The 52,018-nt window shown below is 40.2% G+C and overlaps 5 protein-coding genes and 2 non-coding genes across 8 annotated transcripts; 3 read left to right on the top strand and 4 right to left on the bottom strand.

The window, feature by feature from the left end:
- Positions 1-6,627: 6,627 nt before the first annotated feature.
- LOC115738697 (floral homeotic protein DEFICIENS) lies at positions 6,628-9,475 on the bottom strand. Its single transcript, XM_030671409.2, has 7 exons — positions 9,217-9,475; positions 8,971-9,037; positions 8,772-8,833; positions 8,528-8,627; positions 7,423-7,464; positions 7,160-7,204; positions 6,628-7,028 (listed from the first exon to the last, which is right to left on the bottom strand). Exons 1-7 carry the CDS (start codon positions 9,402-9,404, stop codon positions 6,828-6,830), a joined length of 705 nt encoding a protein of 234 aa, XP_030527269.1. The 5' UTR covers positions 9,405-9,475; the 3' UTR covers positions 6,628-6,827.
- Positions 7,314-7,415, top strand: LOC115738790. The gene has a single exon (XR_004015151.1). It is a non-coding gene; the product is annotated as a U6 spliceosomal RNA (small nuclear RNA).
- A 5,344-nt stretch (positions 9,476-14,819) lies between the features above and the next one.
- LOC115738740 (probable inactive leucine-rich repeat receptor kinase XIAO) lies at positions 14,820-16,324 on the top strand. Its single transcript, XM_030671452.1, has 2 exons — positions 14,820-15,816; positions 15,946-16,324. Exons 1-2 carry the CDS (start codon positions 14,894-14,896, stop codon positions 16,322-16,324), a joined length of 1,302 nt encoding a protein of 433 aa, XP_030527312.1. The 5' UTR covers positions 14,820-14,893.
- A 12,669-nt stretch (positions 16,325-28,993) lies between these two features.
- LOC115738761 (B-box zinc finger protein 20-like) lies at positions 28,994-31,263 on the top strand. Its single transcript, XM_030671485.2, has 3 exons — positions 28,994-29,434; positions 29,570-30,055; positions 30,171-31,263. Exons 1-3 carry the CDS (start codon positions 29,249-29,251, stop codon positions 30,441-30,443), a joined length of 945 nt encoding a protein of 314 aa, XP_030527345.1. The 5' UTR covers positions 28,994-29,248; the 3' UTR covers positions 30,444-31,263.
- A 1,954-nt stretch (positions 31,264-33,217) lies between these two features.
- On the bottom strand, positions 33,218-39,623 carry LOC115738655 (SH3 domain-containing protein 2-like). Its single transcript, XM_030671342.2, has 10 exons — positions 39,469-39,623; positions 38,318-38,437; positions 38,168-38,237; positions 37,929-38,080; positions 36,705-36,806; positions 35,265-35,465; positions 35,095-35,157; positions 34,809-34,961; positions 34,625-34,699; positions 33,218-33,492 (listed from the first exon to the last, which is right to left on the bottom strand). Exons 1-10 carry the CDS (start codon positions 39,526-39,528, stop codon positions 33,376-33,378), a joined length of 1,113 nt encoding a protein of 370 aa, XP_030527202.1. The 5' UTR covers positions 39,529-39,623; the 3' UTR covers positions 33,218-33,375.
- A 2,248-nt stretch (positions 39,624-41,871) lies between these two features.
- On the bottom strand, positions 41,872-48,563 carry LOC115738657 (transmembrane and coiled-coil domain-containing protein 4-like). Of its 2 annotated transcripts, XM_030671346.2 has the most exons (15): positions 48,202-48,563; positions 48,006-48,090; positions 47,268-47,753; positions 46,972-47,140; positions 46,713-46,865; positions 46,201-46,298; positions 45,969-46,060; positions 44,948-45,018; positions 44,718-44,853; positions 43,981-44,040; positions 43,751-43,836; positions 43,584-43,660; positions 43,424-43,494; positions 42,580-42,637; positions 41,872-42,473 (listed from the first exon to the last, which is right to left on the bottom strand). In XM_030671346.2, exons 1-15 carry the CDS (start codon positions 48,426-48,428, stop codon positions 42,321-42,323), a joined length of 2,022 nt encoding a protein of 673 aa, XP_030527206.2. In that variant the 5' UTR covers positions 48,429-48,563; the 3' UTR covers positions 41,872-42,320. The 2 variants fall into 2 exon arrangements, with proteins under 2 accessions (XP_030527206.2, XP_048130799.1); XM_048274842.1 differs by lacking the exon at positions 48,202-48,563 and having other exon boundaries at positions 47,268-47,734; positions 48,006-48,087.
- A 2,791-nt stretch (positions 48,564-51,354) lies between these two features.
- On the bottom strand, positions 51,355-51,427 carry TRNAE-CUC. The gene has a single exon. It is a non-coding gene; the product is annotated as a tRNA-Glu (tRNA).
- Between the last annotated feature and the right edge of the window lie 591 nt (positions 51,428-52,018).

The following is a 52,018-nucleotide window of genomic DNA, read 5'->3' on the forward strand; positions in this document are numbered from 1 at the left end:
TAATAAACGGAGATCCGGTTTAACATTCATATATTCTGACATCTTAAATGATTTGACCAGTGGGAGGTCATGCGGATTGATATAGTCTCAATGAGATTTTACCAATAGTATAATTCTTGACTAGTTTGGGTGCGTATGACAACATTTTTCGAGCAAAAAATTCATTTGGTAACGTAATTTTTGGAGTAGAAATCTATTTGGTTATGCAATTTTATTTTTTTACTCCTGGAGCATTTTTTGTTGTTCCATAAGTAGTCTTTGAATCACTTTTTTTTTTGTCTAATTTTTGGAGCCACTTGAAAATGTAAAAAAAAAAATTACTTCTCTCCAAAAGTAAAAAACAAATCAACTTATGCTCAAAAGCATAAGTAAAAGAATTAACTTCTGTCCAAAAATTAATTTCTAAGCAGCTCACGGAAGGAAAAAAAAAAAAGGCATTACACAAAAGCATCATGGAATGATTTTTTTTTCTTTTTTGGCCCAATCATGGATTGACTGATGTATACACAAATACATGTATATACATATATGTATATACATACACATACGTAAAGATATTGCCTAATTGACTGAGCGTTGACCGCAAATCATAACCTAATTTTTTTTTTAAAATTTCTAGGGAACAAATCAAACTCTCCTGGTTCGTGTCATCCACTAGTTCGACCCAAACTATTTTTCAGTGAATATGTAATTGACGAAACTATCCAATCATTTTCGTGAGTTCTTGAGTTTGACTTGATATGGCTGTTGACCCGGCCCAACAAGGCCTGTTTACTTTGGCCATCGACATCGTACAAAAGAAAGCGGTTGGCTATCAACGCACTTTCTTACCGTCGGGTCATGCAGTATAGAAAAATGATTCCAAATACATCGCAAATCGACTTAGAAAGATAATTAGTGAATTGATGCGACGGATTGTTGTTATTCGGTTGTGTTCAATTTGTAAATCGATTGCAGAAATCGATTATAAGAAAAATCGTTTAAAAAGTTCTAAACCTTTTTATCAATTCAGTCCTAAGTTTTTTAGTTTGCAATTGAATCTTAAATATTTTTACGTTTTGTTAATGAAGTCCATCTGGCCAATTTTAGCCGAAAATCGCTGACGTGAATGCCGGCCATCTTACGTGACACGGTCGATGTCGACGTAGATAATTTTTAATAATATTTCATATTTCTTCTTTAAATTTTATTTTTTTGTCTTTTCTTTGTTTTTTTTTAACAACTATGGCTGGCGAGGGCCGACACCCTTGTATGTTAGCCGGCGAGGGCTGTGATGCCCTCACTGGGTATGGACGAGGGCGTTACAGCCCACGACGGCCATAGTTGTAAAGAAAAGAAAAGAAAAGAAAAATAGAAAAGTTAATAAAAAAAAATAATAAAATATTATTAAGAATTATGCACATCAGTGCCGATCATACCACGTAAACAATCAGTGTCCATCTCATCAATTTCTAGCCAAAATGACCGAATAGAGTCAATTGGCAAAACGTGAAAAAAAATTGATGACTCAAATAGCAAAATTAGATTCGACAAAAAAAAATAGCAAAATTCGATAAAAAAAATTACAATGTCTAAGACTAAATTAACAAAAGTGTAATAGATTTATAACTTTTTGGACAATTTTCTCCTTTCATATAGTTAGCTAGCAACCTATGAAATAAACATGTTACAAGTTCTTACCCGCACATGCTTGCCTTATCATGTCAATGTATTTTTGGCATTTCTTTTGCGCAACACGAGACTTAATTTTTAGTGCCCTCACAGTTTCGATGGATCTTCTACGCAAAGATGCCAGTTTGACGATCATTTCAGTAAGATTTTTACCCTGACGATCTTAGCTATGGTCGAACGATCAGCTGAAATTGATCTCTACATCGACTTATGGTCTGATTCCATCAAGGAGGCTACGTCCGACGTTTCAACAACACGCATAACGACAACGGTAAAGGGATGTCGATGTGTTCTTTCATGGATTTGAATTTAACTGAACATGATTCGGACTCCACCCCGACTACAAAATAAGAATCAAATAATGCACGACAAAAGCAAAACGTCAAGGTGCATCTGCCGTGCGTTCTTAAGGTTATGCTATAAGCAAGGTAAAAACAAAGTAAAGAACAAATTAGGGGAAAAAACAAAGGACGGATCTCTCAAATTGGGTGAAAGTTAGTTTTACGATTAATACCATGAAAACTCCTAAACCGGTACATCTGTGACAAATTTATCTCAAACTATTTTTTTTACCACAAAAAATCTCAAATTGATACAGATGTGATAATTTTAACCCAAACTATTTTTTTGACCTCGAAAAACCCTAAACTGGTATACTTGTGATAGATTTATCCTAAACTAATTTTTTGACCACGAAAAATCTCAAACTGGTATACATGTAACAAATTTACCCTTCATTAAATTGGGATAATACCACAAAAAATTTCAAACCGATACGTATGTGACAAAGAGAAGGTAAAAATCTCAAGATGGTACACCCTTCAATTGCCACGTGTCATACAACTTAGCACTTTAACGGTTAAATTTAACGAAAACTAACATATGATAAATTTTTCATAGATGTACCAATTTGGCATAAAAATTTCACAAGTGTACCAATTTGAGATTTTTTGTGGTTAAAAAAATAATTTGTGGATAAATTTATCACAAGTGTATCGGTTTGGTGTTTTCTATGGTATTAACCCTTAATCTTAATATGATTGGATTTACTTTCCCAATAATAAAGGGCTAACGTGTTGATTAAGCATGTGCGGAAAGTTTTGAGCGGACAGAAACTAAAGAGGATGAAAGTGGAAAAAAGCAATTCATAGTAAAATTTTTTTTTTAAAGGAAAAGGCCCAAAAAAATGTTGTGGGGCTCTTTAACTCTCGAGCCCTGAGCTTGCTTTCTGTCCGCCGAGAATCGAAGGGCCCAAAATTTATTGTCGGAACTCTCTCATTAGTGTTGTCACAGCTGGTAACTGATAAGTGTTTAGGCGTGTTCGTTCGCACTTCTAAATATAAGAAGTCTAGGAAAAATTAAGAGTTCGAAGTGCCATTTTTTTTTTTCAAATGAGAGTCTAAAGTGATTATTATTTCAAATAAGAGCTTAAGTGCCATCATTATCTCAAATAAATGCCTGAAATGACCGTGGCTGTTTCAAATAAGGACATGACCTCATTGGTCGGCCGACCGACCAAATATTCCAGCATATCAAGGGTATTTCCGAAAATGATCGTCATGGTTGCCGATCTGATGATTCTTTTTTTACACTTTTATTTTTAAAAATTTTTGAAATAGAAAAAGGAAAAAGCAAAGAAAAAATAATAAAATATAAATGTAAATGGAAAAAATACCCCTAACCAACCGGTGAGTCAAGCCCCTTTTTTTTTACTGATATAGCCACTTCAAACCCTTATTTGAAATAAAGTCCACTTCAGACCCTTATTCGAGACAATGAGAACATTTCAGGCTTTTATTTGAAACAATGTCAACTTTCCGACCCTTATTTGAAAAAATGAGGACACTTTGGGCCATTATTTGAAAATTTTCCATAAATTTATTACTCTTTCTTTTTTTTTCTACCTTCTCGTCATAATTGGAATATTATTTGAATTACAGAAAAATCAACATTTAGGTTTTTTGACAAAAAAAAAACATTTAGATTAAACCAAAATTAAAAGGTAAAAACCAATTGAGACATGTGTTTACAGGTAAAGAATTTTAATCTCGTTTCAAATGTGTGTTACAAAAACTATCCACGAAATCGCTATTAATTACACTTCATAGTCAAAACCTACATCTTACGTTGTTTTCTTTTTCAAGCCTTGCGCTTTAAATAATGGAAAAGTTAAGCAACTTATACTTTGCATCTTGTAGATGCTATAGATCTAAAGATGCAAAGTTTAATATTTTTTTTTTTTACTTTAACGGTCAAAACATAGCTTTCAAAAAAAAAAAAATTGCTATGGAAGAAAGCACGTATGGTGATAAAGTTGAGGATGCCTGTTGTATTCACCCTCTTAAATTAACTCTAAGGTCTAAGGCTAATCTATAATTACATGTATGCCTAGCTATCAAGATATCTAGTTAGCAAAACCCTTTTTATAGATTTAAATACTCCCATTCAATAGATGCACTTTAAAATTTGATCAGTAGACAGGATAGTTTATTCTTTAAAAAGAAGCGCGGAAACTTTTCAATTTTTGAAAATGAATATTGGGAAGTAATTTGTCCTTGATTGAGGATGCGACTTAATCGATATATATATATATATATATATATATATATATATATATATATATAAATAAGAGAAATCTAACTAATTCAAGATATTATTTGACAGCAAAATAAAAAATGAAAACATAATATTTGTCCTTTTAAAGTTCAAAAAGAAAGGCAATTTATTAGTTTTTTGTTCCCATATCATTAGCCCAAAATAATTAAGAATGAAAAAGCCAACGCGACCGAGATATGCCTTCGTAACCAACCAAAACACATGTTTAATTTAGCCACTAGGCCAAGTCTAGTGATAAACTCGTTCACACTTCAACAGTGGCGGACTTAAGGGGGTCAGTAGTGGCCTAGATCCCATGGACCAATCCGTTTGTATATCATCAGCCAAATGAATATTTCAAAGCAGTCATGTCGAAAATTTAAATTTAACAAATTTTTCGCTTGCTTTCAAATCTCGAATTCTCAATCCTTCGGTGGGGCGACCGGCTGAGGGTCGGGATAGGGATGAGACAAAATCGCCATAAAGAACTCAAAATAAAACAAAATCACACACCAAAAAACTTGACTTTGAGCTCATCCCCCTTGGAAAAGCAGGTAGAGTCCGGTTTGGCTGTACTAGCGAGAGCTTGGGAAACAATCCTGAAAGAAGGCAACAGAAAAACGACGGAAGTATCCTGTTGTCCATTCCCGACAGCATATCTCATGTCAATTCTGTCCCTCTCAAAAGACAAATCCAATCCTAAAATTCTCGTGTTGGGCTCTTTTGCCTTTGATTTAGAGCCCACAATGGTGTTTGACAAAATCATTGAGCTAGGGCTACAAATTTTGTAGCTCCAAGGAAGGCCTCATGATCAGTTTTTGGTGCCATTGGCTTCATCTAATCAACTTAGACCGTGTGTGTATATGTGGCCCGCAATCGGCATTGGCACCGAACCATGGCTCCTCTCTTCTCGAAAATCCATATATCCCTTATCGGTGTATGGACATTTATTTTCTATTGGCATTTTGAATCTCTAAACCGACAATCTCAATTATCACGTTGCTTTTTTTTTTTGGCATAGAATTATCGTCTCCTAATCCAAACACATAACTTCGAGATGCAGCGAACACTTGTCTGATTGGGGGCACACATGAGCCACGTACATATTATATGTCTAATCCAACTTGTATCCGAAATTAACTTTGATGTTGTCTTATGGTGGTTTTTTGTTTTTTGAATCATAAGATAATTCATTCAAAAGGCATCAAGGTGATGCCAAACCACCCGGGGTACTCATGATCATAAGATTTGTGAGCTCTAATTTAACATCAATAGAAGAAATTCATCTTAAGGGAATTGCTAATTGGATCGTAACAATACGTGGTACGTTGATGTTATGTAAAATCCATGCATTTCTTCGTAATTAAGTTTGCTTTTTTGGCCAATTCCTCGTTTGAATGTTGGTGTAATAATTTTTGCTGTTTGAGTTTTCGATTTTTTATTTTTGTAACTGATTTAAAATTCTTGGAAAAAGATGTTTGCTTGGGTTCTATAAGACTTTCGATTTCCCAATGGAACGTTACAATAGAGAGAGAGAGGGGATTCGTACATAAATGCCCTCCACCTGTCATGACCATGAGTAGGAAATCGAGGTGAATGCCAAATTACGAATATAACCCTCACAAAAGGCAGATAAATAACACCACCGCATGAGGACCCACAAGCGCATCTCTCGCTCATCAACAGGTGAAGTGACGCAAATATCCCTGCGCGTAAGAAACCAAAGGAAATAAACAATTTTTTCCGCTTGTTTCGCTGAAAATTATTGTCGTTTATATTGTTTAAAAATATGAATGAACGAAAAATATTTTCATCGCTATCGAAAATATGTGGACATGAATTTTTATTTATAATTGAATTTTTTTTACCGACTAATTATTGCAAGCGATAAAAGCGAGAAAATATTTTTCGAGTAATTTATTTTTCGCGAAACAAATGAGCCTAGTTAAGGAATAGAAATGTTTAGATCAATTAGGCACACATCACATATTCGATTATCCGCATCACCAAGTACAAGTACATCCGCATTTGGTTCATCTACATCTTGTACGGTTCATAAGGTTCGTAGGACGTTTCATGTATTCAAATCAAATTCACCTTTTCCAAACAACGCCAACGTTATACAATCCAAAATTGCGACGCCACTCGTCGAGTCTATGCCGGAGAAAATAGAAGCCCAATGCTACAAGTGAAAAAAAATAAAAAAATCATATGAATCTTACGTGAATCTAATAAAGTCTAATGGCCGTTATTTTATCGGATCAAAAGGACCATAGTCCAGCCAAATTTTTTTCAGCCCACAGTTATTAGCGAGCAACACAATCATACACCAACTCATTCGATGGAATTAAACAGTCCTATGTTAGAGACTGTCTTAAACACGTGATGTCCTTGAGGAAATTGGCCCGGTCCATAACGGGAACTGCTTCTGATAAGAACAAACTTAGTCACCGAACATGATAACATAACAAAGTCCTAAACGTCGATATACCGATAAAGTCCGGATTCTAGATCGAATCGGCCCTTAGACAAAGTGAGGACATATCCGAAGGGGTGTCGTCTCACTCGAGCAAAGGGTAGGTCGTGATCTCCGATCCTCCTCCGCTGGTAAGATTGGGCTGGTCCGGCTGCAGGCGCAGAGCGTACAAGCGCAAGCGAGCGGCGGCGGCCTCCGAATACCCGATCACGGCCTCGTAGTCCCTGGTGTTGTCGACCATTCCGAAATGCGGGTCGTCCTCCCTCAGATGCTTGATCAGATTAGTCTGCACAAAAGAGAGAGAAACAAATGAAGACATCTGATTTATGTAATTGGCAGTTTTCCAACGTAACTAGTAAACGTTCCAAAAGACAACGAAGAAATGAAATTAGCCACGAACGAAGCTTCATGAATTACCCAGTCTTGCAGGAGACGTTTGTTTATTTCCTCGGCATTCTTTTTCTGCACCGAGCACCAACCAAGAAAAGATCAGGCGAAATAATCACTCACACCTAAGAAATGAGTGGCTATCAATTCTAGGAAGTCGGAAACTGTACATTCATAGGTACATGTTTCTTTGCAAACATTCGATAAAATTGGAATGATAACGAGAAGATCAGCACGGCCCTTGCGTAAGGATGGCGTGCGGAATCGACAGATCGAGAAAATATAGGGCTTACCTTCTTTCGGGCGGTGTCGATTTGATTGCTGAGCGTCTTGTACTGTTTTCCACGAGCAAAAAACATTTTAGACGTTTAGGCAATATGGATTCAAGACGAGAGAAAGGCTAATAGATGCATCAAATAATACCTCAAATTGCCACTCCAATCCATGACAAACCTCTTTTAAAATTTTAACTAACCCAAGTATTACTCAGCCCATTAAGTATAAGTTAAAAAGTGGGTCAATAGATTGTACAGTAGTCAATAGATCATGTAAACCGAGTCCATCACCACCATTGATCGTGTGTACCCCATAATGAATGCCACGTAATGAATGATTGAAATTATATTGATTTACATAATTTATACGTCGTACAATAAATTGTCCGTTATACTCATCTAATACTGCTCATCATTAATTATGATGACAAATAATTTATGCATGCTTAGTTTACTATGGCAGCGAGTCATAAGGACAAATAGCATAACGCATCCTTTGTGAGTTTAACTCTGGATTTTACCATCGTTTGACGCAATCTTCTCTTGCATCTGACAAAAGTAATCGCGGTTTCTCTCGTTAGCTACCAAAGGGTATGGCAACAAGGAATCCAAATCTCATTCTAAACGTCGCAAATCCAAAACCTATTACAAGACGTTTGCATTATAGTCCCTCAGCAACATGGTTTTTTCCACCTGGGTCCTTGTGTATATCGTCTAGACTCCAATACAGTCCTTTCCATAAAGAGAAAAATCGAGTAACTGACCATTAAGTTTTACCAAAAAGTTACAAGTTCACCCACAAATTTTGCCAGGTTCCATTCTCTCTCTCTCTCTGTCTCTCTCTCAACGCTAGTTAATGAATGGGGAATCACTGAATTAACATCCAAACCAGAAGCATTTAAGAGTAAAATCCAAAGGATTTAACTTGACTAAGCATGCAATGCAATCCTTTGCTTACTATGCTGTGTCTGATGAGAAAAATTATGCAAGCACAATGGAATAATGGCAAAGCAAGCCGGTCGACGAGCATGTCAGTGAAGCTGCCTGCTTGGAGCTCTTTGAGCACCCGACATGATTTAAAAATTCGTATGTGAAACCAGCGATTTTAGGGTCGATCACAAACCTTCCGTTCGCGGATCAGGCTAACGGCGTTGTCCATATCTTCCTCAAGACCGCACAGTTCCTCAAAGCTCATGCCATTCAATCCTTCCCCAAACCTCCTCCTGCGCAATCAATTTTGTCACCCAAACAAAACGCAAAACCCAGCCCAGAAACACAGTCAAACATGTCCATGACAAGCTCAAACCCGCCAAAAGTACCGGGAAATTTTTTTGACCAAGTTTAAATGGGACAGGATCTTCTTTTACCTGACCTCCAGCTGAAGCTTCTTGTTCACCTCCTTCAGCTTCCTCAGGTTCTCTTGCATCTTCTGTTAAAAGTGCAGAGAACGTCATTTCAAGAGCAGACTTTCACAAGCTAAAGAATCGAACTCACGCTCGCCCAAGCACACATGCAAGTGAAGATTTGTTTGGTATGTCAAGATAGGGTAAATCAACAAGATCTGACCTCATAGTGAGAGCTCCATAGATCAACCTCGAGCGCCTGCTGATACTGGTCGTACATCTTCTTGGTTCTAAAACCCCAACAGCAGGAAAAAGAAGGAAGAAGGATAACCAAAACCAAGAAAACAACGGGACAATGTATGAGTCAAACAAATCTAGGGTTTCTTTCTTTCTCAGAAAGAGATGAGAAGTAGAGGGTCAGAACAAAGAATCAAGAAAAAAAAAAAAGCTATTAAGGGTTTTCAAGTACGTGGTGGAGGGGCTGATGTACTCGTGGAGCTTGCCGGTGCTGGAGATCATGACGATGGAGACCTTGGCGTCGCAGAGGACGGTGAGCTCGTTCGCCTTCTTGAAGAGCCCGTTCCGTCGCTTCGAGTAGGTCACCTGCCGGTTCGTCGTGTTCTCTATCAGTTTGATCTGGATCTTCCCTCTCGCCATCCGTCCCTCTCTCTCTCTTCTCTCTCTTCTGTGATCCGAAATGAAGAAGAACAAAAAAACCACCGAGCTTAAAGAGAGAGAGAGAGTGCAGACGAAGGGGGAGAGGAGGGGTGCTTTCTTTTTTGCCGTAAATGGAAAGGGCATGCCAAATTGGTGAAAGGTAATGTACGAAGTGATGAAACATAGTAAGTGCCATGTTTGCAGTTTCGGGGCTTCGCTGATTTGAAACGCATTTCCACGGCGGTACTCGTGGGCCGCTACTTTCCGCCCGACCCGAGACCCAGCTGGCGCATCGCACGGTTTCCCGGACCGGGTGGGTCCGTACCATTTTCCACCGTCGATCTTGCGGTTCTCGCCGTAGGGATCAGGTGATCAACGGTCCAGATGTCCTAGAAACTCGGTGCGATGATTTATCTCGACAACGTGTCCAGAAATGATAAGATCAGCACATGAGCACATCGCTGGATAGGACTAAGGGCACAAATGAACTTTAAACTTTTCACTCAATATGTAACGTGATCCTGAACTTTTAATTTATTCAACGTAGACTTTTATTACGTGTTCAATATAGTCCCTTACTATACAAAATGTTCAATATTACCATTTTATTAATTCAAGTTCATGGATAATATTGAACATTTTCATCTAGTTGAGGGACAAACATGTACAAAAGATCTAGGGGCCAAATTGAATAAAATAAAAATCCGACATTGCATATTGGGCTAAAGTTCAGAACCGCATTGAATGAATTAAAAGTTCAAAGATCACATTGAACATTAATCAAAGTACAAAAACCATTTGTGTTACTTTCTCATTAAATAATATACGTGTTCTCATATGCCTCTTGTATGTTTTTTTCATAATGCATGTGGCCGGGACTAGAAATTGAAAAATGTCTTTACTTAGCAAATGCTAGTTTATTCAATGCACACCATAATTTATTTTTTTTTGGGTCCTATTTCTGCCTTTTGCTCTGCCTCTTTGCAGAGAGCGGGAGTCAAAACCCGCACCTATCATACTAGCATCCCACTCCCACAATCCTGCAACACATTTTTATATGATTGCTTATCAAGAAATTTGTCAATATCCTCCTAGACAATATCGGGTATATGGAAGAGTACCAACTGTTATAAAAACTTAAGCTTTTAAAAGTTTGAACTCGGGACTTCTTTTTCCGATATCATGTTAGATTTTGTGAGACCATTACCAACTGTTTTAAAAACTTAAGCTATTAGATGAATGCATAGTTTAATATTTAATTACTCTGACAACAAATAATCATTTTTAAAAAAATGCTTTTCAAATAATTCATTTTCTACCGGAGAAACGAATCCTAAGAGTCACGACAATTTTCGCGCAAATGACACCACAATATATTCGGGTTAACGGGTCCTGGGGGGATCATAAGAAAACCCCACGAAATCCTTGTTGGGGTAACTCGATGCAATTCAACTTTTTGCCTCATCCTCCTCCTTGTTCCTCAGACAAAAACCCGGATGTGATCGAGGTCGTAGGCTTACTCCATTTGTCCGTGGGGTTTCGTGATTTGATATTGCCTGGTTTTGGGAGCTGACAGAAACAGGCGGACAAGAAAAGGAGAATCGTGAACCCCAGTCACTAACCGAGGAACATCTCCCGGTCGTTTTTGTGATTGGGAGGACCGCATCCTTAGCCTTCATCCAAACTTTGAATTTGAGAGTTCTGGACTTCTGGGAGCGAACAAACCCTACTGGCGACTTATAGTAGGCCCAGCTGTTCTTTTGTTGTGTTTCAATACCACTTTTCTATGAATCTTTTGAAGCTTCTTTAACTTGAACTTGAAGTTCCTTGAACCTTAGTCGAATTGAGTGCAGATACATCTAGTCTTGACCAAGGACTGATATGGGGATAATTGACGCGGGCGCAAAGCTCGTTCCGAGCACTACGCTGTCGTCGAGTCAGGCCCTCTATTTATGGTAGTTTCGAGCATGAAAATCCATCGTTTCGGAGTGTTTCGAGAAACTTTTCTATCTTTAGGTTCATTTTCCGCTTTGTTTTAGATTTTTGTTTATTTTTCCTCACTCTTTTACTGCTTCGGGTTATTTTTGGATTTTCTCGTGTCACCTTTAATTGCAAGAGCATTTATTTATCCTTTTCGATTTTTTAGACGACTTTTGACATATAATTGCAAAATGTAGATTGAGAGACGTCTCTCAAATTTGCACCTGAGCATTTATGAATCGTTTCCGGTGCGCCACCTATATAACTTTAATCTATCTGTCTATTTAACCTTGATCAACAAACAAATTACTTCGGATCCGGTCCACCCCAAGAACCAAACCATTCTCGGATGGATCTGTTAGTTCTAACTATTAGAATGATTGCCCACATCGCCCATTGATTCTTGGGTTGAATCAGCCTATTTTTTTTTTATAAAGAAAGATGCCATTCATATATCTCAATAAAACTCGAGGGTTACATCTGCCAAGTCTAGCAAATTCCAAATGATTGTTGAACAAAGCAAAAGCCATAAATCAATTAACGAAGCACAGTCTGCAGTTAGAAGCGCACTCTAATCCCTCCAAAACAAATCTATCACTGTAGAACTTCGGTAATCGATCACCAGATTCAGTAATGAGCACACGTCCGTTTGAGCACTCGTATCATGTGCTATTTGGAAGTTTTGTACTCTACTCATTTTGCTAAATTAAATAAATTTACAATGTCCAAAATATTTACTCGGCTCATATTATGGACACTATAAAAAAAAAACATTTAGAATTTAATAAATTCTATAACAACAGAGGTTTTAGTTGTATTTTTTAATGAACAATCCCGGTTCTCATTCAACGTGGGACGAAAGATACTCCCGACCGTGGTAGCTCGATCATAAACAAGTCATACTATTTTCTCCGAGGTCACAAACTCAAGCCATGCGGTGAGCAAATCTTTCGACTAGTTCGTGTGCTCGAGGCATTTGCTATCTCATGCATCATAGAAATGAGACTCTCATTGTACGTCTAAATGAGGTAAGCTCCATCGATCGTCCGTCCTTGCCCTTTGGCTTCAAAAAGCACGCGAGACAAAGATAGACATACTTCCTTAGAGTTAGGGCTCCAAAGAAGTCGGATTTTCGACGAAATTGAAGCCTAGTCAAAACATATCGGGTCAATTTTTCAAAGGCAACAAATCTTGATCGATGATTAGAAAAATAAAACTCCAAAGTAAACAGAACAGCGTCTAAGGAAATTGGTAAAACATCTTATACAATTTCATCACCATTTCTAACATGCTTAGTTACCGAGAGAAAGTGAAGGGCTTTGCCTACCCTTCCAGCACCATCAAAGCCTAAGGTCGGGAGCATTGGGAACACAGTCGTACTGTAAATGCTTCGGCATCGACAGTCGGCGACTATCTCCACACGAGGTGACAATGCTAAAGAGCACCAATGGATTAAAGGTTTGCTCATGCCCTGTCTCGAACTCATGATCGTGTGACTGGCAAGTAGACCTGTCAAAATAGGTCATGAACTTGTTTCTTAATATGAATTGAGTTGATTTTGACAAAAAAAAAATGGCTATTTTTATATAGCTTGATTAAATTCAATAAACTAGTCATATCGGTGTTAAATGAGTCATAAATAAATTTACAACTTGCTTAAATCCAACCTACCTCTATGACTCTCTCTTCGTATTCCCTCACACTCGCTCATTCCGCACTCCGAGGTACCAGTCTTTCTAGATTGTATGAAATGTAAAAGCATTTTAAGAATATGAATCAAATCGGGCATGAGTTGGGCAAGGATTGATCCGAGTATGTGTTATTAGATTCGCATTGGCAAAAATAATCATAAATGAATTAAATTGATCTGTCGTGATCGGATTATTTATGATCCGACTCAATTCCAATCCAGTTGACCGCTTGATGAGGTGATGAATCTACCGACAAGTTGAGCACACGACCACACGGAGCAATAACGTTCGGAGGACAATCAACGGTGTTCGGCCATCTCTGTACACGCATCTTTCAACAAGCGTCTCTTAGTTAATAAGCGACATGACAGAGCAACATAAGCAGCCATCTAATAGGCCTTATTCACTTCAGCTTGTCTTCTTCCAGTGTACAAGGGACCTGCATGCCTGAGGCGCAAAGGTCCCTCGGGACTTGAAGGCTAAAGTAACAAGCTAAAGCCTAGAATTGTCATATGCGCATAGGCTGAAGGAGTAGCTGGAGCAACAACTGCCTTGGTTTTGGCGCAATCGTACTAACTCGTTTTTGAAGATGTTAACGTTGTTTTAGTCTCGAAGTGCTGTCATTTCCCCTTCCTGTGTCAAGTCTAATCGCATACATCTGAGCTCTAATTACAGAGTTGGAAGAAAACAAAAGGGTCTCGTCACCAACTTCCAAGTCAACTGAACATGAACTTTCTCTTGAAGCCCAAGTGAATTCATGCGTGAAAAGGTCAAAGCCCACTACATCGTCCGAATTCTGGTCAAATTGGCCGCGACCTGATGAGGCCCTGCGTTCCAAAACGAAGAGTTGCGACCCAAGAGCTTAGCTGTTCATCAGGCCCATTTACCGATATTGGACTCTGTTAGAGTTAGAGCCATAGAGGTGTGCATGATCCGGGCCGGTCTGGTACCGACATGGAACCGGGGATCGAACCGTAGTCCCGGTCCCCATATTTTTGGGACCAAGGACCGGACGGGGACCGGCGGTTCCAGTCCGGGCCGGTCCCGGTCCGGTCTCGATCCCAGCCCAGTAGGACTACTAACTATTGAAAATCTAGTCAACTTAATAAACTATGCCATGGTAAAAACATAGCGACTCATAATGACTTTTATGATCGACGAACTTGATCAAAATGTTCGAATTCAATACCAAATCCAGCCATTATATGATAAAAACATCACCAACCGCACTCAAAAAAGCCTGCAGAGAGAAAAGATGACCAAAAACAAGATGGAAAATAAGACTAAAAATAGAGTCTTGAGGAGGAGAGTGCGACCGTGCAAGGTTGGAAAATAAATGGGCAGTAGACTTTTATTATTTTGTTTTGTTTTCAATTTTTTTTTTTTGCAATTGTATATATTTATATATAAATAATTATATATTATTGGCGGTCCGGCCCGGGCCCGGCCGATCCATCCCTAATACAAGAAACCCGAAGACCGGACAGCCCAGTCACCGGTCCCATTTATTGGGACCGGACCATCCACCTCAAGGACCGGACCAACCCGGCCGGTCCGGGCCGGTCCGGTCCGGTTTGCACACCTCTAGAGCCATTAACGTTAAACCCAGTTGGACGAGAAAGAGACCACGTTCGCTTTACGGTCAAACCCCAAAATGAAACTGCTCCCAAATCTGAAAATCGAAGCTTTTATCAGATCGTACGAAGCAGTCAACCAAGAATCAAGAATCTAGACTGACCAATCTCACCGCCGTACTCTTAATACTCTCCTCTCTTGATCTGTTCTAACTCTCTTCTCAGATTATTACATGCACGAGAGATGCCACCGCTTTCGAGCTCGCTCTCTCTCACCCTCTTCGTTCTCGCGATAGCGCCGTTCTCGCGACTCTTCCTTCCGGCCGATTCAAGAACGCACCCCGGAGACATTCGGGTCCTCAAAGCTCTCAAAGCCTCGATCGACCCGAAGTCGGTATCTCCCGGATCTTGCGTGGGCTCCTGGGACTTCTCCGTCGACCCTTGCGACCGCGCCTTCAGCGACCGCTTCACCTGCGGCCTCCGCTGCGACGTCGCCGTCTCCAACGCCTCCCGCGTCACCGAGATCGCCCTCGACTCCGCCGGCTACTCCGGCTCCCTCTCCTCCGTCCCCTGGGACGACGGTGTGCTCTATCTCCAAACCCTCGACGTCTCCTACAACTCGTTCGCCGGCTCCGTCCCCGGCTCGCTCTCACGGCTGACTAGCCTCCGCCGGCTCCGGCTCTCCCGGAACTCGCTCTCAGGCCAACTCCCTGCCTCGCTCGGCTCGCTTGCCGCCCTCGAGGAGCTCAGCCTCGACGGCAATAACTTCCACGGAGGCATTCCGTCGAGCTTCAACCGTCTCGCAGGCTTGAAAAGGCTCGAGCTCCAAGGGAACAACCTCTCGGGCGAGCTGTTGTCCAATCTGGGCTCGCTCCAGAGTCTGAATTTCCTCGACGCGAGCGACAATAACTTCTCCGGCGTAGTCCCGGCGTCTCTCCCGCCGTCGCTGGTGGAGCTCTCGCTCCGGAACAACCGCCTGCGAGGGGACCTCCCGGAAATCATCAGCGTAAGGGCGAAGCTCCTGCAGGTCCTGGATCTTAGCCGGAACGAGCTGAGCGGCGCTGTGCCGTCGGCGCTCTTCGAGCACCCATCCCTCGAGCAGCTCACGCTCTCGCATAACAACTTCACGTCCTTGCACGCGCCGCCCGCAGGGGGTGCGAACAGCAGGTCTGCCGATTCTTGTCAAATTTGAAATTTTAACATGTGTTTCAATGCAATAATCAAAAAAGATATTTAGATTCTTCCTTTTAGTCATCAATATTTGTGTCGAAAACTGACGTCCCTAGTGAATAGCAGGCTGGTGGCCGTCGACCTGAGCTACAATAATCTCCGAGGGCTATTGCCGGGGTTCATGGCGGTGCGGCCGAGGCTGTCGGCGCTGTCTCTGGAGCACAACATGTTCACGGGGATGATACCGGTGCCGTACGCGCTGAGAGTGAGGGACGCGGCCGCCGTCGAAGGGAGAGGCGGGACGGCAATCAGGAGGCTGCTGCTGGGCGGGAACTACTTGTTCGGGCCGATACCGGGCCCGCTGATGGGCCTGAGGCCCGGGTCGGCGAACGTGAGCCTGGTGGACAACTGCCTGTACCGGTGCCCTGACGAGTTCTTCTTCTGTCGGGGCGGCGATCAGAAGTCCCCGGTGGATTGTAAGAGCTTTAGCCCCGCCATTCCTTAAGCTAAAAATTGCAAGGATGAAGACAAAAAAGGGAATCAATCGGTTCTTTTTTTTTTTTTGGGTCCGACAATCGGTTCGATTAGGAAGCGGGTGTCGAATTGGGTCGGGTCCATAAATCCATATTGTTTGTTTTGCAATATCCAGGTCCATGGTCACCGACATGTCAGACGCGGCACGTGAGCCCGATCCGAAGCGACATGCACGTGCGTTCTTGCTCATAGATAATTAATTATCTTCTCCAAAGTGCACTTGTTTAGGTCCTCTGTACTGTATCTTTTTTAATTCTTCTTCTTCTTCTGAAATTGGGGTAAAAGACAGCGAGGCGTCTCCTCCAATGAGGATTAATTACGTATTTCAAGACGACGTCGTATCTGCTCATGGGAAACTCGAGAGCGCATTATTGTGGTTAGCTCCATGTGCAGCGCACTTGCCATTGCCTGCGGACGACATGAGCCCATTGAAGAGACATCACATGGCCATTAATGTTCTCCGATCCGACGGTCGAGTACGTCTTCCGGATGAAAGGCCATCGATCGCGGCGGTTTTGCCGTCGGCCCCGCACAACTGAAAGATCATGATCATGATCATGCATAGGTTCCGTCTAGTTAAGAATTTTCCCAGGAGGAGATCGTCTAATAATGGTTATAACGTAAAAACCGATCATCATTCAAGAATTCCTTTTAGATCGTTGTATAAGATATCGAGAGTACCAAAAAGGTAAGCAATTTGGATTGCTTAGGGTGCGTTCGGTGACATTTCTATTTTTCTGTTTTTCTATTTTTCTATTCCGCGGAATAAAAAAAAAACAGAAATCTGTTTATGTACCTCAATTAATTTTTCTATTCCCCAAAATAGATCAATAGCAAGGGATAGATTTGGAGCAGAAACAAAAGGTACAAAAAAAATCCATTCTTTTCGTTTCCGGGAACAAAAAGATAAATAAAGTCATTTTAGAAAAACAAGCTTATCGTAACCTGACTCAACCCGTATATACCTAAGTCATCGGGTCACGTCGAGCCGATTTCGGATCATTTTTTTTTTCTTTCAAAAAACCATTTATCCTTTTGGCTTCCTTAGTATATTTGTCATCAAAATAATGTCGAAATAAAATCAAAATAACCGAATTAATTTCTTTTTAGTTTTTGCGTAAAGATTTTTTTTAGCACCCTCGTATGCATTTTATAGAAGATGCACAGAAAATTAGTATGCCGTAGGAAAGAATCGACAAAAAGGAAAAAACATTTAAAATCATACAACTTTGTATCTACATATATGCATTATGTTAATAACGCACACAGTGTTTAACTCCCAATTTTTAGTAAAATAATCTCTCAATCTCACAAAAAAAATTCACAAACCTAACATTAAGATTTAATCGGCTTCGACACTTAAATTCTTGATGTAATTTCGTGAACAAAGCCAACGAAGATAAGTCCTTGCCAAGCACTTGACGAACGGCGCTTCTTCAAGACCTCGTTCAAGACATGACTTCCAACTTCAACAGGAAACATGTATATATGTGACCTCCAAGTCCGATCGAATCAAATTTAATGTCCATGTTGACTTTTCCTCTGAACGTGACTTTCACAATAAGAGATAATATTTGTATTATCCAATTACGTTTAAAAGATTTCTTTCTCTAACTGGCTTTCCTCTTCTTGTTCTTTTTCATGGTCAAAGTCCAACAAATCTCTGGACCCCACCTTGTGAATATCGCAGCAGACTTCAACACGGAATAACTTCCGTTCTTGATCGAGACTTGGATAATACCAAAAAGAAATATGATTTCTACGACAAGCTTCCATAAGTTTTCAACTTTATCTTTAGTCGGGTTTAGTTTGCAAGTTCAAATTCGAGACATATTTTAACACCCATCAAGAACAATTTAGCCAAAATAGGAAGATTCAAACACTCTTATAATACCACTGTGGTTATAATTGTGACATGTTATCATGTCATACAGATAAAAATGCATTGAACATATAAATTCTAGCCTAACTTTGCAGGTTTGGATGTTTTTCCCCCACTAACTACATAGATCTTTGTACCGGTTTGAAACCTTTTTCACAACGAAATTAAGACTTATTTGCAGGAGACTAAATTGAATGAATTTCCCCACACCACCCATGAAGTTTTCAATTTGAATCCCTGAAGGTCACACTGACATTAGTAATTTTACCACCTTTGCTCGCTCCCCCTTTCTAATTCGAGCCTCTCAACCCTCGCTCGTTCTTGACTCGCCTTGGCTTGCTCGCCCTCATCATCTTTTACTTATTATTTTGCTGTAAAAAAATAAAACCAAAAGAAAGAACAAAAGAAAAGTAGGTTCTCGGGAATACCTTGGAACTGGACCTGAAAACATGGTAGATTTCAATGTTGGTTTATGGCAAATAGGAAATCGGTTCTAATAGGGTATGTTCCAGGTTTCAAGGTCCAAATTTAGAATATATCTACCTTGAAACCCATGACTCCTACTCCCCACCCTCGATGATCTTGGTCGTTATCCTCAACATCTACTTGCCTGGGTCACCAGCGACATCGTCACTGCCATTGTCGTCTTCAGCGGCAACTCCCACCAAACGGCAGCTTCTCTACGTTTGTTTGTGCGTGTGTGGACTACGACGGGTCGACCTGCCTCTCGCCAACTTCAAAGCAATAATGACCCATCTCCTCGCAAAATTCATCTCGCTCTTTCGAATTCGTGTCCTCGTCAAAGGCATACAACTTCGAGGAGCACAAAGCTAACCACGCTTGGTGGTAGCTGAGATGAGATGCTGCTGGGATTCTCAGTTTGCCTCGAGTTAGAGGTGGCGAAATTCATGCAGTGCGAAGCGTTCTTCGAAGCCTGAGAGCAGTGCAAAAACCTTTTTTGACAACTTGGCCCAAAAAGGCGAGAGGCCTTTAAACTCAGAGCCCAGAAAGAAATCAAAAGCGTCTAGGATCACCTAGCCCCCCATTTGGTGCATCCGATAGAGATGATCGAATTATAGAGGGATAAGTGCATTCAAAGTATTTCCATTGACTTTATTTTTTTGAAAGTTTTAAAACTTCGAATGCACTTTCGAGATAAGCTTTAGAACTCGATCGCACCATTTAAAAATTTTGGGATTCGATTGCACTTTCTGACAAATTTTAGGACTTAATTCGCATTTTTTTGAAAAAAATTTGTAACCTCGATTGCAATTTCGTGATGAGTTTTACAATTTCCGACGCACTTATCCCATTTATAACAGAAATTGGAATGAGAATTAATGTAAACAGTATTGGATTTGGCCACACATCGCGGGTCTCTCATGTGGCTTTGAGCATTGATCTTTCGGACTGTTTGTATGCCGATAGCAAATTAGGTCTATTCCAACAAAATCTAGATATCTGGGGTCGGAAATGAGGGGGACCCACAAGCCACATGGGAGTAGCATTTATAAAATTACACGTGGAATATAATAATGTGTTAGTCTCCAGGAATGGTCGCCCATGTTGGGGTCCCCACGGAGAGATGGGAAGGCCATGTCCCGAATCAAAGGCATCAATTTTCCTTTGAAGCCCATGCGCATCCCCCCAATCTCCCGATGAGAGAGGTCGGTCATCTTGCCCGGAGTTTCCTTTGGCATTTTTCTCATGAAATCAAAAGCGGGTAGGTGAAGATATTCGAAGCCTCTCAGGATCGCTTTCTGAGTTCAAAATTCGTCATATCTTTCGAGAAGGCAATCGATTCACGGATATGCTTGCAAATATTGGTGTAGCGAAGCGATTAGGTACCACGTTCTACTTGCAGCTTTTCAAGAAAATTATCCCATGTTTTGTTCAATGATATAGTTGGGATTGCTGATTTTAGACTATGGTTTCTTTTAGTTTGTACCTTCTATTTACCCAAAAAAAAAAAAGTGTGTAGGTAAGTGGTCCCCCGAAATGGGTCGGGTTGATTCGAAACCCGAGCCTTAGTGGCCTTGCCCTTGCCCACTCGAAGCTAGTGGAAAAAGGAAACTTTTTAGGCGATTTCGAAGCACGGTGTACCATTAATATAGGCCGATCCCTATGCGCCGATATCACGAGTTTATCTAATTTTTCATGAAACGAGAGCACTTCGCATATGATAAATCGATTCGACGGGCGAGAATGCCACCCGCACCGCACTTCGCATACGATAACGAGAAAGTGTTTTGTGCATCGGTCGCACTTAGGTATTCTTTTTCTATTTTATATGGTCGAATATCTCATTCGTACTAAGCGACGTCAAGGCATGATAATGTAATCGATCTTGATAAGTTAACCCACTTACCATCTCCTTCATCTATCTTTTCATCAATTCGATGCATTCAACGCTCCATCCTCGATACGTAAAAGGGTCATGTTGCATACCAAAAAAAAAAAAAAATTTCAATTTGGAAAATCGATATAGAGGAAATCGAGATTATATATGGCTTAGCAAAAGTAACTAAAAGAAAGGGGGAAAGGAAGGCAAATGCAACCACTCGCCTCTTTGCATTTAAAGAAAGGTAGAAGCCACTAAAAATGCTAAAGTATGCGCATTGCGATATATTTATCTCAATTTTTTTATGACACTAAAAACTTCAAATTTGTACCCGTTTGATAAATTTATCCCAAATTTATTCTGACACGAAAAACCCTAGACTGGTGTCCATGTGACGCGTTTATCCCGAACTTTTTTATGACACCAAACATCCTAAACTTATACTCGCACCACACGTTTATCTTCCGTCAAGTTTTCTTTTTCCTTTTTTTTTTTCTTCCCTCCGTCTTTACTGTCACCGCCACTGTCCTTATCGTAGCCATTGCCACTGTTGTTACCATCGTCAAACCAAGAAAGAAAACGAACGTGGAAGTCAAAGCAAAGGCAAAAGAAAACAAGGGAAAAAAAATATGCAATGAGATGACATATTTTTGCCATGTGAGCATCACATCGGCATCGTTTGCTTTCTGTCGTCTATGCAGGCAGTCACACAAGATTTTTGGCAGCGTTCTTTACCAGAATTTTAACAGTGGATCATTGCAGAAATTGAATTTAAAAATTAATTGAACCGTATCACGTGAGTATAAATTTATAAATAATGTGTCATAAGGTGCAAGTTTGGGGTTATTGATATCACTGGAAAGTGTTTTGGGTAAATACGTCACACGATTGCAAGTTTGGAATTTTTAATGTTACAAAAAAAAATTTAAATAATTATGTCGCGATGGACATAATTTAAGATTTTGTTTTTTTTGTGACCGTTTCCCTCCTCACATAAAGCAAAAGTAACAACTTCCTCTCCGTCGAAGTGTTGTGGGGGAGACCTTGTCGTCGCTAAAAGTGGTCTCATCTCTCAATCCGACGCATCCTTAACCCACCAATTTTTTTTTTAATTGATGAAGATAACGAGGTATCTAAACACTGCTGCCTAAAATTATTTTATTCCCGCTTCGACCATCAATAATACTACAAATAAATCCCCGGACTCTGTCCCTCCACAATGCATTATTGGTCCGAAGTAGGGAATAGCCCAGCATCATAATTAAATAAATATTTAATTGAATGTGTAGGGTATTCTAATTCATGATAAATTACTTTATTGAATACCTAGAATAGTCTAATTTCCGAACTTCTTGATAAATACATAGTTAGTACTTAGCAGCTTATACAGAGAAGCTTGGTTCCGCATTTGGGAAGGGACTTTGGGGCTCTAAAGTCCTTTGGCCAAACGCATATAGGGATTGTTTCAATTTTTTGATCAACTTTGGGAAAATGCAATTGTATTTTCGAAGACCTCTAAAAGCCTTTAGCCCAAAGTAGCTCCAGTGGTACTTTGGAAAGTTGCATTTTCGGAATGCAACTATAATTTTTTTCTTCCATTTTTGTCCTCGCTCAACTTTCGTGATTTCGAAAGTATCATCGAAAACCCCGATTTTGTCGGCAAAAGGACTCGATCGCCGACGAAGGCCCCGCGAGCGGGCACCATCCTCGCTTGAGGTCGCACGACTCCAAGCAAGGTTGGCCGGTCGACGCCTAGGTCCGGCCACCGCCAATTGGCTGGAGGCTAGATTTGGCTCACGGCGGTTGAAGCTAGCAATTAGCTGGCACAAGTTATTTTTCTCTAAAAAAATTTAGTAAAAATCCTTTTCAAAGTGTAATTTTTACCAAATGGCATTTACGTCAAAGTTGTTTTCCACGTATTTTCAAAATACACTTTGCCAAATACTATTAGCTTTTCGAAAATTCCCTTTACCCAAAGGTATTTGCATTTTTCCAAATATATTTTCCCAAAACTGAACCAAACAGTCTATTGGTTTCTAGGAAATTTTTCATCAATTGAGAAATAACATACATAGACATACATGTGTGGAGAGATGAGGAAGACAATAGAAAAATGGTCTTTGGATGTGGTGACAGCTGAATTTGATACATTGGCAATAATTAACATCCTATATAAGTTCAACACTAAATTCTTTTCCTCAACAGAATCTGGGGGTTGTTGTGTAGAAATCGAGCGGAGCATTGAGATCGTCGAATGTACCGATGAATCGAAGCGAACAAACTAGCTTAAGCACTTTGATCTGTATTTGCTTTGCGCGCATCTTGTCGGTATCTTCTTTATTCATTGGGCTGGTCCTAAAAATATGTTCTCGGTCGAGGTGCATTTTTAAGGCCGTTGATAGCCATATTGCTGAATAAATTGAGTCAATTTGGATCGTAAGCTAAGATCTATTTTCAAGAATTGGGTAAGGTCAGTCATATCAAGAAGCGAACGAGGCAAGACGTAAGGTAACGTAATAAGTACTCAACTGTACAGAAACATTGAGTTACTTGTGACTATAGGCCGCATATATTATTATACGAAGCAAATATACAAAAAAAAAATTAAAAAAAATGTAGAAAAAGAAGAGAATACAAAGCAGTGCCCAAATAATAATAATAATAATAAATGCACGAAGACGAACTTTAACTTTTGCTTTTTTTCCCATGAAAATGTGGTCGCAGCGTGGAATAAGCTGGGCTAAGCCAAATAAAAAACCAAATAAAATAATAATAATAATAATAATTAATACCACGAAAAATCTCAAATTAGTATATTTGTGATAAATTTATTCAAAGCTATTTTTTTGGGCACGAAAAATTTCAAATTGATATATCTATGATAAATTTACCACAAACTAATTTTTTTTACCACGAAAAATCTCAAATTGGCACACTTGTGACAAATTTATCCTTTGTTAAATTGGGTTAATATCACAAAAAATTCTAAATTGATACACCTATGACAAACAGAGGTTAAAAACCCTAATCCGATACACCCATGAACAGCGACGTGCCATCTAACTCAGCAATTTGATGATTAAATTTAACGAAAACTAATTGAGAGTAGATTTGTCACAAGTGTAAGAGTTTGAAATTTTTTTATGGTAAAAAATAATATTTTAGGGTAAATTTATCGCATGTGTATCGGTTTAGGGTTTTTCTGTTATATTAACCCTAACAATAATGATGAGTAACAGCAATATGAATCTAATAATAATTTATAACACATGACAACTCGAAAAAATTTCAAATAAAGGCTTGAAATACCATTTTTGTTTCGAAGAAGAGCTCAATCAAGTACAAGAAATGGGAAAAAGGCAAAGAAAAAAGATAAAAGAAAAAAAAGAAATTAGAAAAGGAAACGAGGAAAATATCCTTTGGTCAAGCTCTTCTTTGGCATTTCAAGTGCTTATTTACAATAAAATTCATTTCAAGTCGTTATTTAAATTATTATTATTATTTGACAATTATTAAGAATCATAGCAATTTAATAATAAGATATTCCTCCATTATGGGTCGACAGTGCGATGCCGACTTCTCGTTTGACCCCACTCTTTATTTCTTTATTTTTTATTTTTTCAGATCGGGGAGTCCAGCACTTCCACATCCCACTGTCACGTTCAGATGGATGGAAAAAAAGTGATTTTCGTCTTCTTGCGGGGTGGGTGGGGGGCCCCACCACTTTGATTAATTAAAGTGGGATTAGTGGGATTAGTGGATTGATCAGATATCTGCCGCCGACAAATATCTGATTAATTTAATCCCCGTCCCGCGGTACCGATCATCTCGATTTTTCTTCTCCGAGCAATTTTCTGTTCCGCAAGGGGCGGGACAATCGTTTCTTTTCTTGTACGAAAAACTAATCCGTCCTCTAAATGTGCTGTCGTGGAAGCTTGATCGTGCGATTAATTACGTAAATGGGACGCTTAAGAACAGCTTAATTAGCAAAACGATGTCCTTGCATCGCTGCAAACTAAAAACCTTAAATTCTCCAATGGAGTCCGAACGTTTTGTTTATTGCGCACTAGCATGTGAGAGAGCTCGCTGGATAGTTGATTCACCATCAGGCGAATTGGGCTCGGAATAAGGCGCGGCAACCATCTAGTCGAATGTGAATATCGTATTTCACACATGTCTAGCAATCTCTATTTAAAACTGAGTAACAAGAAGAAACGAACTTTGTTGGGTCTAACCTAAATTTGACGCAACGAGATGGTGCTATGAAAATACGAAAAATTGAAAAATGAATTGCCAGGATCGACTAGTTCTGGGATGTTTCCGGTGACATCAGTCCGGCTCTTGGTTCCAAGAAATTGGAACCGGTGGTTTTCAATGCAGTTTCCATTTTCCGTGGGTGGAGCCATCCGCCCGAACCACGCGGACCGCACGGTCTTTTCTTCTTCTTACAAAAATGTAAAAATTAAAAAGCCCTAATCCTTCACAAACCCTCCAACCATAAACCTGAATTGTTCGCCCTAATTCACGATCGCTCGACTCTCGGACGGCCGATGCCACCCTCTCGGCGGAGTCGCTCGCGTCCCTTTTGCACAACGCCTCCATCTTGCCGACTCATCTTGAGTCTCGCCTCCTTCTATTGCTCTGTTTTTTTGGCCAATCGTGACCGCAATCGCATGTCATGGAGGTTTTGCGGTTCTTCGTACACCATTTCCGATCCTTCGTCTAGATCTCGTCTTCGAACCGATCAATGTGTGTTAGTTGAAATGCTTGAATGAAATGCGTGTACAAATCTGAGAAGTAAGAAGGTCCGTTGTTTTGGTACCGAACGATGGCCGTTTGTGAGATCTGCTTCTTGTTTCGCCTTTTTTTTTTTTTTTGTGGCTTTCTTGCGAGAGGGTTTCGTGGGTATGACCGATTGGGTTTGAGCTCGTTCATTGTGTCGAGTTTGGTGGAGCTTGAGTGAGACTGAATTGATTGCCTTCAAGCTTGATTGCGTCTCTTGTGACCAATTTTAAGATCAAATGGGCTGGTTCTCGGGTGAGAACCGAACCATTCGGGAAATCGATCACCCCTAGATTTGCCAGCAAGTACTATCAAATTCTCATCTAAGCGACGCTCAATAATAGCATTAACCTAGTTAGGGAAATATTGCAACCATAGCCACTAACTCACAATCACTAAGGGAGTGGAGGACCCGCCTTGGCCAATTTGGCTTTTGTTTCTATTCGATTATGGCTTGGAATGCAAAAGTAAATGCACGCTTTCAAAAGCAGAGAGGGTTGCTCCCCCTCATTCACTAGCTTGTCTCCAGCATTTAAGAGATAGAAGCACCGATGATCTTGATTAATGCCTTCTTTTGCCCTAATGTGTTCAATTTATCCCTTCAATGATGCCATTTGACTTTAGCTCCTGTCTTTAGAACTTAAAACTAGTTCAATCGTACCATTTGACCTTTATATACTTATTGCTCTACCTGCCCAGCAAAGAGGAAAGATAAAAAGAGGTGAAAGAAAGAATTTAAACCATTCGATTTTCGATTAAGATAACGCACTAGATAAAAATTCTTAATTATTCCCACGGTGTAATAATCAACTTAAGTTATGAAGTTTTAACATGAATTTACAATGGGATGTGGAATAGGCATTATTCACAAAAGCGCGTGCATGAAACCTAGTGTTGATCGTTGTAGGAATTAAGGACAGGACGTAGCCCTTCATAAACAGAATGCTTGTTTCATTTCGGGCGGGGAAATCACCGACAAAGTCCTAAATCTTTTGACAACTTGCCAATTCAGTAAACCTTTCAATCGTGCCAATTTAATCCTGAATCTTTTGAAGTTTCATCATTTTAGTCATAAACTTATTATTTGAGTAATTGACTGGAATAATAAATTGGCATTTCGTCAAAAGATTTAGGACTAGTTTGGCAATCATCACAAGATTTAAGACTAAATTGGCATAATTTAAAGGTTTAGGATTAAATTGGCAAGTTGTGAAAAAGTTTATGATTGAATCAGCACAAGTGCAATAGGTTTAAGACTTTTTGGACAATTTTCCCCATTTCAGTCTAAAGAGAGAAACACGCGAGTGTAAGACAGGTATGCTATCCCACAAATTTTACGGCTACTTTAGCATCTTGGAAGGGACTGCCTTTTAGCCTCCGGACACCACGAACATGCTCCACAAAACCTTCGAGTTTCCATGAGTTTTCTAGTCCACGAGATCCACGCAGTGGCATGTATGGAGACGGCAGCGACAAAGACAAACCGGCAATTGGGTGCTTCGCGAAAGAAGAGATTTGACTCGGAACTCATTCTTTGCCAATGAATGGTGAAGGTGCATTGAATATCTAATCGATGAGGAGAGGCAGGAATGGTCTTTCTGGGATCAAAATCCAGTCTTTTATGTGGAGGAGTTGAGCTCTTTATCAAGGCAGGAGAGATGGAATAGATTTATCAGCAATCTGACGCATCGCTCCCTCCTGCTTCTATGGATTTTAGCAGCAATCATGGGTTTCAAATGCGGAGGGACAGGGAGATCGATCTTGGATTCTTGCAAAAACCGAGGAGTAGAAGATGTGAATTGGCCAATAATGGAGGCAGCACCAGATGGGCACCCAGACAAAAGAGCCTTGAAAGTAAGACCCTTCACCTTAAGACGTGCTACGAGATTATTAAAAAGGCAACAAGCAAATGTCCTTTTTTTTTTTTTAAAGCACAGTTATATCAATCTTTCTATGTACGATACATATAAAAATATTTAGGATTGAAATTGTTCGTACGATAAATTTATGACTTTTTTGACAATTATCGCTATTAATAGAGACTAAGGAAGTCTCTCACACGATAATTTAAGCCGTAATTTATTGTGAGGAACATTCCGATAAATGACCTTGTGTGACATTGACGTTGAGAAATAATCTTATCAAGGTCCCGTTTTCTTTTTTCTTTTTTTTTTTTATAGATTAGGCCCTTAAAAAGAGAAGTAGTGGCATTATAACGGTGTACATAGTAGCAATTTTTTTTAAAAAAAGGTTATTATAACGAAAAACTTCAAACTGGTATATCCGTGATAAATTTATCTCAAACTAGTACATTTATGAAAAATTATCCCAAATTAATTTTCTGACCATCAAAAACTCCAAACTGATACACATGTGATAAATTTACCCTTCGCTAATTTTCATTTAGTTGGGTTAATACTACAAAAAACCCCAAAACGAATATATCTATGATAAACAAAGGGTAAAAACCTCAAACCTGTCAACTTCTACATGTCATTTAACTTAACAATTTAACGGTAAAATTTAAGAAAACTAACAAAGGGAAAATTTATCGTAGGTGTACCGGTTTAGGATTTTTATCTGGCAATTTTATTCCACACTTACTCAGTTATGAAAATATTTTATCTCGAGTGTATTGGATAATACCGGAATGGACACCAAACTCAAAATTTGTTTTAGTTATAATACAGATAAACAATGTGTTGCATTGAAATTGGATCGAAGGATAGCATTTTGTTTCAAGCATTAAAAATAATTTAACTATAAACTTACTTTGCTTCATTTCTTCGATCGATCAAGAACACAACATGTGGAGAATCATTTATCTACCAGAATATATACGATTATTTTGTTTCATACTACAAACACAATATTTATTTGACTGCTCATTAGCTAACACCAATTATTGATAGAAATTTAGCTATTAGATATGGCACTTCTGTAAACCGTCAGTACTTGAATCGCTAAATTTTCTTGACGCATTTTTAATGAAAACAATACTATATACCCATATGTATCCCGAACTTACAATTCTCGTGTCGTATATTACCGACAGAGCTCTAGACTATGGATGCGAGTAGGTGCAAAAGGGAAATGGGGGGCCCGAGTGAGGTCCACACGAAGTTCCGATCAAATTCTTATTTGGGACATGACAAAATGTAAGGCCATTTGTATCTCGGTAATTTCTTTTAACCTCTTCTTAAATTAAACGAGAGAATATAAACAACTTTCATGTCGTCGTGTTCGTTGAATAAAAGAGTCGCATGAAGATATTAATTTTACGCAAACCGTACGAGATTAACATAGACTCATAAAATGTCCATGTACAAAATAATTAACATCAAATAAAGATTGGTCATAGTACACATAAAGACTCTACACATAAAAAGAGCCAGCGGATAATGAACAAGATCAACCACGTGATTGTCTCTTCTCACAACCACGATCTTGTCCCGCATGCGATGGTCGAAAATAGCCTTCTCGGTTTTTTTGATTTACCAAACACGACCAGTTTTCAAAATTTTGTCTTTTTTTTAAAAAATGTCAAATTGGAAAAGAGGAAGAAGAAAAAGAGAGAATCTTTTCCCACTTGTGCGTAATATTAACCAACTTGCCCTCCATCGCCTGAATCTTGATCCGTCTCTTTCTCTTGCATCATTCCAGTTTCCTTCTTTTCTTCCCCCATACTGTTGAGCTTGAAAGGCCACTCTTTTATTGTTCAACCTCGAGCCCACAAAGATATTGCCCTTCTCTCTCTCTAGAACCCATTTTCATCTTCTTCTTCCTCCTCCTCCATCCCACTTTCAACGCCTCTCTCTCTCTCTCTCTCTCTTCTGGGAAGCTTGGAGGAAAAGGGTGTAGAAGAAGATTAGGAGGAGGAGGAGGAGCAAATGAAGATCCAGTGCGACGTGTGCAATAAGGACGAGGCGTCCGTGTTTTGCACCGCCGACGAGGCGGCGCTCTGTGGATGCTGCGACCACCGCGTCCACCACGCCAACAAGCTCGCCTCCAAGCACCCGCGGTTTTCCCTTCTCTGTCCTTCCCCTAAGGAATTCCCTCTCTGTGACGTCTGCCAGGTACTTGCTTTTTGGCCTCGCGTACTTCCTTTTCCGTGAGAGGCCCTCTGGAACAAGTTTGTACTTTTTCGGTTTGTTTCGTGGTTTTGTTGCTAATTGCGGCAAAAAAAAAAAAAACAACTGGGCTTGGTGTAGGAGAGGCGAGCGTTCTTGTTCTGTCAACAGGACCGAGCCATTCTCTGCAGGGAGTGCGATCTTCCTATACACACGGCCAACGAGCATACCCAGAAGCACAACAGGTTCTTGCTCACTGGAGTGAAGCTCTCTGCTACATCGGAAGTCTACACATCTGCTCCCAGTGATGCCTCTCCGTCCAACGGATGCGATTTAGTCCCCGACTTCAAGTCCGAGGCATCATCGTCGGTCAAGAAGCCGGTCTCTGCTTCTGGGGCGATTTCGGGCCCTCGAAAGGCAGCGCCCAGCGCGGCATCGGCAGCAGTGGCTGCATCCACGGCGATGGTGAATAACACGGATGGGATCAATAACAGTATGTTGGCCAGCCAGGAAAGCGGTTCAAACGGGTCAACGAGTAGCATATCAGAGTACTTGATAGAGATGCTGCCGGGCTGGCACTTTGAGGACGTCCTTGATTCCTGCTCTGCTTCCTTGGGTTTCTGTAAGGTTTGGCTTGACCCATCTCCTCCTTGTAATCTTTCTTGCTCTCTTATGAAATCTAGGATCAGAAATATTAGTACTTCGGAGTTGACAACTGGTTTTTATGATTCTTTGGTTGCAGAAAGATGATAGTTTATTGCCATTCGCGGACAATGATCTTGAGAGGGATATGAGTTCCTTCTCATCTAAAAGTTCGGGAATTTGGGTCCCTCAAGCTCCAACCCCGGTGTGGTCTAATCAGTTCTCTTTCCAAAATGGTGGGATCGTAGGAGGATCCAAGCAGACGAAAGAGCCTGCAACCACGAGACCTGGCAAGAGGTGGAATGATGATGTCTTTGCAGTTCCAGAAATCAGCCCTTCATCCGCTGGATTCAAGAGATCTAGACCCTTTTGATTCAATTCGAAAAGTTGGTGCTATCCATTTTGTGAAGAAGATGAAGAAAGCCTCAAGCTAATATTTTTCTAACATGGCTTTGAGTTTCCCTCTACTTTTTTTTAATCTTCACCGTTTTGTTTGATCTGTTCTAAGTTTGATCTTTCCTTTGGTGTCTCCTTGTGATCGACCCTTCCTGGGTTAAGGTCTGATAATTTTGTCCCTCTTCTGCTCTGTACTGGCGAAAATGCTTGTAAATAGAGTCACCGAACTTCACCTGTGCTTTTTCTCTCAACTAGTGGAAACCTCTTGTTCAGTTTCGGTACAGCGCGAAAATTTCTGGTAGTCCTTTCTCCTCCTCCTTTTTGGGGGCCAAATGTCTACTGTTGTCTGGTTCAAGTACATTCAAGAGCATTCAGGACAAGGAAAGATCATCTGCAATCATGGCTGCAAAAAGAAGTAATGAGAGACAACCCGATATCTCTTTTTGGTCGTCCCCTTTCTGTATTATCTGGACCGTGACTGTTGGCAGTGGGAGGAGGAGGAAGAAGAAGAAGATGATGGGAAAGGAATGAAAGTGGTGATTATGGTGGTGATGGTTATGATGGGGATCAGACAGAAAAGATTGGAAGGGCGAGGCTGAAAAGTGGGGTGAAGAGCGGCTTTTGTCTCCATTTAGAGAATAAAAAAACATTCATCACGAGTCCTAATTATCTTTAAAGTACACTCTATTGGAGGGATAAAGCTCCATTGCTTTACTCCCATCTCTTCTCTTTTTTCCCCCTTTCATTGCCATGTACTGCGATGATAATCACAGCTTAACAGCTGGGCTTAAACATAATGATGGGTTATCATTAGTTGTAAACCTTTGGAATGCAAGGAATGTCATCTCAATAGTGTTTTCCCACTGCACTTTGGGAAATCTTGAGTGGGCTAAGAGTGTCAACTATTTATGGCAGGTTGACCTTTACATCGTCATTCACATGCTGCATACTGTCAATGGGAAAAAGGTGAATTTGACAAATAAGTAAATAGTACGTCATATTCCAATCGTACCCAGAAAATTGACTTTGACGACCACTAATGTTTATCTCCGCCTGCAACCCCAAATTAGTAAGAACTGAACCCAAATCGCAGGTGAGAAGTCAGTTTCCTCCTACCCCCACAACCCCTCTCTCTCTCTCTCTCTAATTTGTGATACAAGGATTTGTTTTAACTAAGAAAACCTCTTGTTATGTCCTAATCGTGATCCGTCTGCTCATTGTTTAAGGCAGAGCATCGTATCCCCAGCACTAGGGTGGCTGTCAACTTCAATTGGTTCTCATGAGCCTAAAGGGTTCAGCCTGTGCCTGCCCTTGCCGTGCGATTCCTCCTAATTCTTTCCATCATGAGGTCGACCGTATGCTCAAATTGTCAACGTAGTCTAGCTACGCATTATCTACCAGTGATTTGCTATTCCCCGTCGATTTTCAAATGCTGGCCGGGAAAAGCTAGGGCTAAAAAGAAGAATGCTATTGTCGTAAGTTAACCGCAACTTAGGAAAAACCACATCCGATTCGCCTTCATCTTGTGGTCGGCACAGATGAATGCGGATGCCAAATTGCTATTCTGTATTTGTTAAGAGTGGACATGACGGTCGCATATTCTTGGCCCACCCCTCGTACTTGGCTCAGCGGAACTTATTCCCCATTTATGCACATCTTGTGAAAAGGGATGGTGAACACTCATGGGGTATCATCCCTCTCAGCATGACTCCAGTCTCCTCATAATGTTTCAGACAATTCTTGGGTTATGTTTGGTTCATGGAGGCGGACGAAACGAATAGAGTCGGTAATTTCGGGTGAGAAGTCGTTGATAATCAAATTGTGAAACAATGAAGGAATCATCCTGTAAGGGTCATTCCCTTGATCTACTCATACAAGTAGAATTACTCTGGCATCAATGAAGTGTTGCTCTGGTTATTCGATCAGTCTCTTTGCCAAGACAGTCTTAAGAATACCGCTGACAAAGTGTCGCTCCTGCGGACTGCAAACGTGACTAATCCGAGCCACCTACTCAATCAAGGCCCTAAACAGCATAGTTCTGAATATGCTCAAACAAATGGCTTGTTTCTTCGCACATGCAGCACAACAGGAACTAGGATTAGGAGGAGGGTGACAGAATATGAATCATGTAACTTTCGGTTCAGCTTTGTCGCTGAAGATTCGGGTGCAGATGGCAGATTGTTACTCAGAGTTTGAGTACATGATGCACGGCTGTTTGCTTTTCTTTTTGTGTTTTTGGTTGGAAGAACCCTGCTGTTATTACATGCGAATAATGGTGAAAACAGCATATACTAAAGTGTTCTAACAGCCGATTGATAGTACCAAAAAGAGATGAGCATCAAGCTTATAGGGAGGCCTTATTCTGGGCTTCAAGCTTCCTGGAATATAACCAACATCTCATGTCAGCACATTCCGATTGTTACCGTGAATCTATCCCATATTGTCGCCCATCCAATTTGTCTCGGATGAGGATTCCGACCTTCCTCATTGTATCTGAGTTTATATTGACCTGACCTACCAAACTCTCTGCCTGCCAAAATGCAGTTCAAGCTCTGCAAATCCTAAACAGACTTCATCGTGGCCCCGTGGTAAATCTTCTATCATTTTCTCAAGGTCAAAAGTTTGAAACATGACAAGAGAGGAGCTGAAGCTGTGTAAATATATATTTCATAAAAAAAAAAAAAATGAGCTACAACTTTTTCTTACACTGAGACAAATGAACAGCACCGCACTGGAGCAAACACCACGGCGTTCTCGTTTTTCTGTTACTGAGGTCAATGAGGTGCAACAAAAATAAGGACAAAGTACAACTCACTCTCACCCAAGACACAAAGCAGTATCAGGTGACAATCCATTTCCCAATTACCCTCGCAACGCAAACACAGCAAGAAGGATTCCGCCCATACAATTTAAAATACATGTGCCATCTTGCTTGCCAGAACACGCTCCCTCCTCTCTACATAATCAAGGGGGAACCAACCGGCTTTTCCTTTGCATTCTCCCTCGGCCCAGCCACTGTTTGACACCTGCATTAGCATAGGAAAGAATTGAACTACCTCCTGATCATATAAGAGGAAGAAAATGGAGTATTCTTTTTGTAAATGGAGCACGAGAAGTCAATATAGATACTGGAGGGAACTGATGAAAAATTCTCAATCCACTCAGCACAGTAACTCGCGGCTGTCATTTATTACTATCCAAATAATTTTCAAAGCTCACAGCCATGTAGGTCATCAAGAATTTGATCGGGACTGAGAAAGCAACTATTTTCTGGCTGAACAAATCAATCTTTCCTGAAAGTTTTGAAAACAGTGGAGAGGTGGAGGATATATGTAGATGTTAGCGATGTGATGGGGCCATGGTTGCAATTAATAATTAGTGAAGGAGGTGGTGGCAACGAGATGCAGTGGTGGAAGTGTTGATATATTGGAAGAAGTGTTTCAATAGCAAATTGGTTGCCCGTAACTTTTAGTAGGAAAATTTTTACCGACAAGAGTAATTGTAAATTGCACAAGTCAAAGTTGGTCGAGAGTTGGTACTTTAATACTAGTTGGTAACTTACTCATACGAAAGTTGGTAAGTTTTCCAAATTAAAGTTGTTAATTTGATGAGTTGTTAATTTTAGAACAGTTGGTATCTTCCTCAAGTAGAAATAAGAAAGTTACTCAAATAGGAATTGGTAATCTAATACTAGTACTTATACAAAAGTTGAGCTACGAACAATTAGATACTTTGTTCAATAAAGATCAGTTACTCAACAAGACATTCATAAACTTTTACCCTAGTGGTAAATTATTATCACTTTCCCGGCTAAACTATTTACCATTTAACAATTACCAACACCTTCACAGATTTTTAGGACACGGAACAATAGAATCATCTATCTTGACGACATCTGACACAGATTTTTCTCCATTCAATGTTAATACATTTTGTCCTCACACCGCGTATCACAAGTTTATCCTAGTTCCAAGTTTTGCATCTCCTCACCATGCAATCTACAATTTACGGAAACAAAAGATGCCATACGACAGCAATGTTAAACTAGTACTATGCCTCTAAGTGGAATCAGCTAAAAAAGACTAAAACAAGCATAAATTAGTCAGCATAACCAGAAGAGAAGCTTCATAATAAAGAAAATGAGAACTGAGTGACAACCTTACGGACAACAACATAGTCCCCTGTTGATAAACTTAACTCCACATCAGATACTGCTCTAAATGAGTGCATAACCTGATAATTCAGACAAAAGATGATTACATGCTAAATAGTGATATGGTGTAAATAATGAAGTAAACCATCAAGAAAAATATATCGTCCACAAAAATTCACCGAGATCTACCTCTCCCAAGAAATAGTCAATGGAATCTGCAGATTCATCATACGTCTGAGAAGCAAATGAACCATTGATTTCCTCATATGACGGGGGAGGAGGAACAGAAGTATCAGCAGCTACACTTGGAGATGCTTCAATTCGTTGGCGTTCTGACAACAACTGTAGAAAGGGAAGATGATTTCCAATCAAAACCAGAAGTTTAGCAAGACCAGAAAAACCTACTAGATTAGTGAAGGCGTATCTTAAATTAGTGCTAGAAAAGCCATGCAAAAAAACAATATATATATCAGACCTCGCCTTCAAGTTGATCAAGTATCTGTAAGACTCTTTGATGATAGCTTCTTTCTGATTCGACCTATAATTCAAAGGAAAGTATAGCTTTGATTATCCATTAGGAACGCAAACAACTACAACCATCTTCATATGGAAAAAAATGAAAAAAGGGTGGAAGGATAGCATTACCATAGCAACAAGCCGTTGAAGAGTCATTTTCTGTTGTTGCCCTTCTACAGCAGTCATTGCAGCAGTAGCCTCTTTACCTAATGTTGCCATGTTTGTCTTCAGCTCCTGAAGCTTGGCCTCAGCAGCTTCTAGTTTCATGACAATATCAGGATTACCCATGGATTCCCTTACCCTAGCTTGGCGCCTAGAAACATCGATAGCCTGTATTGGAGCATAACGGTATGTAAGGGCAACCTTGAAGAACTAATAACACCTTCCGTTGCAAGAATTCTAGCATTTCTTTTTTCAATCCCCAAATATTGCGATTAAATGCTAATATTGCGAAAATTCTCAAAAACCAGCCATCCTAGACACACCAAAAGACTGGACTTTAAATGCAAATAAAGTTCCAAGTTCTACAAGAAATTATCAGGGATGTCTGCTAACTATGCTGACAACGTTTCGGACCCCACAACTGAGAGCTGGATAGATAGAATCTTTAAGATCTGAGTCTTTCAGTATACTACATGAAGGAAAACCTGAAACATATTGTCAGTCTTTTCGGTTCTCTCCCCATAGATAGTTGGCCTTCAGAGCAGTCTGCTTCCTTTCTCTTAATGGAACATCCACAAAATGTCTGCTGCCACGTTCTTAGACTCTTTCTTTCATACCCTTTCTTAATGTATATATTTAATTTATTCAGAGCTACATTAAGATTTCCTGGGTTTAGCCAAGGCTTAGCTATGAAGTGACAATGTTCAGGTAAGAACTTTGAGCAAATGTGATAACATTCTAGCCCTCCGCGAGAGCGCGAGAGAGAGAGAGAGAGAGTCATAAATCAGAATGCCAGAGTTTTAAAGGGAAGAATAATCAGGGTATGAAAAATCTTAAGTTGTCATCTCATGAGTTTCTATAAGAGAGCTAAGCTATACATCCCTCTGCTAAGACTAGTATATAATTATAATGAGGGGCCCCAACCCTGCTGGCAGAACCAAAGATGATGGAAGGACTAAGGTTACTAGTAGAAGTGTTGTCTAGGAGCACTACAAAGTTATCTTCTTGGTAAGTAATTTTGATACTCACCAAATGGATTTCAGTTGTTTTACGTTTGCAGATTAAACTATGAACACTAGGTCCCAAAGAAAGGCGCATGCCTAAGAAAAGACCTTAAGATCAGTCTACTTCCATTACACAACTTACAATCTGCTTCTAGTTCTACTCTAAAATGATTCTAGCCCAAAACAGGAAGAAATTTCTGAGCAAGTATTACTCAATATTAAGCTTCAGCTTACACAGCATACAACAGCACTTCAGCAATCAATGAAGGATCAACCACACAAGATGACAGAATTAATGGACGTAACTTATCATATGCAGGTGAGTTGAGCTTCGACTTCCCTAAAATGGCCAGTGACAATTAAATTGCAAATACATTAAGGGAGCAAACTCAAATAATGTCACCTGAGCCTCAGCCTCTTGACGCACTCTGTCATATCTTTGGGCAAGTTGCCTAGCATCCTCCAAGGGAGCACCCATCACCATTGCTCTTAAAGGCTCTGCCACCTGATGAGACCACTAGTTCAGTCATAATGATAATGTGCAATTACCATCCCTATAGTAGCATCCTTAAATCAATTAGATTAGAGGCTGATCGAGTATGATTTAGTCTACATACAATTTCTTGTTGCTGGGGTGCTATGGATCAGTTCCACAACTTAAGTTGTCAAAGAATTCAACCGAAACTACATCCGTTATTTACTACACCATGTATGCAGAAGTATATGTTTGTATTTACGAGTTTGTATGTGTGCGTTCCCATGTACGTGTATGGACATCCAATCAATGCAAGCTAACTCAACTCATCTCTTACAAAATAAAATACCCCAAACAGAGGACATAAGATGATATTTCGTGAAAAATGAAGAATATTTATGTCTTTAGGGAATTTAATAAATAACCAAGAAATTGTACATTAAACTGCCATTAATTATCAAGGTTCAGTCAGGGTCCCTGAAGGTCCAGCAAGGTCGTAGGACATAGTAGCAGGACATCCCATTTTTGTAAAAGCCAGGGAATCTAAATCCCCAACCTTCTGAACTATACTGGTAGAACAAGCAACAAAGGAAAATTTCAGTTGAAGCAATCTTAAGTAAAAAATTTGGAAATAGTGTGGCTGCAGGATTGTGACAGGTTGCTTGCAACGGAAGCATATCAACTACAGGGGCATATAAAGACATGAAAGTGTAAGAACATGTGACAATGCATGTATTAGACTTGGGGAGACACAAGCACATGGACACAATGGTGCAGGACTCATGTGGGTTTTGCAGAAGGCAAGAAAAGGGGGATGAAAAGGAAGGCAGGGTGGGATAAACCAGAAAGCGCAAGCCCGCTTCTATACATTTAATGTGATGTTTTAGATGAGGCAAACTTTAAGAGAATAGGGGCTAAAAAGTGAAACAAATCAATACCAATATCCGAGAAAAAGATCAGAATCCAGTATGCGTGAGGTATTGCAAATTGTTTCAGTGATATGATAATCCCCAATCTAACATAAATGAAATAGTGCAAAAATGAAGATACACTTCCCGCATAATAAGTTTGCACTTAGTGTTCATCCCATACAATCAAATCAAGCAGTGAACGAGCATATAATCTACTAGGCATACATTTAGTTGGGTTTACCTGGGTTCCAAGAGTTTTCAATAGATTTCCACGCTCTCTTTCCATTTGAGCTCGAGCTCTTGAAAAATTTAAGGCAGCTTTAGATAAGGTAGTGCCACTGGTACATGTATTTTCAGCACCATATTTTCTACAGTCTTCTGACAACTTGGTACCTGCGAAGAAAAAACATGAAGAAAAACAAATGACACCGGTAAACTCAAAACCCAGCCATAGCGGAACAACATTATCCACAAACTCACCTATTTCAACTTGCTTGGACCCATGAACTATGTAACCTTCCACACCACGAACTATATCCCTTTGGAAATGCTGGTAATTTAGATTCTTAACTCTGGTTAATAAACAAATAACCAACATAGGTTTCAATCAACAAGGAGAACCGGAGTAACCTTGCCAGCACGAGTCGATATGTAAAGCTTCTCAAGTCTCTGATGATGCTGAAGTTCTGTCTCATCAGCTACAACATTATCTGAACCTCCGTATACACCAGCAAACTGCCTAAAGACAGCCTGTGACAAAATTAACCGCAATCTGATAAATCTAAATAGAAAGATCAATAAGCAAAATCAAATATCTTAAACAACAACTTCTGCTGCATGGGTGGAAACCAGCTAAAACACTCCCAGTGATGGCTCCTAGAGACTCTCTTAGAACAGAGAAGGATGTAAAATAACCTCGAAAAAGAATCTGGAAACACTATCAGAACCTAAACAAATAATCGCATACGAAGTAGAACAATTGGCATGGTAGTCCCATGAATGCTAGCAGTTGGCTTTGAAAACTTTAAAGCAGGTGGATCCTTCACCCTCCCAGTGTCCTTTTCACACAGTTCACACTCCTACTACATCGATAAATAAAATTACTGCAGAATGTCTTTTTTGGGTTCGGTTTTCTTTCCTCCAATTAATGCTGAAAAGAGATCACGCTGAGGTGCACGTTTAAGGAGGCCAAATGTCCGAACTCCTCTAATCCCACCGATCTGTGAAGCTGTACCGATATGGGTCTTGGCACTCATTCCAAAAGTAAAATCTAATAGCGGATGGTGAATTTACGATATACGATATATGCCAGAGCCATGTCTGATTTTCTTTCTATCATTTTTTCATTGATTACTTCCATTATGTACATCACAGGTAGAAGTGCGCAACCTGTGCCTCACCCCGATATGCAGAGACAAGACGCCACCAAATCTAGAGGTTTTACCGACCCATGCACTATGGTTGACTCACAAATTAGCCAAAGACAGACAAAGTCCCTCATATACAATCGTAATCAGGAAGCGGATCTCCCCTGCTGCTACAATCAATCCCAAACGTTCATAATCAGCTGAACACACGATCAGCACGGAGAACACTAAATCCCCGCAACCTCATCCAGTGATTCGATCAATTAATAAGCAGATTAGACGAACAGAAACAACCAAAATCGAAGGCCAGATCGGCGTAGCCACGAATTTGGCAATATGCATCGGGGGAGAACCACGAAATCGATCTAAATCCCGAAGGGTTCAAGAGGAGAATTGAAGAGGCCGGATGGTTACCTGCTGCTGCTTGGCGACCTGATCTCGGAGCTTCGTGGCTTGTTTCCGGATGGCCTCCATGGAAGCCGAAGCTTGTGGTTCAGGTGCGGATTTTCAAATCTCCGGGAGTTGATGATCTTTTTAGGAGAAAGTCGCTCTGTTTCTCAAGGTCCTTTCGAACAGTTGAATTTTAACAGAAAGTGAAAATGAACCGGGCATTTGGGCCGGGTTAATGAACTCCGGATCTAAAAACCGAGGAGCGGTTCTGTCTGGACCAATTCCTCAGGGATGATTTCCCTAACCCAGTTCCTTAAACATCACTTCATCATTAGCATTGTCCATTGGCCACGTGAAAAGTTTCCTCCTTGAGCTCTTCAGAAATTTTGATCATAGGAGGAGTGCTTGATTGCTTCAAGCATTAGGTCCATGCACTCTTCCCCGCCATGCAGAAAACTTTCAAAAGAAGTCTCACTCAACGTGCCAAAAAATCAAAATGTCGGATTTAAATCGATATAACCGGGCTCTTGAGAGCAAAGAGACTTGTGAAAAAGAACTACTTTGACCTAAATGGCAAAGGAAACTCCAAAAGTGCCGGAGAAGTAAATTTGCAAGATCTCCGAGAACATCGGAATGAAAGATAATTTAAAGAAACATTAACACTTAAATGGAAGTATTTTGCCACAATAGGTATTCACAACAAACATTACCAATAACAAGCTTGACCTGAAAACTAAAAGCTTAAAGTGAAAAGGACTTTGGTTCGAAAGGGAAACTACATTCGAACAAGAATTCAGCATAGTGTGTTTGGGCGTATCTTCCTCCTTTGCATTCTTTCTAGCTCAACTTTTGCAATTGTTGAAAGATTCGAACTGAACTAGATATGACTCGACTATCGTACTGTGCGATTTTTTCTCAACTTATCTTTACTTGATTCTTATCTTGATGTTTGGACCGTAAATTTACATCAACAGCAGTAACATAAATGAAAAGCACGTGTTTCAATTATATGAAGGACTTGAAAAGTACGGTATGTATACTAGTCACAATGTGTAAATGCTAAACTACCATCGCTCGGACACTAAAAACCATCAGCATAACTGAGGCTACATTTTCCCACCTGAATTGTCATTGCCAAGAAACACGTGCGCATTAAACGCTCAGCTGCACTTATTTCTAGGTTTGATCGCGTACGTAGGAACACAGAAACCACCGGTACTGTCAACATTTCGAGGGACAGGGGATTGGGCGACTCTCCGAACGCGCTCTACTCAAACCGTGTTAAGTAATGCAAATGACAGCTTAAGATAACCTCTCGTTGGATGAGTATCCGTAGATTTAGTGCACAAGAACACCCACGAATGTGTTGTGGACGGTTGTTGAACATCAATTAAAGGAGTATTTTGTCATTTCCAATGCAAATTATTTTCTTATTGAAAGTTTAGTTTTGTTTCGTGAAAAAATGAGTAATTTAAAAAATATTTTTCTAAAAATGATCGCACGTATCGCTTAAAATAATTAGTCAATAAATTATCAATAATAATTTGTGTCAAAATATTTACGCAGACCATAAAAATATTTTTGATTCATTTAATTTTATTGTTTTTTAAAAAATATCTTCTAAAATACCTTCTTCTTCTTTTTTCGTAAAATAATCGGAACTTAAGTATAGCTAACGAGTGTGTCAGAATAGCCGTGTCCCATCTACGTCTAGAGGCAAACTTTTTCTCCGAAATAGGTCCAATTGCTTCTCTTTGAAACTACGACAGAACTCTTTTCAGACAGTCTTGGGTCAGAGGATGGGCGGCACATGAGCTTTCTCACTCATGTTGTGGACCCAATACAGTATCAATTCACACGGTCATACAATGATTATAATTTCACATGCTAACCAATCAATAGCCACGGCTGTAACACCTAATTGCCTTTTTAAAACCCAACAAATCATTGATGAGAAATAAGACCAGCGTAGACCAAATTGTGTACCGGGTCTCAATTCTATAGTTATCATGTTCATTATATTAGCTTAACACAGTTGTAATGCTTCCACCTAGACAATGCATTAACCAATATAGATGGATATATTAATAAAGAAAAATTCAGAGTTGGCAATATTTAAAGATGAACAATGTAATTATGATTTGAAAAAAAAAAGACAAATAAACTAGAAATTAAATTCTCATAAAATGATGTTGTTCGGTATCTTGTACTAACCATCATTATGGGAATGTTCGTGCAGTACAAAAATTACTTCAATTCATTGAGGTATGGTATGTTGCAAGTGATTATTTACGAGAAGAGGTGAATCTTAATTTTAGGATGACACACTCCTTTGATTCGGTCCATATAATGTCTTTTCCGGAGACCGAGAAAATGCATCTCAAGTTCACCAACTAATAAGTATGAAAGGATTAATATCAGATCCTCTTACCCAGTGATGAGGACAAGTAGGTCTTTTGAATCATAAATAACTAACAGTCATCTGAGAAACTGGGCAAACAAATCAGGGAAAAGGTGTCGCTGGGCAATAGCAAGACAGGACAAATTGCATGTTCAAACTACGGTTATGCCGAAAGGCATCTTGCTATTCAGAATGCTTCGGCGCCTAGCACTAAGTCCAGAATGCTAACTATAGCTCCACCCAGGTCTCTTGGCATGTCCGAGCTAAAGCAAAAAGACCAACTTAGGAAGGACTGGAGGAGTTTCACTATAGTCCATAAAAGATGCCTGCACGGTTGTTCTATGATGTGCCAGAGACACCTGACTGGGGAACTACTGATGTCCTGGAAGGTGAGTTGTCAAACTCAAAAGAAAGGTAACATTCGATAGAGGATGAAATGAAAAGCCAACCAGAAAATGAAGGTTGCTTAGAGAAGTCAGGCTAAGGTAAGACAACTCTTTTCATCATGAATCTTCGCACTTTTTGTTCTGAAAACGGGGTAAGGACTGTCCAGTTCTTGCTGTTCCAAAATTTGTTTTGCCGTCCAGAGGTAGGATGAGTGACCATCTGTCAACTCTGTTACATCGACCTGCAAGATAAGTTGATCACAGGTTGAAAACGACGGGATGGTTATGAAGACCATGGGGGAAAATTAGGATAGGATTACTGTAAAGAAAGTGTGAAAGAGAGCTTACGTTCTCCACGCCAGGAACATTAACAGATTGAATCCCAGCTAACCCCTGAGAGAACAAACTGAAGACGGTGAAGCGGTTAGTGCAGTGAGATACAAATAGAAGCAATACCGAAGAAACACCGCTGTTTCCAGAAGAGGAAAATGATTATGTTAGATACCACCTAAGCCTATTACCATTTTGTATCAAAACCTTTTACAGTTCAAAAGGTAGGTTAAGAGCTTGCATGGGGCACCCTGAGCCATGACAAATGGAAGGTACGATAAATTACACTCGATATCTGGGGATTGTTATGGGGGAAATTTCTCAAGGAAAAAAAAAAATCAGTCACCCCCGAATCATTTAGCTCTGGATGTTCACAGGAGCTGTAATTTTTCACATTAATAAAAATGCACTTTCTGCTGCATTACTAAAAGGTCAATATCAAAAAACTATTTCTGTTTCAGCATTGACATTTCCCCTTTTTCGCCCAAACAATACTTTATCTGAATTCTTGCTTTCAGCTTTATCATGGTTAACTATAAATTTGCTTTCCCAAGTTTCTGTTTTACATCACTCTTCCTTTCTTTCCCCTAAGTTCCGCTTCAAGTTACTTCACTGGCAATGCCCTGTGAGATAGGTGCTCTCTAATCACTAATGGTAGATGGAATGGAAAAAAGCTGAAAGCAAAATCCCCCTTAACAGAACCTCAGAGAACAGGCTGAAACTGTTATGACTGTCTACCGCTCTCCTGTAAATCGAGATTTTCATTTTGAGCATTAGTATTCTGTGCCTTCTACTACAAGGAATAAGCAGGTGACTCAAATACCACTGTGTAGGGAGTAAAAACGGAACTACTCATTCGCACCTGGCTCGGAAAGCAATACCAAGGGTCCAATCATTTGTTGAATATGCATTGACAAACCTTCCTGCCACCATCTGCAAAATCATGTCATGGAATAGTAAGACCATAAATAAACAGGACTATATTTATGAAGGAAAGACTGAAACAGAGAGCTCAAATATACCTTTCTTGCTATCTCCCAATTTTCATCCTTGATTGAAATTGGTGCTCCAAGAAGAACCACCCTTTCAACAAATCTAGCTGCAGACAGTAAGGACAAAAGTAATCATATCTCTGACCAGCAAAGGTATTACCAAGTGAAACGCAAAATCAGAACCATATGATATCTACCATTATCTTCACTTGCTTCAGCCAAAAACTGTAAACATTTGAAAATGACTCGGGCACCCAGGGAGAAGCCTATGAGAGTGACGGGCCTATAACATGTTATAGAGGCAGTCAGACAATGCCTTGGATAGAAATAGAAGGGGAAAATGAGCAGTCTTTGGTCCATGGAGTTATTTTGCAGACCAGCAGAAAGCAACAAGAATGAGCAAAATCAAACGTACAAGTTGACCAACCTGTTACCTTGCAATCCCTTCAGTAACACTTCAGATAACAGTTCTCCTGCTTTATCTGATCTGCAAATAATGCTAATATCAACGTCAGAACAAAAGGCATTAAGGTGACAACAAAACACTGCAATTCCAGTCAGTTTTATTTAACCAAAGAAGGATGGGAAATACATGGTAAGGAACATGGTTAAAGAGGGATGCAAGGTTTAAGAAAAGTCATAAGTGACACATGGGATAATGACTGGATCAAAGAGGGCATTGCTAAAGAGGAAGGAAATTGGAATAGCTCTGTAAACTGCATCATATAACAAGGAATCTTACGAAATGATGAGTACTAATAGATAGAGTAACGATATCACCAAATTTAGATACTATATAGCAGCTTAGTCACAGCATGGTAGACGGACACATCTATAAGTTTTAAAACTTCTGAGAGATTCCATGATAAGTCATGGAGCTTCCTAAGTCATAGACAAGTCCAGAAGAAGCGATAATCTCAAGAATGTCAGTAACTAATGAGGCTGTACGATGTCACATAATGAAAGTGAGGGACCAAGTTGTGAATCCCTAACTCAACAAGCAAGAAATTCAGAACTGACACCATGCAAAATTGTGCCAGTTGGAGCCCTAGGGCTTCGATAAATTGCGAGCTGTGCATGCTTGTCTTATGATTCAAAAGCTCTGGGTCTGAATATTAATTTTAGTTTTTGCAAAGAATAAAAATACTAATTAATATTCTTAACCTGTCAATAGCAATGGCCCATTTACTGTCTATCATGTCCGATGCAGTAACCAGAGTTGCTGGTAAAGCTAATGCAGCCACAAGCGTGCTCAGAACAGTCATCATTGCACCTCCTTTAACTAACTCCATAGCAATTCCTGCCAGAGGAGGTACAATGATCAATAAAAGAATTAGATTGTGTTCACTAAATATGCTACGATGCCATAAGCTTGTAAGGTTGTGAGAAATTACTTGAAGTAAGCCAGTCCTGTATGGCAGTGCTTAGAGCAATCAAATTCTTAGACTCCCATTGCAGTGCATACCTATATTTCGAAAACAATAATATCACCACACCATCTGAATGGATCAAAACAGAGCGGCTACTAGTACCACACGCTTTAAATATGTTAAAGCGGAATTCAGCTTGGCTGCCACAAGTGAGACTCAAGCAACCTCATAGTTTCCTTTACTATTCTGCTCCCCTTTAGCAATTGGTGTCCGTGATATGCAGAAGTCAACTTACACAAGTTTGGCAAAAGAACTCAAGAAGGCAGCGACCTCCCCTCTAAAGCAAGCTTAAATTCTTTCTTGAGAAATAACCCAACTAAATTGGGGGAAAAAGTCCATTCATCAAAGTTGCCAAGGTGGGAGAGAGAATTTTCCCCTTCCTCTTAGATCATCTGAGCATGGGGGCCAAGCAAAATAACACTTACATTGCATGAAATTCTTTGCTAAAAACTCCAATCCCTCAGTAGGCCATATTTCTAAGTCGAAGGGATAGAAATGCAAAAACTCAAAAGTGAGTACGTATTACTCATGGGTCCTAACACTCAATTTCTACAATTGCCTACAAAGTGTGTTTTAACAAACAAAAACTTAGTAACATTTGCAACTAATAGTTAACTACAAAACCTAAAGCATTTTGTATACAAAGTAGAAATGGAAATAACAGGTCAGCACCCTAAATTATGTCATCTATCCACATGATACCCAATGAATGACATCAGCAACTCTAAATTGCCTACAAAGTGTGTTTTAACAAACAAAAACTTAGTAACATGTGCAACTAATAGTACTACAAACCTAAGCATTTTGTTACAAAGTAAATGGAAATAACAGGTCAGCACCCTAAATTATGTCATCTATTCACTGATACCCAATGAATGACATCAGCAACTCCTGTCAAGTCATGTTCTAGTACAAGAATACAAGAGACACGGACACCAGGTCAGCATTTTTAATTTCCGAACGTGGAAGACGTCATTTCCTCTACCTTTCCAAGTTACTGTCATAACCTTCCCATGGCCTTACAAAATCCTCGCTCTCGAAAGCAAGTCCAGAAACCAATATCTCAACTGCCAATTGCTGATAAAAAAAGATTTAGCATCATCGAGAGGGTCATGCTCATAAGTTTGAGGTGTTAGATAGAGCAAACCTTCCTATTTTTATGAATACCTCCTCTTCAACACAAATAGTGAAGCAAAATGCAATATGCTAAAACTCACGCCTTGGTTATGATTTTCGCCTATCACTTTGAACTCGAATTCCTCAACGCCACCAATTCTTCTGGCCATCTTACTTCCTGTAAGGCCAGCTCCAGCAACTGAAATGCATAGAGTCTTTAGAATCTTTTAAAAACCTCAAAGGGTTGAAGAAGCACAGAGTTACAAAGAAAGCAAAAGATACACCATTGCATCTCATGACAGAGTAGGAAAGCTAATAGCATTGTGCCTCCATAGAAGACATATAATCTCTCTACTGGTTTTACATCCTCAATTTCGGCATAGAGGAGCATTTGTCCAGCCACTATTGCTTGATAATATAGTAGCCTAAATTGAACACGAAATGGAAAAAGGGGGAAAAGTCTATATTTAAAGAAAACGTGTCTCTTGTTTTTCATTTCCATTCACATAAGACTGAATACTACATCTGATTTTATATTGTAATACTACTTGCTTAAAATCCAAAGAGAATGTCAATGAACTGTCCACAAATAGTAAATCCAGAAAATTGATACCTCCAAATGATGCAGCAACCGCAGCAGAACCTGCAGCTGATCCTGTAGCAGTTGCTGCTGCCGCAAAACCACCGGCTCCAACAGCAGGGATGAGACTTCCTAGGGTTGGAGCCAGGGCTCCCATTCCCTGTGCAATAGCCGGGGCAGCTAGCCCTGTGAAGAAACCACAGTTGACCGGTCACTCGAAGCAAATCTCGCCTACTATACAAACTTGTTTTGTGAACTACAATTTCCGCCTAGAAACAAATAAATTTTGTACCACCGGTGATGGCCATCAAGGCCCCTCCCCCTAAAGCCGCTGCACCAATAATTCCTCCTCGCTTCCATTTAGCCCAACGGTTTTCTGTGACTTCAGTATCTTCTTCCTTCGCACCTTCTACTTTCAATGAAGACATCATAGAGCAAGCAACAATCATCTCCAAAGCTTCCTAGAAGATAGTAGTCAGAGCATCATGCACTGTTTAAACCAGAAATACTTGATCTGCAGGCACGCGTGTTGCAGTATCTAGCATGCTTAACGAGAGTCCCAGTTAATGAAAATTGCATGAGACAAACCATTTCCAGCCATTTAATCCCAAGCCATGTCGCCAGCAGCCTTAACCCAACGCGATGTCTAGCATCATAGCCCTTCCTCCCAGGTGATTTGCTCTCATCTTCAGAGCTGTCCGCTACACAAGCTGAAAGAAGCTCATAAAGAACTGCAACTTTTCTCTGACGACTGATCATCCTTCCCTCTTCCATGAATTCCTCAGATGTCCCAAGAACTTTGTTTGGAACATCTTCTTCAGCAGTCATCTTCGAACCTGCTGCCCGAGCTGTTCCATCCAGCTTCACCACTTCCTCAGATGATCCGTTGGTCTGGAAATCAGAACATTTCTCTCGACACTCCTTTTCATAGTCATCACTCCTAGTATCCTCTTCATAAACAGGAGAAGTTTCCACACTAAGCACCATGGCATCAACAGCCTTTGCCAAAGCTAGCTCCTTGTTTGTCCTTTCTGGACAAGTTTCTTCCCCATCCTCTGTAAGCAGTTTCAGGAACTGAAATAGTATCGACATCAACTTGATATACCCGGCAAGCATAAAAAGAAGTTCCTTCACATAATTCGAAGGCATAACATGATGGCTAAACGTGTACTACGAAGCTGAAGGACCAAAACCTTATCCTCCTCAAGTACACTCAAATAGCACACTTATAGCACAGTAACGATAAAACCTCACGCCTTCATACTCAGAAAAATGCACGTAACAAGAAGACTATCGTCATAACAGCAGCAATTACGTGATACGCACCGCTCCAACATGATGCCTAACTTGTGAGGAAGACCCTGCAGTCTCCTTCAAACCATCCCAGGATCGCTCATCGACCTTCAAAAACCTGCTGACGCGAGCCCCGATCAATTCCGAATCCGCCTATCACCTCCATCTTCCCTCAGCTTCTAGAATTAGAAATCAACAACGAGCATGAACCAAAACTCGGAACACGCACCTGTAGACGGGCCAAAGAAGGCCGGAGTCTTCGTGAACCCAGAACTCGGGCTGCTCCGAGTCCGAAGCTCTGGGATCGATCGACACGCCCTCGCCGATCGGCTCTTCCCCGAGAGGAGCTAAAGTATCCCAAGGCCGCGTCTGGTGCTTCTGGGAATGGTGAAGCGCGAGGGCGAAGAGGCCGCACGCCGCGTACTTCTGGGTCGCCGTGAGGATTGAGGCCTCCATAGAGACGAAGGGTCCGGATTCAAAGTGGCAAAGCGATCGGAATCGAATCAGGCCATGAACAAACTAACGAGAGTGTCTTCTTCGTCGTGTGACGCCGAAAATCAAGCAGAGAACGAGTTTGGTTCGGTTCAGAGAGCGAGACTGGAGCTCCGATTTTGCCGAGAGGCAAAATCGGGAAGCGAGCGAACACGCGGGAACGCAGAGGAGGCTGTACGTGGAGGCACGTGCCGTCACGTGGTCCCTAGTTGGCGGGATCCGTCTGGTTTTGCTGCTAGGAACTCAAAATATGCACGAGAATTTGATTTTGCCTAGTGGCGGCGAACACTAATTACCGACAATTCATGTTTATAGGCCATCAGCGACTCACCGTATCCTCACAAAAATGTTAGTAGTCAAGAAATCTCTTCATACAAAATATGTCACACTTAGACAATCTACCACAAACTATTACGAGTTTTCGCTCATGACCCGAGTCATGCTATTAATAAAGGTCTGACCAATCCTTTCCCGAGTGTGCCTATGATAGGAAGCTCAAGAAAGGACGAGATCACTCTCGATCTACCAAAAAATCAGATAGCTCCTGAGTGAACGAGAAAACTTTATGGTTTACTCAAAGCAAACATAAAAAGGGAAACCGGACCGAAAGCAAATCATCGAATAAAGAGCTTCCTACAAATCAAAGTACTCGAAAGACTAGATTGAAAATGATAAAGAGCTCTCTTTCAAATTGCACGAGCCAGGCGAGGAAGCGCCTCAAGGCATTTTCCTGGCGCAACCCAAACTAAAGCAAGTCGTTTCTAGCCAAGAAGGTTCGGGCCTAAGCTGAATTTTTTTTTCTTTTGTTCTTTTCTAAATTAAAAGGACTAGTTATTTAATTTTCAGCCTCAAAATCCACCTTTTTTTTAATGTATTTTGGACTATTTTTTCTTTTAATTCAGCCCATTTTGTCACATAAAATTTTCGTTCATTTGGTGTTACTATGTTTTTTCGACGAATGATGGTTGCCACGTGAGTTGATTAATTTGGTTTTCAATCGATCCACACGATCTGACAAAATCTCTTCGAGGTTGGTTCATGTTTTTAATAATTTCTTTATTTTTTCCTTTTTTTTCTATTCCTATTGATATTGTGTCCAATGAGGCCGGTCGGCCGGGACGAGGCCGATCGGGGACCACGAAGCCCTCACCGGAGCTTGTCGGCCACAGTAGTAGTAGGAAGGGAAACAAATAAAGAGAAAAAAAATAAGGAAAAAAGTAAAAATATTATTAAAAACTGTCCACGTCAACACCGACGGGTAAATTGAACTAAATTGACATAATTGCAAAGGGTTTAGGATTTAGTTGACAAAAAAAAAAAGTTTAGAACTGAATTGACACAATTACAATAGGTTTAAGTTAAAAGTAAGAAGTAGATCCGTATGAATCACGACTTTCCACTACTTTCAATTAGTTCAAATAAGACGCGTAACCGTATCAATCCCAATTCATCCGAAAAACATGAACATCATCTTCATTTATTAAGCGTGGGGCGAACTAATTCCATCCTAGCACTGCACTTGTCACTACTGACACGACTTTGGGCTCTGGCAAGTTATCAACTATAAGCAATTTCTAATCATTTAAATTCAGAGTGTTTCTTAGGCATAATAAGCTGGATAATTTAAGTCGTCATTTAGGGTCATTTGAAATTATGATGGGTCGACCCACCACCAACTCAGCTCGAACCACGAAACATATCGTGGGGATTCGATTTCCAAGCACGACTTCGTGGTTGGCTCCGGTCCTGTGCTTGGTGGCGACGGGGGCCATAACGATAGGCATCGCCTCAGCACTCGAGGAAACGACGACGTGGATCTCGCCGCCGACGCAATCGGATTCGCTGCAGCGAGAACTTGGCGACCGCAACGGCCCGACAGGATCGGCAGTCACGGATGACTACGGCGGATGGGGACCCGCGCCGGACACAGGAGGCGGTCGCGCGGCTCCCATTCCTCATATGAGGAAAGCCACCATCTCCGCTGCCGCTGAATCAAGACCACGCGACCAGCCAGGAGCTGCTGCTCGGAGCACGGATGGATGAGCGAGCGTATCCGGATGCTGAGTGCCGTCTGGCGCACAAAATTGCAGGCCTTATAACTCACTATTTGTCAAGAACATAGCCACTAAGATCATTGGAGAATTTTCGTACCCACGAAGCAACAAGCATCAAACTAAGGAAAAAAGTCAAGACTTGTCATAAACATTAGAGCGTCGTACGCAGATTGCAGTATACAGACTTATCTACGGAAAATTAAATCATACCCATTAATATTTTTCACTTTATACAATATCGCGATTCTAAGAGGAGATCGAAAATCAAACGGCTCCCGAATATGCCCCGAACTTCTTCTGTTCCTTGGAAATTTAGGGATCAATCAGTAAATCTCAATTTCCCTTGAGGAGTGACGTCTGGAATTTAACGGCTTCAAAGAAAAGGAAAAATTAAAAAGGGCGAGTCCTCATGTTTTAATAAGGGCCCAGTAATTTGTTTCAAAAAGGACCGAATATTGTTTCAAATAAGGGCTTGAATGATCATAAAATTTCAAAAGGGTTTTAAGGGTATTTTAGTTTTTACTTATTTAATTTTTCTTTTTTTTCTTTTTTTCGTTTTCACCACCAAAAAAAAAAAAAAGATCATAGGCGGGAGGGGCGCCCTTTCGTGATGAGTTTTTTTTTTCGGGAAAAAAAAAAATGAATAAAAATTAAAATGTGAAATGACGCAAACGCCCTTCAACGATCCTTTTTGATATTAACTTAGTGAAAAATATTAGAAGGTAGAGAATTAGAAAAAAAAAAAAAAAACTTCGGGTCCTTTTTGGATTTTTCCCAAAGAAAAAAAAGGAAGAAAAGAGCAAGGAAACCACCACCCCCAAAAAAATAAAGTTGGCTTCCGTTGCCGGGACTTGAACCCGGCGTCTTCGGGTGAGAGCCGAATATCCTAACCAACTAGACTACAACGGATCGCTTGTTTTGTAGGGACTGATTTTTATCTATATTATAGAAAAAATTAGATGGAAAATTTCGACCGACACGATGTACGGTCACTGCACGGCATCATGACACGACATTGGCAAAGTTCCTAACCTGCGCGAATAAAGGGGTTTGTCTCATTTACCAACTCCATGGACATTGATGGGACGGGAAGGGTAAATCACGCCTCGAAGGACGGAGGCTACCGACCTCGATAAGGTCAACGAATTCGATTCCCGTTCCAAAGGCACACGCAGAAGTGGTGCGCAGATCAAGCGGCTTTTATCCCATCCATCAATGACGCTCTGGAGATTGACAACGCGGTAGAGTTCGCCGACCGGAAATGAATCAAAAGACGGTTTAGGAGCTTGTCTGATAATTGAAATCAGAACTTTCTCCTGCTGGAATAGTTAAAAAAAGAAAAAGCCATAAATCTATATTATATTTATGCCAATTCAGCCATAATCTTTTTAATTTGACCAATTCAGTCATTTTATCAATATAGTCCATTTGGCCAATCATGACAAAAAAACCACTAACGTGAGGACGGCCAATTTTTTTCGATTTTTAGAATTTTTATTT

This window comes from Rhodamnia argentea, chromosome 2 (genome assembly GCF_020921035.1).
Source record: "Rhodamnia argentea isolate NSW1041297 chromosome 2, ASM2092103v1, whole genome shotgun sequence".
In the NCBI taxonomy this organism is placed as follows: domain Eukaryota; kingdom Viridiplantae; phylum Streptophyta; class Magnoliopsida; order Myrtales; family Myrtaceae; genus Rhodamnia; species Rhodamnia argentea.

Excerpts from the sequence above, each read along its gene's own strand:
- LOC115738697 (XM_030671409.2), bottom strand. The coding sequence starts at position 9,404 with ATGGCGAGAGGGAAGATCCAGATCAAACTGATAGAGAACACGACGAAC. Across the intron at positions 9,038-9,216 it reads TACATCAGCCCCTCCACCAC|AACCAAGAAGATGTACGACC; the intron begins GTACTTGAAAAC and ends TTGGGGTTTTAG. Across the intron at positions 8,834-8,970 it reads TATGGAGCTCTCACTATGAG|AAGATGCAAGAGAACCTGAG; the intron begins GTCAGATCTTGT and ends CACTTTTAACAG.
- LOC115738740 (XM_030671452.1), top strand. The coding sequence starts at position 14,894 with ATGCCACCGCTTTCGAGCTCGCTCTCTCTCACCCTCTTCGTTCTCGCG. Across the intron at positions 15,817-15,945 it reads GCAGGGGGTGCGAACAGCAG|GCTGGTGGCCGTCGACCTGA; the intron begins GTCTGCCGATTC and ends AGTGAATAGCAG.
- LOC115738761 (XM_030671485.2), top strand. The coding sequence starts at position 29,249 with ATGAAGATCCAGTGCGACGTGTGCAATAAGGACGAGGCGTCCGTGTTT. Across the intron at positions 29,435-29,569 it reads CTCTCTGTGACGTCTGCCAG|GAGAGGCGAGCGTTCTTGTT; the intron begins GTACTTGCTTTT and ends GGCTTGGTGTAG. Across the intron at positions 30,056-30,170 it reads CTTCCTTGGGTTTCTGTAAG|AAAGATGATAGTTTATTGCC; the intron begins GTTTGGCTTGAC and ends CTTTGGTTGCAG.
- LOC115738655 (XM_030671342.2), bottom strand. The coding sequence starts at position 39,528 with ATGGAGGCCATCCGGAAACAAGCCACGAAGCTCCGAGATCAGGTCGCC. Across the intron at positions 38,438-39,468 it reads AGGTCGCCAAGCAGCAGCAG|GCTGTCTTTAGGCAGTTTGC; the intron begins GTAACCATCCGG and ends ATTTTGTCACAG. Across the intron at positions 35,158-35,264 it reads TTCAACGGCTTGTTGCTATG|GTCGAATCAGAAAGAAGCTA; the intron begins GTAATGCTATCC and ends TTTGAATTATAG.
- LOC115738657 (XM_030671346.2), bottom strand. The coding sequence starts at position 48,428 with ATGGAGGCCTCAATCCTCACGGCGACCCAGAAGTACGCGGCGTGCGGC. Across the intron at positions 47,141-47,267 it reads GGATTAAATGGCTGGAAATG|GAAGCTTTGGAGATGATTGT; the intron begins GTTTGTCTCATG and ends ACTATCTTCTAG. Across the intron at positions 44,854-44,947 it reads ACAGGACTGGCTTACTTCAA|GAATTGCTATGGAGTTAGTT; the intron begins GTAATTTCTCAC and ends CTCCTCTGGCAG.